This window comes from Peromyscus leucopus, chromosome 22 (assembly GCF_004664715.2).
Source record: "Peromyscus leucopus breed LL Stock chromosome 22, UCI_PerLeu_2.1, whole genome shotgun sequence".
NCBI classification, from domain to species: Eukaryota; Metazoa; Chordata; class Mammalia; order Rodentia; family Cricetidae; genus Peromyscus; species Peromyscus leucopus.
In genome coordinates this window covers 41,386,990-41,458,896 of record NC_051081.1, presented here as the reverse complement: position 1 = coordinate 41,458,896, position 71,907 = coordinate 41,386,990, and the positions used below count along the sequence as shown (strand labels likewise).

The window sequence follows — 71,907 nt, the reverse complement described above, 5'->3', positions numbered from 1 at the left end:
TCTCTCTCTCTCTCTCTCTCTCCCTCCTCATTTCTGATTTCTCATACAGAATTTAGAAACAGAAAATCCAGCTGAGCAGAGGTGGTGCACACCTTTAATCTCTGAGTTCAAAACCAGTCTGGTCTACAGAGAAAGTTCCAGGACAACCAGGGCTACACAGAGAAATCCTGCCTCAAAAAAAGAAAGAAAAAAAAGGAAGGAAGGAAGGAAGGAAGAGAAGAGAAGAGAAGAGAAGAGAAGAGGAAAGGAAAGGAAAGGAAAGAAAAGATAAGAAAAGAAAAGAAAGAGAAAATCCCCCGGGGTGGCAAAAGTGGAACACAACCCACTCACCTGCACAAGTTGTCCGGTCTGCGTTCAAGGTGTAACCTTCATAGCACTCGCAGTGGTAGGAGCCATTTCTGTCATTCACACAGATCTGTTCACACCCGTGAGTGCCGAGGGCACACTTGTCAACAGCTGTCAGAAGAGAAGCATGACAAATGTGGACACAGGGAAAGGAGGAGGTAGACAAAACCAGTCGCATTATCATTCATACACACACACACACACACACACACAGAGTGGGCACAGACACTGATGGAATTGGGATCCTACTCTCTGGTCCTGTTCCTTCACCAACAGACCCACTGATACATACACCCCTTCCTTCTTTACATCTCAATATCCTTATCTAGAAAATTAGCCGTTTGAACTAAATGGTGTCTGTTTCCATCACCAAAACTCTCTTAGGATTAAAGAGTAAAAAAAAAAAATCTAATTCCTGTTCTTCATTGACTCTGTGTGGTGTTTAGGTACCACTGAGCATGGCCTTCAGGATTTCTCTCTACCACTAGTATCCACGCGTGTGGACAGTCACAGGGAGGAATTGGGATGCTTGGATCTAATGAAATAAAACCCAGGAAAAAATGTCAAATCTCCTAAAGGATGAAGAGCTTTGGATCCTGGGGGAGAGTTGGTTTACTGGCTAAGAAGACTTCCAAAGGACCCAAGTTCGATTCCCAGCATAGATGGCAGCTCGCAACTGTCTATAACTCCAGTACCAAGGGACCCAGTGCCCTCTTCTGGTCTCTGCAGACACTGCATGAACATGATGTATGTGCATTCCTGTGTCTATGTCTATGTGTGTAACATTCAAATAAATTTATAAATTAACATAAATTTAAAAAATAAAAGGTGGCCGGGCGGTGGTGGCGCACGCCTTTAATCCCAGCACTCGGGAGGCAGAGGCAGGCGGATCTTTGTGAGTTCGAGGCCAGCCTGGGCTACCAAGTGAGTTCCAGGAAAGGTGCAAAGCTACACAGAGAAACCCTGTCTCGAAAAACCAAAAAAATAAAAAAAAATAAAAAAAAAATAAAAATAAAAGGTGATGGTTGCGGATGCCTTTAATCCCAACACTTGGGAGGCAGAGGCAGGCAGATCTCTGTGAGTTCAAGGCCAGCTTGGTCTACAAAGTGAGCTCCTTGACAGCCGGGGCTACACAGAGAAACCTTGTCTCAAAAAACCAAAAAATAAAATAAAATAAAGGAAAAATTTTGAAGAGTCTTGAATCCCTTATTTCTCACAATTCCTTTTATTAGTGTTTTCTTTTTTTTTTTTTTTTTCTTTTTTTCTTTTTTTTTTGGGGGGGGGTGTTTTTCAAGACAGGGTTTCTCTGTGTTGTTTTGGTGCCTGTCCTGGATCTCGCTCTGTAGACCAGGCTGGCCTCGAACTCACAGAGATCCGCCTGGCTCTGCCTCCCAAGTGCTGAGATTAAAGGCCACCACCACCCAGCTTAATTTTTTTTCTTTTAAGAATAATACTCACTCATAAGGGGATACTAGATATAAAGCAAAGAACAATCAGACTGCAACCCACAGAACCAGGGAGGCTACCTAGTGGGGGGACTCTAGGATGACTGTGGCTTATAATAAGTTTTGGTTTTACTCAATTACTAGGCAAGCCTCAATGAAACATTTCACTATCACTATTAGGATAAGAATTTATACTGTGTCAAGCTGATAATAGATAAGGAAAGAAAGGAAGGAAGGAAGGAAGGAAGGAAGGAAGGAAGGAAGAAAGAAAGAAAGAAAGAAAGAAAGAAAGAAAGAAAGAAAGAAAGAAAGAAAGAAAGAAAGAAAGAAAGAAAGGTAACAAACAGAGCGGTGGTAGCGCACGCCTTTAATTCCAGCACTCAGGAGGCAGAAGCAGGCAGATCTCTGTGAGTTCGAAGGCAGCCTGGTCTACAGAGCGAGATCCAGGACAGGCACCAAAACTACATGGAGAAACCCTGTCTCAAACAAACAAACAAAAAGAATCATAACAAAACCTGTGCTAGGCTGCTCTGAGTAGGTTCTCGCTTTTCTCTCGTGTTCTCTATCAAGGAAAGCTGCTGAACAGCGCTAAACCCACCAGAAGGCACTTGGGAGAAAAGAGGTTGAGGTCAAAGTCTAAGGAAAGCCCCAGCCCTGGAGCAGAGGCGTCAAACGGCCCCTCCCCAGCCTCACCTGAGCATGTTTTCCGGTCGGCATTGAGGGTGTACCCTTGGCTACACTCACAATGGTGTCTGCCATCACCATCGCTGACGCACACGTGCTGACACTGGTGTGTGCCCAGCACACACGGGTCCAGAGCTAGGCAAAGAACACACACAGTGATCACATCGATACCTAAGAACCCTTTTAGACACACTTCCTTCCGTTCCAAAAGACACTGCCTCCAGGTTTCTTCCTGACTCCATTTTGACCTCACTATTTAAAAAGGGGAGGGGAGGCTGCTTTCTGCCTCTGCTTTTACTAAATATTTGATCTGAGATGTTTCAAATCTAGAAGTATAGATCTTGCTATACCATCTCTCAAAAGAGAAAGGAAATTCTGAATCTGAAGTTGCTGGAATCAAACGTTTCCATTGGTCAGGCAACTTGATGTTTCATTTGGCCAAAGTGTGTACCCACAAAACAGATAATCTTGCCTCTCCACCCTAAGCGTTGTGGAGAATAATAAGGTACTGTCAAGAGTGCTATGAGCTTGTAGGACCAGGGTAGCTGAAACCTTGTTTGCAACAGTTCCACATTTTGTGCCTAAAGGGAACTGGACCGCAAGAACGCCTATCAGCCTGGAACCGACTCCCACTTGGGCAGTGAGACATGCTTGAACATGCAAATAGTGCAAGGCCATCCAGCCAAGAGCCTCCTTCCACACCCATCACACGTCCAAGGCCCAGACAACTACTTGGGTTCTCAGTAGCTGCAAAGACAATGGGTTCAAATTATAAATACAAAGGGATAAAAAGAAAAGCATGAGATGACGTCAGTTAAATCACATCTCCACCTTTTTTGCTCCTGGAAACATTTATGTTTCATTGGAATGATGCCCCCCCCTCCACACACACACACCCAGTGACGTGTTTTAAAAGATGAATCAATGAATGTAGTCATTTCTACAGAACCAAGGCCTGTGAGAGGAGACTAGGACTCCTGTAGCAGCCGGTAACCCAGCCTCCAGTGCCCTTGGCAACAGGACAAGGCTAATATTTTCCCAAGGAGTGCCTTTCGTGCAATGATCCTTCCAGCCCGTTGACTACAAGAAGCTGCCCCTCAGTCGGTTTTTCCAGAGAGGACATCCCCCTGCGCCCCCCATCCCCCCCTCCCCGCCCCGTGCCGCCCCCAGAACAAGCAGGTCTTTTGTGAGAGGAAAAAGATTGCCACTCACCACTATTACTTTACAGCCTTGGAACCCACCCCCAGTTGCTAACTTTAAGACCCAACTGTAGCCACAGACCAGAGCCCTGACGGAAGAGCTCTCGCCCACAGCTCAAGGGGGGTTTCTGGGAAAAAGAAAGAAAGCCACTTTCTTTCTAGAACCTACTAAATGCCAAGTAGCTGCCATCGTAGCCAATGGTGTCTTGTGAACGCCCAGTGTCCTGGGATACGGAAGACAGGGGGATCTCAGCCAGGTCTGGCTGAGATGAGGCCAAGGTTTCATCTCCCATTTCCCGACCCACTGATGATCCTGGGTTCCACATTCGTTTAGATAGAAAGTCTCATTGATACCTTGCAACTGGGGTCACTGGCTCACTCGCCTGTCTTTTCCACCGACTCCATAATGGTATCTGAAGGCTGGGAGGGGCTACCTGTGACTTTGTAGGTGGTGGTCAACATGAACAGACACAGAATGTACCTGGCACGAAGTGTCTACATTTAAGAATTCACCTAAATTGGAACAGTGCCCATCCTCGCTCCAACCATTCTGCAGAGGCTTTTCAAACAACCGTCTCCAAATGATTTTTTTAAAACCTGATTCCCACAAACCAGAATTCTATTTTTCTGAAGTTTTTATAGCTTTCTGTTTTCTTTTTCTTTTTAATGACATGGTCTCATGTAACCCAGGCTGACCTCAAACTCAGGATGTAGCTGAGGCTAGCTTTGAATTCTACCTCTCAAGTGCTGGGGTTGTAGGTGTTACCATCACACCCAGCTCACATTCTGATCAGGAAAAACAAACAAACAAACAAACAAAACAAAACAAACAAAAACTTCCAGATTCATGTTGTTGCATCTGATTAATTCATGAAAAAAAAAAAACTCTAATAAAATTAGCATGTTCGCATTCAAACTCCATCTGAAAGGAAGAATACAAGATTAACAGAATGATTTGTTTTTAATCTGTTTCTTGTGTCTAAGTGAATCAGAAAGCCCAGCCCTCCTCGTCTCTAATCCAATTATTCCACCCAAGAATAAGCAGAGAGCGAGAGAGTCGAATCTGAAAATGAGCTCTCATTACATGCACATGGACAGTGACGTTGGGATACAGCCCAGTGATCCTCCCAGGGGCAGACGCCTCTCCAGCTTCCCCGGGAGAACAAGAGAGGCCCTGTTAAATCTAGAGATGTAAAGCGAAAGAAAACATTTGGAGGCGAGGGGAGGAATGTTAACCGTGGAGAGGAGGGGACTGAAGAGATGTCTTGAATTTGGGTGTTTGGGGTTTGGGTTTTATTTCTGACCCCATCAGGGAGCAGCGGGACTGTTTATTCTGGTTATTTCCAGAATTTAACATGTCTAATGCAAACAGGAAGGTTTTATGAGCAAACCAAGTTACATATAGTGCAGCCTTGTACTTCTAAACCAACACCATGTGTTTAGGTTGGTTTAAAAAAAAAAAAAAAAAAAAAAAAACTCGGCATGTGTTTAATTCTTCCATAAAATTTCCATCCCCTCCCCCAAAAAATGAATATACTGCTTTTTCCAGGGGCCTGGAACATTGGCTCAGCAGTTAAGAGCACATACTTCTCTTTCAGAAGGCCCAAGTTTGGTTCCCATTGGCCATCTGGGGTGGCTTACAACTACCTACAACTCCAGCTCCAGGGGATGTGAGGTCTCTAGCCTCATCTACTACCCACACTCATGTGCACATACCCACACACATATACATAACTTAAAAAAATAAATCTTTAAAGGCCAATTTCCGAGTACACAGTGCATGAATTATAACATCCTTGCTAGTTGGAAGTTAAGACTTACTAACCGCCAGGCGATGGTGGTGCATGCCTTTAATCCCAGCACTTGGGAGGCAGAGGCAGGCAGATCTCTGTGAGTTCGAGGCCAGCCTGGGCTACCAAGTGAGTTCCAGTAAAGGCGCAGAGCTACAGAGAGAAACCCTGTCTCAAAAAAAATAAAAATAAAAATAAATAAAAGACTTACCACAGAAAGTTTCCTGGAATCTAGCAGAGAGTTTCTCAATGACTCCATAGGTCTCCACATAGAACACATGCTCCTGCAGGGGCTTGCTAGCCATCATCTTGAGGGACTCCATATCGGCCCGGTCCACACCCACAGCATACAGCTCAATGCCAGATGCCCGGGCACGGGCAGCCACCTCATTCACTTCGTCCTGGGGTCTCCCATCAGTCACAATAATAGCTACCTTGGGAATGTTAGACATGGGGCCCCGAGCTCCTGCCTCCACAGTGAAGGCTTCCTCCATCGCTGTCTGGATAGCCAGCCCCGACATCGTGCCTGTGGACAAGGGTGTGATCCGAGCCACAGCCTGTTTCAGGGCCTGCTTGTCTGAGTAGGTGTTGAGCTGGAACTCTATCTTCACAGTGCTGGCATAATTCACCACAGCCACCCTCGTGTCGGCTGCCCCGATGTCCAGAGTGTCGATGATGCGCGACACAAAGGTCTTCACTTTGGTGAATTCCAGAGGCCGGACGCTACGAGAACTATCGATGATAAACACCAAGTCCAGAGGCCGGCTCTTGCAAACACCTGCAAAGGAAGGATATGGGCAAACAAAGGCTAAGCAGAGGTCAGACCATGATCAGAAATGCGACCGCTCTCATTCCCCAGAGAACTCTGGGATTCTGGGAAGTCAGACCTGGCAGCATCCCCCAATTCCAGCAGTACCATTGCCTGCTCCCTTCCTGGGGTCCATCCTTGCTCTCAGTGTTGAAAACACCCAGGCTTTCAGAATCCCGCAGTGAGAATTCACATGGAAACATGACTCTTCCCAACATTTTGCTTGGAGACTTATCCTGCTATTTAAAGTTCTGTTCCTCAGAGTCTTTGTAACTCCTGGTACTGAGGGGATCCCGGCCCTTCCTTGGCACTTGGCTGAGACAATGGGGTAATGACTTCATCTAGCACACATCTACTGCACCTCCATCTTTGGGAGTGTATCTGTTTTAAGGATCAGAGATCATGACCTGGTACCTCTCCTACTCCCCCAAACTTTCTTGGCTACTACTCTTTGCATTTTTTTCAACTGTCACTTGCCTATACATCTGCCACAATGGCAGAGAAGAAGAATCCTCACCTTCGAAGCTCTTATATCCTTTCTTGTGCCCTCCAGTAACTCAACACGTGCTCATTACCACTTACTTTTTCCTAGTTTTCATTGATTCCTCTAACCCAATCTGCACAGCCCTCTCTCGTGCCCCAAATTTAAGCCACTGTAAGGACTAGATGGGAGAGAATCCAGTTATCACATCTCCTTTTCATTCTCCACTTCCAATCAACATACACAAGCATGTGTACACACACACACACACACACACACACACACACACACACACACACAAAACACAGCCCCAGATGGAAATGAGGTCCTTAGGAGGTGTCTGTCTCGGCTCCTCCTTTCCTAATAAAAGGACAGATTGGTGCTATTTGCTCAGTCAGTGTGTAGATCCAAAACAAATTCTTCGCACTGAATGGTGGTGCCAGCTGTAGTCAGAGCACTTAGGAGGCTAAGGAAGAGGAAGGCAAGTTCAAGATACACAGCGAAGCGCTCCCAGAAACACAGGAGAAAGACGTTTTTGAAAAACACATCATTTCTAAGAGAAAAGACAGTCTGGAATAGGGAGCTTTGCCTCTGTCATGATTGGGTTTTATTTGTTGTTGTTTCGTTTTGAGAGCTGGAGACCAGACCTGGAACCTTGTGTGTACTAGGCAAGTATCTACCACTGAGCTACATCCCCAGCCCTTCGGTTATATATTTATCTGTCTGTCTATCTATTTATTTACTGTTTCTTTGAGAGAGGATCTCCTGTAGCCTTGGTTGGCCTCTAAGTCACTACATAGCCAAGGATGACCTTGAGGACACTGTCCTCCTGCCTCCACTTTCCAAGTGCCTAAGATTACAGGCATGTACCACCACACACAGCCTTTCAGTTTTGTTTTCAAAAATTGGAATTTTTAACCTCTTAATTTTATCTTATCAGCTGGATGTACTCTGTTAATAAAACAACACCCTATTTGGAAAGACACTGTAGACATCCCAGAATGGTAACACACGGATTCTGTGAACTGGGCAGTGCAGAGGTTGCATTGCACACATCTGGTGGAAGTTTGGGAGGAGCAAACCCTGAAAAGCAGTGGGGTAAGCCTGGCCTCCACGACTCCTAGCCCCAAGGCCTTTCCAGTACACGGCAGCTGCTCCTACTGAGGCAATGTTTTCCACCACAAAAATTAACATCATCTCATGTGCCCAGCCAATGTCTGCATGTTGACTTTGAGTCATCACCCAAAAGATGCCGTATGTCATGTATTTGGTTAAGTCAAGAGGAATTACACATCTTTTTTTTTTTTTTAAAGAAATTCCACAATTTCCTTTAAGATTTCCAGGGATCAAGAGCAAGGAAGAGGACCTGTGTGAAAAATCTTACCTGGACACAGGTCTGTATATTTTTGCACTACTGGAGTGGAAGGAAAAAGCACCATGGTTCAAGCCTTGTAACTCAACACTTACACTAACACCCAAGTGGGTGTCTCTCCAACCCAGTGGGATTTTATAACTCGACCTGCCTCATTTTACCCTTCTTCTTTTGGTTTTTCTGAACTGGTGTGTGTATGTGTGTGTGTGTGTGTGTGTGTGTGTGTATGTGTGTGAGTGTGTGTGTGAAAGCTCTGAGGTATAATGGGTAGAATAATAACACCCCCAGAATATGTTCCCGTCCTTATTCCAGGGACTGATACATATGCTGCTAAGCATGGCACGAGACTGCAGTTGTGATCGGAGGCCTTTGGATGGGGAGGTTACCCTAGATTTTTCAGATGGATTCAACAGAATTACAAAGGTCCCTAAAAGTGCAAGAGGTTCACTGCAAAGGAGACCCAGTGACCAAGACATGGGATGGGCTCTAGCTGCTGTTGCTCGGTTTTGAAGAGGGAGGCCAAGGCAGAGCCAAGGACTGCAGTAGCCTCTGAGAGGCTGGCAAGGCTGGCAAGCGCTTCTCCCTGCTACCTCCCTCCCCACAGGACAGGGATGCAGCCCTGCCAACACCTTGGTATTTGCCCAGCCTAGGGAGAACAGTGTCAGCCTCCAACCTACAGAACTATAAGATAATATTGGGGTTGGCATTTAGCTCAGTGGTAGAGTACTTGCCTAGCAAGCATCAAGGTCCTGGGTTCGATCCTCAGCTCAAAAAAAAATGCTTTGTGTTGAGTTAAGCCACTAAATTTATAGTTATTTGTTTTGAAGGCAACAGAAAAGTAATACAGAACTCTTGGCCAGGGTGGCAACAATTAATTCCATGACCATACACCTCTTTTCTTATCCCTACTCCCTCAGCAAAGGTACAAACTGTTTTTGAATCTTACTCCTACTTGCTATATCAGCAGTTTGATTCTCAAGAAAAAAGAAAGTGGGCCTGGGAGTGTAACTCAGGTGGAAGGGTGTTTGCCTGGCCCTGGGTTCAATCCCGAGTACCACAGAAACAGGGCGAGGTGGTACGTGTCTGTAGCCTGCAATCCCAACAGAAGGTCAAGGTCATCCTTGGCTACATGGCGAGTTTGAGGCCAGCTTGGGCTACATAAGACAGAGGGGAGAGAGAGTGGGGGGGGGGAGAGAGGGAGGGAGGGAGAGAGAGGAAGGGAGGGAGATAGAGAGGGGAGAGAGGGGTAGGGGGAGAGAGAGAAAGAGAGACTCCACAATTTTGCCCTTTTTTTTTTGTTTGTTTGTTTGTTTGGTTTTTCGAGACAGGGTTTCTCTGTGTAGCTTTGCGCCTTTCCTGGAACTCACTTGGTAGCCCAGGCTGGCCTCGAACTCACAGAGATCCGCCTGGCTCTGCCTCCCGAGTGCTGGGATTAAAGGTGTGCGCCGCCGCCGCCACCACCGCCCGGCAATTTTGCCCATCTTTACCAGTCAGCAATAAAAGCCAACAGTAAAGCTTACCAAGTCCTGGTTGCTAGAGTGATTTGGAGGAGTAGAATGTGGTGTTTATCAAGGGATTGCTGCCCAAGATCAGGTTTGGAGGTCAGGATGTGAAGGACCACGGTCACTGTGTGCAAAATCTAGCCTCCTCTCCCAGTCCTCTCCCCCAAGGAGGAGAGTAGAGGTAAAGTTCGTTTCCAGAGAAAAGGCTTTCCCCTCGGCCCCAGCCTGGAGCAACCAGCCAGTTCAACTTAACCCCCATGAGCCCTGCTTTTCACCCCCCCAAGTGGCAATGAATGCTCTTCCCATTCTAAATCTGGAATTTCAAGTCACGGATGATGGAAGAGTTTCCTGAGCCAATTTTCAGCATATCCAGCAAGTCACAGGAGGGGACAGACTATTCAAATCGGCCTGACAGCATCCCTGGCCAGATGAGCCTGGCCACCTAGAACAAGATTTGCTATAGTCTCTTTCAAGCCAAGACCAGACAGGCGAGAGCTGGATATTTGGGTAAGGAAGAGACAACCTTCTGTAAGGGGTATGGAGAGCATGCTGTACAGTAGAAGGAGTCCTTGCTTGACTTCTTAGGACTCCATGTTTCAGTAGGAGACCTGATGCTAATTCTGGGTCATTTCACTACGCTAAGCCTTGGGGTCCCTCTATGTGTTGTGAGGGGTCATGGAAGGACGCCTATCCGCTTCTCTGAGCTCTGTTGATTTCCTCTGCTCAGAGCAAAATTAGCAGTCAAGGGGGAAAACGGGATTGTTCAATGAAGACCAGACCTGCCTGAGTCTTTGGCGATCTGACAGAGCATGGGTTGGAGTGGCCCGGAGGTGGGGGGCAGTCAGCTTAAGTAGAATTACTCAGTCGTGGGGAGAACCAAGTATAGCACCAATATAGTTACAGGACATGACAGTTTGGTCTTCCTTCCTAGTCCTACCCCACCACCCTACTTCCCCATCCTCCACTAAGCCATCCCTTCTTCCAGATCTTGGGTTCTTTCTAGACCCTTTTTTCCATAGGGAGCAAGGCACACACGGTGAATGCAAAAATAGATGGAGATTTCCAGATAACTACAAACAGGGCGTCAAGAAGGGTTTGCCCTCCCTAACCAAGAGATCCGAGCCAGGTAGAGCTGGGAGCCCCCATCTTATTCCCTGGCTGGAGCTCCTGCAGGTGCGCGATGCCCCCCCCTTCCCAAATCACAGGTAAGTTTGAACTTCGGGATAACAAATGCTATCATGGACGTGCGCATGATATTACACCCCCAACCTCTACCCCCGCCCTTTGGCTGTCCGATCCTTAGTTTCTACGCAGGATTGCCGGGAGAAGGATGCCTCCTTCAGCATCCCACTTGAAGGCTAGGATGAAGGAACATTCGGTGGATGTGGTACACTGCCTGTGTTCAGGGGTCCCCGCACCTCTTCCCACCTCCAGCCGGGACTACGTCTGCCTCTCCTGCCAAGCGGTCCCCAGTCCGCCCTACTGTACCTGCACCGCGGGCCCCGGAATCAGGCGTGCGGGCGGGAGACGCCCGAGCAGGAAGATGGCCGGGGCTGCCCCCGGGGATTCGTGTCCCCAGCCTTCGGACGCTCGCCTGGGCCAATGGTCCAGGAGCGGCGGGGGGCAGCAGCAGCAGCGGTAGCCAGAGCAGCAGCAGAAGTCCCGGGAGGTGGCGCGCAGGGGCTGGGAGCAACATGATGGGCTAGGCGACCAGCCGGGGTCTGTGAGCTGCGAGGTGGCTGGGGCGTGCAAGGTCAGTCGCCAGCGTGGGGCCGCACTTTGGCAGCCAATTTAAAGGTCCCGCTCATGAGGCTCCGCCCCGCCCCGCCCCCTGGAGGGCCATGCCACCGGGGGCCCTGGAGCCGCCAAAGGCCAACAAGAAGCCCTGTCTGCGCATTCCAGTGGCAGGGGCGGAATGTCTGGGGCTAGGCGGCCAGCGGCACGGTGGTCACCGCCCGCCTAGTCCGGTGGGCTCGGCTGGGTGCCTCCTGGATGACTGCCTCCTTGTAAAACCATGCTGGGGTTGGGGGGACGCCTGCTCCACCCTCGTGGGCCAGCCAGGTCTGTGCCCCAGGACCTATTTGACAAACCCCTGGGTTCTGTGCCCGCTCAGCTGCAGGTGAGCCTGACTCCCGGTTGAGAGCGAGAGTCACACACAACACACCTTTCTCCAGCCAAGGAAAGTCAAATTTTGCTTTTTTTTTTTTTTCAGGAAAGGCCTCACAGATTCTATTCATCATGAATAGGATGCTTTCTTCCCAGTTTCAATATACCTGTAAACATTTGAACTTATAGTACCAGGAATAGTAAATCAAACACACACACACACACACACACACATACACACACACACACACCGCCCAGAGAGCCTCCAGTTTACTGGAAGAACACCCTTCTTCTACACCCGCTTCCTCTCTGGAACAGCGGCCAGCAGGGCTGGAAACTGCTCAGGGGACCCTTAAGTCACTGCGAGAGAGAAGATGCACAGGCGGTGTACTGCTAAGGGGAAGTGGTGGATTAGAAAAGTGGCCCATGTGAGTAGGAAGGCTTCTAAAAGCAGGGGAGGAGGGATGATGCGGGTCTTCAGACATGGCAGCTCATGAGCATGAATGAGTCCCAACAGATCCAATCTAGTCTTTCTGCTGGTAACTGTTACCCTTCTACGATCCACATACATTGTAACCTAACAATCACGCCAAGAGATTGAAATAGCCCGGTGCCCTCTAGGTGAATGGATACACAGAAGATATGTATCTGTGTCTCTTGGGGTTACAATTGTTGGGATGAAACACCATGACCAAGAGCAACATGGGGAGGAGAGAATTTATTTATGGCTAGTGCTTCCACATCTCTCTTCATCGTCGAAGGCAGTCAGGACGGGAATTCAAATAGGGCAGGAACCTGGAGACGTAGGCTGATGCAGAAGCCATGAAGGAGTGCTGTATACTAGCTTACTCATCATAACTTGCTCAGTCTGCTTTCTTATAGAACCCAGGACCACATGCCCAGGGATGGCACCACCCACTACAGGCTGGGCCCTCCCTCATCAATCACTAATTAAGAAAATATCCGACAGGCTTGCCTACAGCCTGATCTTACAAAGGCATTTTCTCACTTGACACCCCCCCTTCCTCTGAAGACTCTAGCTGTGTCAAGTTGACATAAAACTAGCCAGCACCCTGAATACATGAATACTAGTAAACCTTCAAAATGAAATTCTAATGCAGGTTACAACACGGATGAACCATGAGGACATGTTGCAAGGTGAAATAAGCCAGCCACAAGGAGGCACGTTTGGGCCGATTCTGTTTGGAGGGGAAATCTAAAGTAGTCAAAACCTGTGTGCATGGAAACAGTAGAATGGTGGCTCCTGGGAGACAGGGAAGGCAGGCAGTGGGAGTTGTCTAATGAGTATAAAATTTCAGTGTTGCAAAAGGAGAAGCCGTGGAATCTGATCCCACAGTAACATGAACACACTACTGTAGTTGGAATGTATACTCTTCAAGTCTAAGAGTTGGGAACTTAATCCTCAAGGTCCTGTATTGACAGTATTTAAGCGTAGAGCATTTGGGAAAGTAATTATGCCTGAAGGAAGCCATCAGGGGTAAGTGCCATGATGACATTAGTTGGCTTTATAAGAAGAGTCTGTCTGGGGAGACGGTGCTAGTAGGTGACGTTCTTGCCACACACAAGTGTAAGGACATGAGTTTCAAACCCCAGAATTTACACAGAGCTGGGTTCAATAGCGCATATCTGTAATCCCAGCCGTCCTATAGTGGGACACATCTGTAGGCAACAAAGAGAGTCTACCTCAAACAAGGTAACATACTAGAGCTTGTTCTTTGACCTCTACACACAGTCATGTAACAAACCCATGCTTTGCTTACACATATGAACATACACACACATACACACACATAATACACACACATACACACACATAATACACACACATATACACACACAATACACACACATACACACATACACACACACACACACACACATAAAAGGAAAAGAAGTGGCTGGGATGTAGCTCTGTTAGTAGAGTATTTGTTTAGCATGCAGGAAGCCCTGGGTTTGATACCCAGCACCATATAAACCAAGCAGGGTGATGTAATCCCAACACTTCCGGAGGTAGGAAGACCGGAAGTTTAAATATCATCCTCTACTACATGCCAAGTTCAAAGCCAGCAGGATGTCTCAAGGGAGTGGGGGCAGTAGATGAAGAGATGAGCCCACTTGTTGTACCCTGTCATGGGATGCTTTCTGGAGTATAGGCACCAGGAACACAAGGACAAAGCCAGAATGGTTCACTACCCAATCTCCAGAAAGTGAACCTTGTCGCACGAAGACTCTTGGTCAAAGATAGGACTGAAATACCAAGAGATGCAGGCTCCCAGCCCTGGCTGGTGTTTAGATTCACTGTGGCTGGGAGGTCAACAGGCATGGTAGACTGTCTGCAGAAGAAACAGCCTGGCCCGGCTTCTTCTAAGAGGAAAGGCTTCTCTGTGCTCCATTTCATGGACAACAGACTGCTGTGTGCTAGGCATCAGCTGCACACAGTAGCTTTCTTTGACCTTCCCCAGCAAGGCTGGTTTCTCAGCCGCCACCAGGCCACCACTGGGTAAAGCAGGATAATGGTCTGATTTATAGATACCTGTGAGCAACTATAAAAAACAACAACAAAAAACAAAAAACAAAAAGCAAATCTGAATTATTTACCCAAGACTAAGGGATAAATTATGGGTGTCTTTTCTTTAAAAAATATTTAATTTGTATTGGTTTTTGTTGTTGTTTTGCTTTTAGATCTTTTTTGAGATTGGGTCTATGTAGCTCTGGCTAGCCTGGAACTAGCTATGTTGATCAGGCTGGCCTTGAACTCACAGAAATCTGCCTGTCTCTGCCTCCAAAGCACTGAGACTGAAGGCATGTGCCACCATGCCTGGCTAAGGTTTGTTTATTTTTTATTTTGTGTGTGTGTGTGTGTGTGTGTGTGTGTGTGTGTGTGTGTGTGTGTTTTGTATTTTGTGTATGTGTACCACAAGAGCATCTTGTACCCACCCAGGAAAGATGAGAGCATCAGATCCCTCTGAATTGGATGGGGTTACTTACTGATAATTGTGAGCCTCCACTTGGGTGCTGAGAACTGAACTCTAGTCCTCTGCAAGAGCAGTACACACTCATAACCACTGAGCCATCTTTCCAGCCTACCCCTACTTCTCCGATTCATAATGTACCAACTATATTAGAACTGTTATCTACTGGCAGACTTCAGCGACTGCCCTCTATTCCTCATTCCCAGGTCTGTGAGTTTGGAAGTCTCCAGTTAAAGGTCACAAAAGCACTTTCAGCTCAACACATCCAACAGTGAATGAACTCCAGATCTTCTGTGGTAATCTTCCCCTCTAACCACTATGTCCTGGCCACTCAGGCATGACACAAACCTTGACATCCCCTGGTCCCTCTGGCATTAAATAAGTTGCCACATCTTCTAGCCACATCTCCAGCTTAATCCAACTCTCAAGAATGATTTCAGTCACCCCATGGGAAATATATCCTTATTTTTCCAGCCAGACAGGATGCCTGAAGGAGGGGTCAGGGAGAACAAGACAACACATTTAAAGAAATAATGGCTAAAGAATTTCCATACGTCATGAAAGCCACAAACACACAGATCTGAGGCCCTCAGTAAACTCCATGCACAGGAAACATTTAAGACCACAAAGCCAACCTTAAGGAATATCATAAAGAAATTGATCAAAATCAGTGCTATGAAATAAACTTTTGAATTGCCCAAGAGGAGGGTCGGGGAGAATGTTCCATACAGAGTAGAACCAAAGTCAGTAAATTTCTCTCTAGAAACAATGTGTACAAGAAGACAGTGAGGTGGCAGCATCTTTTATACCCTGCAGGAATAGCTTTAGAATGCAAAGGTAGAAGACATAGCAAGACATACAAAAGCCAAAAGAAAAAAAAAATCCATCAGCAGAATCACCTGTGAAAACATGTCAAAAGACCTCTCCAGCAAAGGAAAAATACTACCAGATGGGAAAGGAATGCACAGTGCTGCAGAGGTTAACTAGACAGACACCCACATCATTTTTATGATTAATCTCCTCTTTCCAAGATAATTAACTATTTAGCCAGAAATAAGAGGCACAGAAGAGCAGAGGTGGGAGGAATCTGTGATGATACTTGCCGTCTGAGTTACTTACCAAAGGCATAGAAGCCATCGATGAGTCAGCCACAAATATAAATGAGGCTTCTGGGGCCGTGAACGATGACAGCGAGATTCAAAGCTCCTTCCTGACAGGCAAGAAACAAAGTCTTCCTTTCTTTGGTTTCCAGGTCAAATACTTTTCTTCTCCCTCCTGGCCATTCCCCAGCCATGGCTTGCTGTCTCGCACACCTCCAGAGACTACTTTCAGAGTGATCTGTAGGCAGCCAGCCCTCCGGTCCGTTACCTCAACGGAGCCTCAGAACAACTAAGGGGAGCACATAGGTGAGGATTTCCACCTTCCTGGTTTTACAAAAGCGGGAACTGAAAAGCCTCTCATCCGAAACACACTTCACAGGGTCAGAGTGGACGACCTAGTGAAGACAGATTTTAGTCCTCTGCCCCCAAACCTTGTGCTCATGCTCCTCCCCGCCACAAGCTGCCTCCTTCATGTGCTTAGAATCCCACATCTTGGGGCGACATTCCTTTTGAGTCTCAATTATTTTCTCAAAACCCAGAGCACGACTTTTCTAGAAAACAAAGCAATCTTAGAAAACAAAGCAAGGTGCAGCTTTGTCTTGAGGTAAGCGCCCAAGCTAGTCTGTAAGGTCGGCTTTTAGAGCAGTCGTTCTCAACCTGTGGGTCGAGACCCCTCTGGGGTTGAACGATCCTTTTACAGGGGCCTCCTAGCTGATATCCTGCGTGTCAGGTATCTATATTACGATTCATAACAATAGCGAAATTACAGTTCTGAAGTAGCAATGAAAATAATTTTATGGTGGGGGGGGTCACCACAACATGAGGAACTGTATGAAAGGGTCGCAGCATTAGGAAGGTTGAGAAGCACGGCTTTAAAGCAAAAGGAGTTTTGGAAACAGCACAGCATCCTTTGCCTACAGGGCACACTGAAACAATTAGACTCAGAATAAAGTAACTTCTATGATGACTGTGGACCTATGAGTCACAGATGGAAAAAGGATCATTGCTTTCTCCAGCAGAGGAGAGAAGAATGTATAACTAGCAATGGAAAGGCCTTTGGTCTTGTGTTCTGAGAACATTAAATGTCAGTGTAGTATGCACGGGTACATTCCCAATCTATTTTCTTAAATAATTTTTATTTTATGTGCATTGGTGTTTTGCCTGCATGTGTATCTATGTGAGGGTGCCTGATCCCCTGGAATTGGAGCTGCGAACAGTTGCAAGCTGCCGTGTGGGTGTTGGGAATTGAACCCACATCCTCTGGAAGAGCAAAGAGCAGACACTCCAACGAAAGTCAGGCGGTAGTGTAAACAATAAAACAAAACTACAAACAAGTTTCTGCTTTTGGAGCATCGCAGTAAGATTTGTCTCCATTGTATTCAGTCCCTTCTAGAACTTTCTGCCCACGTCTTAGCCTGCTTGCCTCACGAGCTCAATTTTCTCTTGCCTGTGGAAATGTGGTTCTAGACTCTGCAGAAGGCCCAAACGTTGGGTGGAAGTCTTTCCCCAAACAGCTTTCTTCCTAGGGCGCTTTACACGTTTGGAATAATGGAGAGGTGGCTTTAGGGGTTATCTAATGTGCTGATTAATTCATGCCTGTGTGGCCTCGTGCAGACATTTGAACATTAGGAGCATGACTTTGTTCAGGTGCAGTAGATGTAATGAAAAAGAAAATAAAAATATTAGGGGGGGTGCTTAAAAATACATGTTAGTGATACAGCTTTGGAGAAACAGGTTGGAGATGGGATGTCGGGGGTACAGTGTTAAGCGCCATTTTAAAAAGCATCACTTAGAAAATGGTGTGTAAGAGCTAAAGATGTGAGAGGATGCACATCACAGGCAGGTGGCCTGCAGGAGCATATTTTCGGTGTCTAAAAAGACAATGTGAGGGGAGTGCGGGAAAGCTCAGGGAGGCATTGAGCCAACTGTGATATCACCATGACTCTCACTAGACCAGGGAATTTCTAGGGCATCCTGAACAGATGAGTTAAGAAATGACTTCCCATACTTCTCTAAACCTATTTCATTTTCTGGGTGGCAGTTCTAAAAAACCTCACAGAGCTGTAAACACCAATGATGACACACAAGAAAAGGGCTGGAGATGTGGTTTAGTTGGTAGAATGCTTGCCCAGGATGCACAAAGGCCTGGAGTTGGTCCCAGCCACACATCAAGAGGGAATGGTGGCACATGTCTGCATTCTCGAAGTGGAGGCAGAAGGATCAGAAGTTCAAGGTCATCCTTAGCTACATAGTGAGGTGGAAGTCACCTGGGGCTACACAAGACACTGTTTCATCAACACCAATGAGAGAAAGAGAGAGAGAGGGAGGAAGAGAGAGAGAGAGAGAGAGAGAGAGAGAGAGAGAGAGAGAGAGAGAGAGAGAGGAGGAGGAGGAGGAGGAGGGGAGGGGAGGGGAGGGGAGGGGAGGGAGGGGAGGGGAGGGGAGGGGAGAGGAGAGGAGAGGAGAGGAGAGGAGAGGAGAGGAGAGGAGAGGAGAGGAGAGGAGAGGAGAGGAGAGGAGAGGAGAGGAGAGGAGAGGAGAGGAGAGGTGAGGAGAGAGAAGACATAACTTCCATATAGTGCTCATAACCAGAAGCCAGTAGCTACTCGAAGGCTGGCTGTGATGAGGACTTACTGCAATACCAGGTGTCAGACTGAAGTGTGATTTTAAATGTTCATCCCACCACTGATTTCCTGGCCGAACATGGCCAGACTTCCCAGCCTCTGTGAGACACAGCGATTCCTTAAGAGGAGCGTAGTGTGTAAAGTGCTCAGCCCAAAGGCAGACAGAATACTGAGTGAAAGCAGTTATATATGCACTGTCATGTTTAAGACAAATTTGTACTCTTTGCTCTTGGGGGCCTGCCACCCCGCTCCCAAATAAATACACAGAGACTTATTCTTTCTTATGAATGCCCAGCCTTAGCTTGGCTTATTTCTAGCCAGCTTTTCTTAATTTAAATTATCCCATCTACCTTTCGTCTCTGGCCTATCATCTCTCTCTGTTCTATATACCTTTCTTTACTTCTTATTCCGTGGCTTGCTGTGTAAGCTGGGTGTTTGACCCCTGACATATGGTGTTTTTTTTTGAGACAAGGTTTCTCTGTGGAGCCCTGGCTGTCCTGGAACTCTCTCTGTAGCCCAGGCTGACCTCAAACTCAAAGATGCCTCCTGCCTCTGCATTCCGAGTGCTGAGATTAAAAGTGTGAGCCATCACTGCCCTGGCTAAGGCAGCTTGTTCTGACACAGAGTGAAACCTAGCTCAGAAGCCATCCTTCATATACCAAAAGGTTCTAAAGTTAGGTATCAGAAATGTGTTGTCTCCTGCTGAACACTGAGTATATTCCCAGTTACACTTCCTACAAGTTTAGGATTTTTTTTTCTTTCATATGCTACGATAGGCTCTGTACAAGTGAATGTACAGACAATTCTCTGCTCCCAGAAAGATGTGTAAAATACCCATGTGTCTACATATGAACCAAACTACCACTGCTCTGATAAATGGAAAGAAGAAACCTCCCAAGGCAAAATTTAACTGCAGTTCCAAATGAGTCTGCTGACTCTCCATCCCCTTTTAAAAGCTGTGTATGGGGTTGGGGATTTAGCTCAGTGGTAGAGTGCTCGCCTAGCAAACGCAAGTCCCTGGGTTCAGTCCTCAGCTCTGGAAAACAAACAAAAAAAGCTGTGTGCATTTGAGGTGTACTTATTTTCAGTTAGCGTACCCATCAGCCTTGACAGATACCTCTGTGTCCATGTGTGCACACAGACAGTACCTAAAAACCACTTACATATTTTGTAGCACTCTCTCTACACTCTACATGATGTGCACTAAATCCCCAGTCACATAAAATTTGGTTTCTTCCTTAGGGTGAACTAGTGTACACTAATCTGAATTCTTGTCATAAGCATTGTGGTGGTTTGAATGAAAATGGCCCCCAAAGGGAGTGGCACTATTAGGAGGTGTGGCCTTGTTGAAGGAAGTGTGTCACTGTGGGCTTTGAGGTCTCATATATGCCCAAGCCACACCCTTTTATCTCAGGAAGTGTCTCAGATTACTTCCTGTTGCCTGAGAGTTAAGATGTTAGAAGCTCTCAGCTCCTTCTCTAGCACCATGTCTGCCTACGTGCTGCCTTGCTTTTGCTTTCCACCATAATGATAATGAACTAAACCTCTGAATTGTAAGCAAGTCACAGTTAAATATTTTCTTTTAAATGAGTTGCCATGGTCATGGTGTCTCTTAACAGCAATAGAAACCCTAAGACAAGCACACTGGCCTGATTACAATATAAAAACATGGGTTGCTACAGTTAACACAATGTTTCTATCAAGCCATCATCATACTAAGAGAAATTTCGGGGGTGGGGGGGGGAGGGTGTGGTGATACTTTATTTGTGCTGAAACGTGATGTTTTATTTGTATGTTAATAAATTTAAGTTTGCCTGGAGATCAGAGGTCATAGTGAGCCATAAAACAGAAATCAGGCGGTGGTAGCACATGCCCTTAATCCGATCACATGGCAAGCAGAGTCTCTGTGTGGTCAAGGACACAGCCAAGTGTGGTGACACAAGCCCAGTACCAACCATAGAGACCTGGAGGTCTGTATAGACAGGCAGTGACAAGGAAGTGATGTGGCTGGGCTTAGAGCCAATGACAAGGCAGAACAAGAAGGCAATAAAAGCACAGGTTAGACAGGAAGAGGTCTCTCTCTGAGGAAGACGGCATGGTGGTAAGCTAAGGCTAGTCATGGCTATTCGCTCTTTCTCTGGTCTCTTCAGCTATTACCCCTGTATTTGGCTCTGTGTTTCTTATTTAATAAGACTATTTAGAAATTCATCTACAGGAGGGAATGGCTGAGTTATCAAGTGTGTTTTGTAGCATGAGAACCTGAGTTTTATCTCTAGCACTCACGTAAAAAACCAGTCTTGGTGGCACCAACCTGTAATCTGTCTGTGCTGGGTAAAGTGAAGATAGGATCATCCTTGAGGCGTGCTGGCCAGGCCAACTACCACACACCAGTAAGCTTCAGGTTTAGAGATCCTGGCGCAGAATAGGAGAGTGAGGAAGACAGCTGATCTCCATCTCTGGCCTCATGCACATACGGGTGCACACATGAGACACGTCTGTCCTGTGACTCCTAAGAACTGTATTTTGAGATCACTGTAGCCCAAGCTGGCTGAGCACTCACAATGCAGCCCAAGGTGGCCCTGACCAGCCCCCACCCCCAGGCTGGAATGAGAAGCATGAGTCACCATGCCCAACTTCCCCATGTCTCCAAACTGTCTTCTCAAATTCAGTCCCAGCCGCCTGAATAGTTAAGCATGTTTCAGCTGAAAGAAAGACACATACAATGGTGGTCCAAGAATCTAAGGAACCCAGGTGTAGTTGTATATGCCAGAAATCCCAGTATTTGGACAGTTCAGGCCAGTCTAGGCTACAAAGTAATGAGATTCTTAAAAATAAAAAAGTCGCCGGGCGGTGGTGGCGCACGCCTTTAATCCCAGCACTCGGGAGGCAGAGGCAGGTGGATCTTTGTGAGTTCGAGGCCAGCCTGGGCTACCAAGTGAGTTCCAGGAAAGGCGCAAAGCTACACAGAGAAACCCTGTCTCGAAAAAACCAAAATAAATAAATAAATAAATAAAAAAGTCACTATCAAAGGGGCTGGGGAAAAGTCACTGAAGTGTGCCACAGACACCAAGTCACATTGCGACACATTATCACACGTGTACAGCATTGCTGGTGTGGAGCCCACCATCACACAGAAGTATAGCACACAGTTACTCGTGGTATAAAACTTAGTAAGCAATTGCTATTTCTGTATTTACTGTTTTAACAGGGCATTCCTCACTAACAAGTTGCATTGGCAGTTAGCTATGTCTCTCAACTACCAGTTCAATAACCTTGGCTAAATGAGTTGAAGACCAGCCTGGGTTACAAGAGATCCTATCAAAAATCCCCAATCAAGGTGCAGTTACATGCACTTTTCTTCTAGTAGCACTGAGGTACCACACCCATGCAAGCCTGCTGGCTAAGATTTCCCCTTTTCTTTCCAACCAAAGCTGGGCATGCTTTCCCAGACATTCTAGGCTTTCTGACTTTCACTCCATTCCTTCCCACCACACGGCTGCTCACGATCATCATGCCTTTCTTTCTTTCCCATCTTCCTCCTCTGGGCACTGCAAGGTTTATAGCTTGTTTGCCCTGTTTTCCCTCAAACTCTAATGGTTCTATTTCTGGATTCCAAAGCTACCTGAAAGGAACCTCACACTGCAATCCCAGTGCACCAGCTATTGGAGGGCCTGAAATAGAATCCTGGGCCAATCACCCATCAAAATGCGGGGAGGGAGGGGGGGACACTGAACCACCCAACAAGCCAGGCATATGCAGACACTCTTGAATGCCTACTGAGGGATTCTAAGGGATTTTAACTGGACATCTTCAAATGTCCCGTCTTCTCTTTGAAATTCTAGGCTGCTGTATAAACTTCTACTGATCCTGGACAGTAGAATCCCGCCCTCTCCCTCTGCTCAAAGGGCCCTACCTCACTTCTTTCTGACTCCTCTTATTCCTCCATCATCCTTCTATCCAGGAGCCAGTTGAGGAGTTCTCATTATGTAAGAAAACAAATAAAAATTTTAACACGAGGACACTACCCAACACCTCTCCAAACACACCCCTGTCACTAAGGAAGAGGATGCGTACCCACCACAGCAGAAAAGATTAGGCACACTTAAGAACGACAACAGTAAAATTTGAGAGGTTTATTAAAGCATCTTATCACAAAGATGGAAACATACAAATTAGAAGCATGCAACCACCATCTTCCATGGACAAGTCAAAATGCTATTATGTTTCCTGTTTCATAGAGCTGGAAACTGCAGATCTTACATCCAACTCATCCATCTAAACACTGTATTCACTCTCCTGAAAATATCCAGGGCATCAAACATCTGAAACACAAACCATTATACAAAGAAAGTGCAAAGTTAAAAAAGAAAATATGGAGACTACCCCTCCCCTCCCCCCCCTCAGTTAAAGGCTAACAATGGCACTTTGCTCTTGCTTAACCTAGATTGTCTTCCAAGAGTCTCTAAAATGTGATACTTAACAAAAGGTTTTCATAAATGTCCAAAAGCTCCTTAGTGTTTGAAAATAAATGCTCAGACAAGACAGTGCACTTTATATCAAACAAGTCTTGAGAGCCCCGCGTTGCAGTTTTCTGTAAAATAAACAAGACAAGAAGCTGGTATAGGGTTTATTGACAAGGCAGAACTCCTAGGCAGGCAGGTAAGGAGGCGGCGGCTCTTTCTCAGGCATCTTCACAGCCATTTCATAGGTTGGCAAAACGTACTGAAGAGAGAAAAGAATTCCATCAGACAACGCCCCTTTACATTCTTTCTAGAATAATCAGCTTTCAGACTGTCCTAAGTAGGAGCCCAACCCTGAGAAGACTGAACTGTTAGCTCAACAGTTCCTGAGAACACAGACGTGTGAGCAGCCTGAACTCCACATGCAGTGAGTGACACACTGACTCCAGATCAGGATCGCTAGAACTGGATGGATGGGATGTGTGGTGGTTGGAATAAGAATGCTCCCCACCCCCAGGCTCATATATTTGATGCTTCACCACTGGGGAGTGAACTCTTTGACAGGACTAGAAGGATTAGGAGGAATGGCCTTACTGACTGGGAGTCAAAAGCCCATGCCAGGCCTAGTCTGTCTCTCTGTCTCTTTTCTCTCAGCTACTTCTCCAGCATCACCCCTGCCTGCCACCATGCCCCACACCCCCCGTGATACCACACTAAGCCTCTGAAACTGTAAACAAGCCCCAATTAAATGCTTAAAAAAAATAAGAGTTGCCTTGGTCATGGAGTCTCTTCATAGTAACAGGACAGTGACCAAGAGAGGACGGAGGAATGAATAAGATGGAGGGGAGGGGAGGGGCGGAGAGGGGAGGGGAAGGAGGGAGAGAGGGATGGATGGAGGGAGGGAGGGATGGATGGATTGCAGAAACAGAATTCTTCCTCTGGACTAACCTGGAAGATGGACTAACACACTAACCTATGCATATTAAAAAGAACACAAAGGGTTTCCTGGCAGGCGGCCAATAAAGCTCCAGCGCTAACTGTATACTTCAAGGGCTGAGGATCTGGGGGAAGCTGCCAGTGTCCCAAGTTTCACGATAATCTGTAGCCAAAGGACAATGACCTTCTATCCTCCCCTTTGGGATGACAGACAAACCTTTCTAAAGCCCCCTCCCGAAGAGCCTCCAAGTGACAGGCTGTCTCCGTATGGGCCATATGTACCCTATGTGCTAACAACCCGGGAGACAGAGGAGCGGCAAAGAGGGTTCTGAGGTGGGCTCAGCACTCAGACTCCATCACCACCGTCACCCACAAACCCCCTCCTCTCTCCTAGCTCATCTGAGCAGAAACAACGCCTGTGAGGACCACTAACAAATCAAACTAACAGTTAAGCTAGGCCAACAGTGCAAAGAGCTCGTGTGTACAAGATTCCCAGTGAGAAATGCTAAATCTCACACATGCATGGGTTCAAGCTGTCCATGTCCCAAGCCACAGTTATGGGACATTACAGACACACTTCTGGAGGTGTCAGTAAGAGCGAGTGACAGTTTGGTGTGTGACGGTAGCTGACCTGTGGAGGCGCTTCAAAGGCAGGGTACACGGCAATCTCTGGCACGTTCCTGTTGTTGATGTACTTGTAGCAGTTCCAAACACAGTTGATTAGGTAAGCCTGCAAGGAGAACAGAGCTCAGCAGGCGGCTCTGGGGGCAGAGGACCTCCATCCCTTCTGCCCTGCCTATGGAGAAGGAACCCAGGACCAGCAGGCTCACTCCCAACTGGCTTTCACTTAAACATCATCACAAGTCTCTCACAGAGACTCTAGCTGGAGACATAAGTCTGTTAACCAGCACACTGGAGGGGATTCCAGTGCTCCCAATGTGTGGAATTGTAATGGATTTCCACTACAAACCACGAAGCACTTTTGAAAACATACAAGTGCCAACCACTTAGTAGACCAAAGACAGGGGACCCATCCCTTACCAGGAAGTCCTCTCTACCACTGTGCCAGAAATGACACCACCACTACAAATGCTACCTCACCTGTGACCCCTAAGGAGACAGACAGACAGACAGACAGGGAAAAGGGTTACTGGGCAGTCTCATCAGCCCCAACCTCCCAGTGACTCACAAGCTCCATACCTTAAAAATGATGAAGACCACAAAGAACACAAGCACAATGAACAGCAGGCAGCTGGAGTCCAGAGCCAGGAGGTCATCTTTGTAGGGGAAATCAGGCTGTTAAAACACAAACACACAATGACAACTCCACCATGATCATCTCCGGGAGTGACAGGCCACTGCAGAGTTACACACAGGAACCAACCCAGCATGTCCGAGCCCCTTCTCATCAACAGACACACTCACAGGTGACCAGGCCCGGCCCGGCCCGGCCCCCTCCCTCTCTCTAGCCTCCACAGATGGGTCCTTTCCCTCCTGGTTATCTCATGCTCATTCCTGCCTCAAGGACTTTCACTTCTCTGAACTTCTTTGGCTGATTCTATCTCAATTCCTAATCAAGTCCCTCAGCAGCATTCAAATCTCACATCCACCCTCAGGTCTACAACCCAAGGGTTACCCACTCAGAGAACTGCCCATAATTAATTACATGTCACTAAACGTCAACTTTCTGACCCTTCACTAGAAAATCTTCATGAAGTCCCCTGAACTCAGCACCTGAGGAGCCATCAATGTATGTTTTTGGAATAAAAGATTTATTTGATGGCATTCAAACTGGACCAGACAGCTAGACATGCGCAGAAAAGACTCTTGAAGACAACACCCGGAAATGCACTCGAGAGGCCCCCCACCAGCTTCCCACAAAGCCCTCCTTGACCACTGCAGCGTGGAATACCCCCTGCCCCTTACCCCATTATATGGCATTAATCTAAGTTTTTTCTTAACTTAGACTGCAAGAGGGCAGGTCCTGTGTTGTCTAATAAAGTGCCTTCTTATATCTTGGCTCCTCAATACATGTTGGTTCCCCAAAGAGGAACAAAGTTCTTTTTACACCTGCTGCATTCACCAAAGGTGTTTAGCACAGGACAAGGATACAGAGGACAGACAGACACAGCAGGGCTAGGATACAGTGGACAGACAGACACAGCAGGGCTAGGATACAGTGGACAGACAGACACAACAGGACTAGGATATAGTGGACAGACAGACAGACACAGCAGGACTAGGATACAGTGGACAGACAGACAGACACAGCAGGGCTCTGATACAGCGGACAGACACACAGACACAGCAGGGCTCTGATACAGCGGACAGACACACAGACACAGCAGGGCTCTGATACTGCGGACAGACGGACAGACACAGCAGGGCTAGGATACAGCGGACAGACACAGACACATGCTACCATTCTGATAAAAATGAAATGCCAATCCCTTAATAAGCTCCATATACAGTCACATATTCTACTGAAACACAGTAGCTCAACTATCTCTTCCACACTAACTCTTTACGGGCTTTTAGTACTGGGCTGTCCAAATGGTATGGTACAATCATCTATTTCTATCTTATGGTTTTAACATAGAAGTGAGTTTAAGATACTGTAAAAGACAAAGGCAGTTAAAAATGGTTCCTAAGGTTGCCTCGTTTTACTTTGGTGGAAAAGTTTACATGGCACACACACTTACTAGCTGATCCAGATATTCCTTGATTCTTGGCAAGTAAGTGAGAGAGCTGACGGCCACCAGACAACTGAGAACGAAGTCAAAAAGGCGGTAGCAGAAGAAGGGAATCAGCCAGCCTACTTGGTACTGCAGCAGAAGAAAAGCCACGTTTAGTACACGTACAGACCACTGCCCTCGGTAAAGGTCAAATGAGGAAAGGTGGAATTCAAACGACTTACAGATATTGCTCCATACACCAGCATTGAACTGATTATAAACATAAGGACGGAGACAGCAAAAAGAACGCAGGCGTTATCTAAGAAAACAAGAACAGAAATCTAAGTAAGCAACGTGTGCAATGAGAGAAATGAAACTCTGGGTGATAAAATGATGTTTTCAAATGTATACATATAAATGTTTAAAGTAACTATAACTGCTTTCAAAACTGGCTCTCAAAAGATCTAAGGCCAAGAAGAGAAGAAACTCTAAGCCTTGGCATTTTAAGAAATCGGGACATTTACACATGCCTTCCCACGTTAAACTGATGCAACAATTCACTGACTTTGTTTAGGATGGAACATGAACCACATAACACGGTAGAAAAACTGGTCCCTTGTGCCTCTACATGTCAGAGTGCAAAGAGACAATTAAAACCCAACATGGCAAGTTGAAACACAGACAGAAGCAATGAAAACACTATGAAAGAATTCACACAAGCTGGCTTTGTAAGGTGAGGAAAAGTTGATGTTTGCTTAAAAGACAGATGAGCTACACACAGTTTTAAAACTACAGTTGTATCTCGTGCTTTGATCAGAATAGAACCTGAAATTCAATGTTCTCCATTAATTCCACCCCAGCATCTCAAACCTTTGACCCGCGTCCTTCAGTTTGCCTTCTCTCCCCACACAGGTCTACTCCACTCAACTTCTCCTCAGGCTGCATTAATCCCACATTCACTATTTCCTTCAGAACACACCCAGAGAATCCCCAACAATCTTAAACCACACCTGACTGGGTGAGTTTCTTCACAACCTGTACTTGATCCTATGACTCTGGACAGACACTAATAAACTAAAGGGAGAGGGGGAACACGGAGAGATGGCTCGGCTTGCTGCTCTTGCAGTGGACCCAAGTACAGTTCCCAGCACCCATGTCGGGCTGCTCACAATCGCCCATAACTCCAGTTCCAGGGAATGGGAAGCCTCTGCTCCCAAGCACCTGCACTCACATGCACATACTCCTATGCACACACGGAACTGAAAGCTTAAAAAGAAACTAAAGGGCAACAAACATGAAGAAAAACCACTAAACACTCATACTACTACTAGATGTGTGTACATATTATCACTGCGCATCATAAACACAGTCAGCACTTAACATTAATGGCTGTATCTATCAGCTCAGAGTACCCCCACTGTTAAGAACTTAAAAGTTCTTCCTACTGAAGGGTTAAACTACAAAGCAAGACCAACCCTGACTCAAAACAGGGAGGGTATTGATAAGACTCTAAAATTTTATTTATTATTTGGAGATGGGGGGGAGGGATAAAAACAAACTACTTTGGGAAAATATGCTCAAAGGCAAGTTCTTGTCACTCAGTCAATATCACAAGGATGTATTTAAAAGAATCAGATAAGAAGACTTCTCGTTTTTTAAAAAAAAAATACATTATAAATGCCCATCAGCTGTTTTCACTCCATTGTGTATTACAGCCACAGAATTGTTAATTATTTAACAACAACCACAAAAAGGACACAGATCAGAACTAGAGAAAGGGCTCAGCAGTTCAAAGGGCCGCTGCTCTTACAGGGCAACAAGAGTTGGTCCCCAGCATCCACATGGTGACTTACAAACTCCAGTTCACATCACCTTTTTCTGGCCTCTGCAGACACTGTACATACATGGTGCACAAACATACATGCAGGCAAAACACTCACAAATAAAGCAAAACAATCGTTTCAAAAAGTTACAAATCTTCAACGTTGGATCACAGGTGATCACAAATATAAAGAAGCTCTAAACTTCATATTAAAAGCTAATAAAATTCTGAATCCTGGAATTAAAATCTATAGCATTATAAACACACTTATGATCTGGGAACACTTTTCTGAACTGAAATTTAATAACTAAGCATGTAGAAATTATATCCAAACCCTGGGACATAATTTTCTGTAAGTATTGAATTTATGATGTAACTTGTAATAATACAAATTCACCCAGAATTGTTTCATACCTGTATTTTAAAGAATAATTGGTAATAAAAAACTAACTGCTTTCAGGAAATAAATGGGTTTAAAAGGACAATTTCTATGACTGTTCTAGGGCTAGTTTCTTTTTAATGGTGGTGTTAAGTCTCTTTCCACATAAACAAGAGAACTGTACATTGTATTTTATACTCTACTGTAATAGTCCATTTGTTCTAACACAAACTTCTGAGCCTGGCTACATGTGGCAGCAAGCCTTCGAAAGTCTCAAGCCAGTTTTATTTCCCACTTCCTCTCTCTCTGGTCTCTACAGTCAAGGCCCACGTACAACCGTACATGTCTCCAAAACCTAGTAGGCCATTACATCTTCTGTCTAGATGCTCCACTGGAATTCTTGCTGACTACCTTGTTCCTGTCTCAACAAGTAGCTTAAATAACCTTTCCCTCGTTACTTACTATGCAATTATTTAACCTTCTGAAGTATAACTGAAGCATCATTTCCCCAGCCTTCCTCTAACATTCGCAGATAGACTACAATTGGCTTTATATATAAAAACTTGGCAGTAATATCCTCTAAAGTAAAAACTTACCGGCCATTCTCTCAGATGAGTAGTAATTACCAATGACTTCATACTGAATGTTGACAGCTGGCATGGAGTTTGGATGAGTCACCTCCACAGTCAGCAAAATTGCCATCAACAGGTTGACCACCTAAGAAAGACAAGAGCTGTACATGAACTTCGAATCCAGGAGCAGTCTTCAGAGTCTCCAGACACTGGTACACTGAACACTGTTTCGCCTATAGTAACAAGGTTGTGAGACAGTAGACACTCATAAACCATTCAATTACCATGGTGAGAACAGTTAAAGGCCACAGCATATGTAGAGATGCCTAACCCTGTGAAAATGCCCCCCCCCAAAAAAAAACCAGAATAAAATGCACAGAAAGTAAAATTAGGGCAGCATCACAAACTTCATGTCCAGAGATACATATTTCTTCACACACCACCATGTAGATGCCTGCAATTTCCCCAAAGCATCCCCGTGCACTTGGTTCAAGCTGAAAAGATTCCCTAAGGGGATGATGGTGCCCTCTTTCTCCCTGCATTGGTCTTAATTCTACCTTCCGAGTCAATGTGTTCCTCTAATACCACAGAGGCCTCCAAACATGGAGACTAAACATTCGAGTCCTCAAACCACTCCTCCACTTCCTTTCCAGCAAGGTTCAGCTCCCTGCCTACTTCCCCTTTGCGTGTGCTCCAGCGTAAGTGACAAGTCCCCAACCTGGCTCACCAATTCCAAAGGCTTTGTACATTTTTGCAATGTCACACAAGAGTAACTCTATACAACACCTAACTTTTTCTATACTTAATTCAATAAGCTCCCTTGCAACAGATTCAGAGGCTGGGGCATGGCCTTCAATGAACCTGTAACTAAATTTATCTGATTACATTCCTGCCCACCAAGATTTTCTAGATTTTGAAATCCTACAGACTGATTCTCTCTGGTGTCTTTATTCTGAAATGTGATCAACATGAAATAATGAACAGTCTCCATGCAAGTCTCTCTCTCTCACACACACACACACACACAGAGAGAGAGAGAGAGAGAGAGAGAGAGAGAGAGAGAGAGAGAGAGAGAGAGAGAGAGAGAGAGAGAGAGAGCACGCTAAGGAGTATCTTGGTCTCTGCCAAACGTCTTGCTGAAATCCCGTCATGAGTTTCCCTATCCCATCAGGGATACAAACCCACTTTAACAGTATGCAGCACTCTGGCTGTGATCCCTGCACTCTCTCAGGACATATGGCCTTCAGTGTCAGAAACAGTCCTGGCCAAGATTCAATATGGAAACCAGTAAGGTATGAAGACAAGATGAACTCCATAACCAAAGGTCACAGACTCTGCCCTCCTCCTCCTCCCCCTCCTCCTCCTCCTCCTCCTCCTCCTCCTCCTCCTCCTCCTCCAGAAGTCCCAGCATTTGACACTCCCAAGTTTTCTAGCAACAGTATCTGAAACTACTCTCTCCTGTCCACCCTAAATGATGGATGAATGATAACACCCAAAAAAGGTATTTTCTTTATATCAGGCCAAGCTTTCAAACATTTGGTAGAAAAGCAGACACAGTTTTATCAAGTTAGATATGTTATCTTGTGTTGGGAAATCTGTTTGAAATTCATTCAGCAAACTCTTGCTTGCTGAACATAATTATCACCCGAGTAAAAAAGCTTAGCACGGCACAGAAAAATATTCATGTTAACAGGCAAAGGAAGGAAAGAAATATGAAAACTACTTAGGGAGGTTAAATATATATATTTGAATGTATGTGTGTACGTAGTTGTATACATGCTGCAGTCCATATGTCCAAAGTATTTGTATCAAATGCATGACTTTCTAAAAAAAAATTCATCTTTTCTTCTATAAAAACGTCACAGAATTTCCCCGTCTGCCTGTTCACTTCACTGTGGATTATACTTTGAATATGACGGTGACTGATCTAGAGAACCAATACTTGCAATCCTAAGCGCTTACCACTGAATATCTACTCTGCGCTCATATGCGGATCCTGGCAACTTATATTAAATTCAGCTGAGAGTTCTAAGTTCCCTGAGGGATTTTTCAAGAAATTAAAACTAACTGTAACCCTATAGCTTAAAAAGCCTTTAAAATACTCTACGACATGCAAAGTCTTCCAAAATATCCATGACTTTCCCCACTGTCTTCAGGAGAGGAAGCTGAAACAGAGGTGTGTAAACCGAGTGACACGGCCAGGTAGAACACAGCACGCACACGTGCCAACAACAGAGGCAAAGCACCTATGGCGACTCGAGGAGAAGCAGACTTCAAAGCCTCTGCACACCTCACATGAGCAAATAAGCAGTGGGAAACAACGGGGTGCCTTTTATTTGGTAGGAAGGAACAAGGGAAGTCCAGGGAAGCACTCAGGCCCAGGGCGGCAGTTCCTCCGTGATTCTGTCACACCCACCCCAGAATACTCAAGGACTTTGGGGGGGGGGCAGTATTTTTCTTTAACGATAGACAGCATTTGTACATCTCTATGGAGCACAATGGTATGTTTTAGTGCACTTAGACAACACCACTTGTTGGTCAACTCCAGACACATCATGCCTTAACCTTCAAACATTTGTTTGCAGCCAGGCGTTGGTGGCACACGCCTTTAATCTCAGTACTTGGGAGGCAGAGGCAGGCGGATCTCTGTGAGTTCGAGGCCAGCCTGGTCTACAGAGTGAGATCCAGGACAGGCACCAAAACTACTCGGGAGAAACCCTGTCACGGAAAAAAAAAAAATTGTTTGTGATGAGAACTCTCTCATAATTGATGCAATATTGACAGCTGTCATCCTGCTCCTTGCAAGAGAACACTAATTTTACTCTTACCTTGTTGCTTACCATCCTCTCCCCTTGCCGTTCAGTCTCTAGTAAGCACTAGCCTGTAGGTCCATAAACGAAGCTATTTTGTAATCTGCAGGTAAAATCCCGTACCTGCCTTTCTGTAGACGACTTACGTCAGTTGTACCCAAATGTGCTGCAAATGAGTTCTGTTTATTACCGCTAATAGCACCCACTATGAACACAGACCCCATCTTCCTTGTCCGTGGTTATCAATGGCACCTCAGCTGACTCCCTTGTCTACTGTCCACAGCGCTGCAAGAGATCTCCTTGATACACTGATTTCCTTTTCTGCGGGTAAGTACCCACCACTGCCATTTCTGGGTTTTAGGCAGCTCTTTTAAACTGAGGGACCTCCACACTGTTTTTCCAAAAGCGGCTATACTACATCCATACGGTGTGGGTGTTCCTCTTTCTCCAGGTCCTTACCAACATGCCACTCTGTCTGGCTCACAGGCATTCACTCACTGGGGTGAAATGCTATCTCATGGCATTCAGAGTTTTTTCATATACTTGTTGGTCTTGCTGATCTTTTTACCTCTTTTGAGAATGTCTATTCAATTTATTTCCCCATTTTAAATTTGATTATTTGCTTTTGCTGGTGAGTTCTTGGTATACTTTAGGCATTAATCTCTTGTGAGAAAGTTTCCCAGTATCTTCTGCCATTCTTAGAGGTTGCCTGTTCACCATTCTGATTCTTTTGCAGTGAGGATGTCTTTTAGTTTGATGCAATCCTGAATGTGTGTTTGCTTGACTATGCATTTACATTCCTGCCCCAAAATTTCTTGCCCAGACTATCCTGGTTTGCTCTGTGTGTGTGTGTGTGTGTGTGTGTGTGTGTGTGTGTGTGTGTGCGTGCGCGCGCGTGTTTTCACTTTTGGTCATCTTGGCACAAGGTCAGTCATCTGGAAAGAGGAACTCTCAATTGAGAAAATGCCTCATAAGATTTTCCTGCAGGCAAGTTTCCCTTTCATTTTCTTGATTAATGATTGATGTGGGAGTGCCCAGCTCACCGGACAGGTGGTCCTGACAGGCATTAGAAAGCAGGCTGAGCAAGCAGGAAGCAGAGTTCCTCCTTGGCCTCTCCTCCAGAGCCTCTGCTCCAGTTCCTCTAGGTCCCCGCACTGGCTGAGTTCCCTGCTCTGACTTGCCCTTTCTGATGGACTTCCTACGTGGAAGTGAAAGCAAACCAAACGCTTTCCTCCCTAAGAAGTGGTTTCATCACTCAGCGCTTCGCCTACGTTCTCTCCTAGTCGGTTTAGTTTCAAGTTTTATACTCAAGAATTTTGTAATGTTCAAGTTGCCTTTACATATGAGAGAGAAGGGTCTAGAAGTGTGGACACGCAGTTTGCCCAGCACTATTCACTGAGGAGAATGTGCTTGTGCAGAGGTAGATTTCCGGCACCTCTGTTGAAAATCACTTGGCTGCTGAGTGCAGCTATTTTTCAGTTCTCCAGTCTGTCCAATGGTCCTCACATCTATTTTTGTAGCAGGGCTGGTTATGCCAGCTTGATATTGTGACACTGGACAGTGTGAGACTTCCAGCCTTATCTTTTTACCCAAGACTTCTTTGGTACAGTCTTTGGTGGTTCCATTCAACTTTTAGGAACTGTTTTCTCCTATTAATGGAAAGACAAGTACCTTGCACAGATCCCTTTTGTAGTATGGCATCTAACAATACAAATTCTGACTGATGAACACAGGCTGTCTTTGCATGTTTGTGACTGTTCGAAGTCTTTCATCGGTGCTTTCTTGTCACTGTGCATTCTTTCACCTCTTGTTAAAGCAGGGCTGTTCTTGTTTTGCTTTCATAACTATGAAAAACGTGAGTGCTTTCTTAATTTCTCTCTCACATGGTTCGCTATTGGCTTCACATAAACACACTTCTATTTTTGAAGTTGTCTTACTACTCCACAACTCTTAAGTTTCTTAATTCTGAGCTGGTTTTCAGTCTTCGGGAATCTCTACACATCTGATTGTGTCATCTGCAAATAGAGAGCCTTAACCTCCTCCTTTCCTACCTGTAAGCTCATCTGTTTCCCTTGACAGACTGCTCTGGCTAGGACTTTCAACCGTGAAAGTTGAACAGAAGTGTTAAAAGGAGGTGCTGTTCCTTGGTTCCTGATCTTAGAGAAGAGCTGGTTAGGTATGGTGCTAGCTGTCAGTATTGTATGGCCTTTACTGTGCTGCACACCACTGTAAGAGTAAATATTTGTCAACTATTCCATTTCTAGATGTCTGGCCTGCATGCCTGTCACTGCACTGTATGTCTGGTGCCTGGGGAAGCAAGAAGAGGGTGTCTGAGCCCTGGAACTGAGGTTTGACAGTTGTGAGCCACCACACAGGGGCTGGGAATTGAAATCTTAACCTAACCACTGGGTCATCTCTCCAGTCCCACTTTTTCCATTTGATGAAATTTAACAAATACATAACTGCACCTACTGAAATGGTTATATGGATTTAGTCCTTCATCCTTCACATTTATTAATTTACATCAGTTGAGCTATCCTTGAATCCGCAGGATAAATCCCACTTGATCACAAGGATTTACTTTATGTGATATTGAATTCTGTTTACCAGTGTTTTATTAGGAATGTCTGCACTGTTCATCAGATACTGGCCCAGAGTATTTTAAGAGTGTTTTATTGTTTGAATGCTCCATTTCTGTAGACTAATTTGGAAATATAATAGTGGCTCTTTAAATATTTTGTAGAATCCACTGGTGAAATAATCAGATCCTGGACTTTTCTTTGTCGGGAAACTTTTCACTACTGATCCAATTACATTACTTGTTCTGTTCTGGTATTTTCTTTATGGTCCATCTGTGAAAACCCAATTCTAAGTTTCCCAGTTTCTTGGCATACAGTTCTTTGTACTGGTCTCTTAAACATCTCTACATTACTGTAGTACCCATTACCTTTCTCACCTCTGATTCTGGGTTTTGTTTTGTTTTTTTCTTTTTTTCTTTTTTCTTCTTCTTAGCCTAGCTAAAGGTTTGAAAACTTCAAAAGCTCGCCAGGGAAAGTGACCCATGCCTAGAATCCCAGCACTTGGAAGGCTGAGATGGGAGAAGCATGTGAGTCTAAGGCCAGCGTGGGCTACAAAGTGGGCTCTGCAGAAAACCATCTGAACACAACAACTAACACTGAACGTTTTCATTGTGTAGCCTTTTGATTTTGATCCTGCTTTATTTTTTCTCTCTTCTTTCCTCCTACTGGCTTTGGGCGGAGCTCCTGTTTCCCTCCTTCCTTCAGAAATACCAGTTTACAACTCTTCTACTTTGATGTAGGTACTCTTAGGGCTGTGAATTCCCTCATAGATTCTGCTGTGTCCCTGGGTTTGAAATACTGTTGCTACTTTCACTTGTTTCAAAAAATTGCCAATTCATCCTTCTAATCTCTTCTCTGCCCGGTCATTTGGAGACCTACAGTTTCATTTGCTGGTTTTGACAAGACTTCCCCCATTTCTCCTAATACCAATTTCCAGTTCTATTGAACGATGATCAAGAAAGTTACTCAATACGATTTCAGTTCTGAAGAATTTGCTCAGACTTGATTTGTAGCCAACATCTATTCTGCAGAATGGGAAACCACATTGAAAGCCATATACAGCTGGATGTGGTGGAGGCTATGAGGTTAATCCCAGCACTCAGAAGGCACGAGGCAAATCTCTGAGTTGGGGCCAGCCTGATCACAGAGCTAGCTCCAGACTAGCCAGGTGACCTGCACCCAGAAAAATAATAAATAAATAAATAAATAAATAAATCAAGTCACAGGCCAACTAGCCTGGAGAAGACAGCCTGACAGAAAACTGCAACAGAAGTAGAAGGGAACTCTTTTGACATCCACACATTCAGCGTGACACATGCATGACTACACACACACACACACACAATGCAAACCTAATCTCCCATCAGTATCCAAAGACGGACTTGAGGGAGGAGTATTCTTTTATGTGCGTGAGTTTTTGCCTGCATACATGTCTGTGCACCATCTGCATGCCTGGTGTACTCACTGGCCAGAAGGTCCTGGATCCCCTGAAACTCTAGCTCCAGATGGTTGGGAGCAGCCATGTGGGTGCTGAAAACAGAACCTGGGTCCTCTGGAAGGGCAGCCAGTACTCAACCACTGAGCCACCTCTTCAGTTCTGATCCTTTAATTTTTTTAAAAAAATCATTAATCCACATTTTCCTCACAGTATATTTTGTCCCAAACCAGTATCTTCTGAGACTACAGCTAACATAATGTGTCTGATTTAGGACACCGAAAGAAGGATTCCATAGGCAGGGAGCCCCTTCAGGCAAATCAGTACACAAAACTAAACACAGAACTGCCAGATGATAAAGATCAAAACTGACCATCTTCAGAAAAGACTTCTTTTCACTGTTTACTATGGTTAATTACAACTAATTTACCCCTATTATTTAAGAGATAATCCATTCCACAAATGTTATAATTAGTAAGTTAGCTTCGAGACCCTCTTTTTTTCACGTAGAGGACTTTATTAAGGGAACGGAAGAAGGGACCCAAAGTGCCCCTCTGGAGATAAGGGGAGAAGAGACAGGAAGAGAGGGGGTGCAGACGAAACCTCCTGGGAAGACAGAGGAAGAGAGAGCTCTAGACACTTTTTTTAAAGTAATATTTCACTACTTTTATAAATCTGACAATTTTCCTTAATAGATCAATTTAAATCGTGAATTATGGGCCCACAAATGAGCTCAGTGGGCAAAGACACTTGCAGCACAGGCCTGGTGACCTGAGTTCAGTCTCCAGAACTAACAGAGGTGGAAGTTGTTCCCCAAAACTGTTCTCTGACCTCTGTCCTCCCAGCCCCCACACATCGTACGTAGATACATACAGTAAGAGTAAATTGAAAAAGAACTCTGGAGTGAACTAAAAGGCAGAAGAGCACTTCAGAGGGAAGAAATAGCACACACTGAAAGCACAAGAAAATGCAGGAAGACGAACTTTCAGTTAGTTAAGGAGCCAGGACTAAGGAGTGAAAGGCCCCTGTGGCGGGAGGACATCTGTCCTCACGTCTACCTAATGCTAGATTACTGAAGGATGAAACATCCATGAGAAAGTCTTCTGTTACACAAGCTTATAATGCACTTGTATCATTGAGATTATCTCCCCCAACAGGCTTTTTAATTCCATATTCATGATTCAGTATATATTTAAGTTCACATCTCCTAAGAATTTGTTTAAAATAAGCTGGCTTCAAATTCTCTAATAAATGATAAAGAAATGAACTTGAGGAATGTAGAAATTAAAGGCTGAACTCACTCTAAAATTGTGTGTTACTCATGCCACACGTACTTCTTTCAACTTAAAAATGTCAAATGCCAACTCTTCAGGCTTGGCATCTCTAGTACTATGACTGATTCTGGTTTTATGTCCCACTTAAGGGTTTTATGTCCCACTTAAGGGTTTGGGCGGGATAGTGGTGGCAGACACCCAATCCTAGCACTCAGGAGGAAGAGGCAGGAGGATCTCTGTGAGTTCCAGGCTAGCCTAGTCTAAAAAGTGAGTTCCAGGATAGCCATGGTTACACAGAAAAACCATCTCGAAAAACAAACAAAAAACTTAAGGGTTTCGTTTGGTTTTGGAAGTAGCATCCTATTTAGCGTAGGCTGGCCTGTGGCCAAGGTTGGATTTGAACTCCTGATCCTCCTGATAGCACCTCCCAAGTTTGTCACTATGCCTGGCAAATTAATTAATCCTTTAGTATATAGGATTATGCTAGCCTTAACAGAAAACCCATAGAAGCCAAAGCAAGAAATCAATGATGTCTTTATCAGTCACTGACAGAATGTCCAGGCCCAGCAGGAGGGCGGGCTGTGCCTCCAAGTTTCAAACATCACAGAAAGAATCACGCACACAGGCCTTGTGCCAACCCAGCTCATCAATATTCTCCCTCACCTCATGGAGCGGTGCTGTCCCCCTAGAGGCAAGGAGCAATGCTCATGATAAAGAGGTTAGGAAGGGGCCAGGGGCAAGGCAGACGTAGGAAGGAAAGGACATCCCACCTGTTGTCATCCTGTGTCCATCTGACTAGAGCTTATGGCAGCAGAACGCACAATTAGGATGAGACCTCTTTACTTAGAGACATTACACATTACACTGTCCCCATCTCCTAAGTGCCGCCCAACTCACAGAAAGTATGTCTTCACACTGCTATAGAACTGAGGCTTGTATATGTTTTGTAATCGCCAACAATACTGTAATAGGCAAAACAAATGTCCGTTTCCTCCCCCTAATCTGATTAGACTCTGCTATCTCTACTCATCTCCCTCCCTTGTGACTCTAAGTTCCACTTTCCTGGCTGGGCTCCCAAGTTCTCTGTAATACCATCAACATTAAGGGATGATGTCATGGTCAAAGCAAGCAGAACTCGAATCTATCACGCAGCAGGTACTGAGAATAGAGAAGTCACGCAAGGTGGCTGAGAGCCCTTTACACTGAAAATGCCCCATAAATATCCTACATGAACTGTGAAACAGATCAACTGAATGAAACAGTTGACAATATCTAACCTGAAAGTTGACACAAAATAGCATGGTTTTAAAACTGGGGAGATGAGGGGGGGGGGGCATTTCACACCCAAGAACTTCAATTGTGCTACATATTTAAACCTCACAATCTCTATTTTGTTAAAAAAAAAAAAAATATATGTCCTTGGGGCTGGACAGGTAGCTCAGTGGTTAAGAACATTGGTTGTTCTTCCATGGGACCGGAGTTCACCACCAGCACCTACACAGCTAACAACCATCCGTAACTCCAGTCCCAGGAGAATCTAACCCCTTTGCCCTCCACAGGCACGGCACACCAGTGGCACACCAGTGGTAACAGAGGAACATATAGGCGAAACACCCACACAGTAAAAAAAAAAGTCCTTACTACAGTTTTACAGTTTTCCACTCTGCATTCTGAGTTCTCTGTTCATTCTTATAAACCAAACACACAACATCAAAAACTCCCCCTAGCAAAGAGTGTAGAGAAACACTGCCAGTACATCTGAATGGTGATTTTCTTTTTCAAAGGCTTTGAAGTCCTTTGTCTGTGAGTGGAGGGATGGAAGAAGAAACAGGAAGATGAAATTTGCAGGCAAGAATCCCAGGCTCAATCCTATTTTCTCAGCTAAGTTCAAGAGAAGGTCATTTTCTGGGAGAATGTTAGGTAAGACTTGATGATCAGGAAGATATGAATTAATCATTTAGGAGAATGGAAGATGGCAAAGGACAAAAGAAATTAAAATCCATACTCTTAGCCAAAGGAAAACAAAGAGGATATACAATCCAGCTGGCTGTTATTAACTAGTCCTAGTCTGGGGCTACAGCTCAGTTAACAAATACAATAGGCACTTTCTTAAAGAAAACGTGATATACTTAATTCTACAGGAGCAGTAAGTTCTGAGTACAAAAGTACAGGAAATGTGAAAATAACCTCGGCGCAAGCAAATAAACCTAACACATGATGCTCTCTTCTAATCTACATTAAGATACAAGACTGAAAAAACAATTATGTGGAGGTCTGAGAGTGTCCCCTGGGGTGGGCTGTAAAACCATCTGCCTGAAGATTTTCATCTGGTGTTCCGCCAAACAGTTACTAATGACTTCAAGATACTGGGCGGGGAAAGAGTAGAGCAGGAAAAGGAGGAGGAGAGGTCGGAAGTAAACCTCTCCCTCTTTGGCTCCTCATATAATTATCAGAAACTGCACAGTATCTCTAACGTTACTCCCCACCCCCACCCCACAACGAAATCTGAAAGTCATCCAAGCGACCAAATCGACAAGACAACAAGTTTCTCAAAGCTTCAGCAAAGTTTTAATAGCTTAAAACTACCTAAAAAGAATCACTTTTTTTTTTTTTTTTTGGAAACCGCAGGCAAATTAAGTTCAATAAAATGATACTGAGAACTGTAGTTAGAAAAAAAAAATCACAAAAGAGTTTCTACCGAACCAGGAATCAACAGGACCGTCCACCTGCTGTGACAGAAATTACACGGATCCCAGAGCCCCCAAAAAAAATGTCAGCAAGGACAAAGAAGGCTTCTCAATAAACAACTCTTCCAAACCGAGGCGGGCTTGAGATGAAAAGCACCTGATCGGGGGGCAGAAAAACTGACCCAGAGTAAACCCGGCTAGCGTCTAGACTGCAAACATACGCCTGTCTGGCTACATCACCAAACGCCTTTAACAAAAACTCCAGGAGACACGGGGGGCGGGGGGGGTGTAGGAAAAATGGCTTACAACCGGACTTCTCTTCCCATTCGGACAAAACGACGTCCCAACTGGCTACATACCAGGGAGGACAATAATGGTTTCGTGTGGGGGAGGGTGGGGGTGGAGGTCCGCGTCCTTCCCGAACCCCAAACACCGATCCTGTACCTGCCCCTCTCCCCCAAATCCCGGCGAGCCCCATCTCTCCAAGACCCCGGCCTCAGTCCACAGTTTAAAAAAAAAAAACACCCCGAAAAAAGTAGCGCGCCCCCCCTCCCCGCCCCAGCACCAACTTCCACGTCCCCGCCCGCCCGCCCCCCATCCCGAGGCCCACATGCCGCGCCTGCGCCGTGGCCGGCTGGCACGGCCCTACCCGCCAGCCCCCTTACCATGTACCAGGTCCCCAGGATGATGGTCCCGGTGCGGACATGGCAACAGCCGCAGCACCGGGTGCTGTAGAACCGGTCGCCGCGGCCCCGCTTGAAAGTCATGGACACCATCGGGAACCTCGCGGGCCTCGTTCTCGCCCAGGCCCCTGACAAAAGCTTTCGGCCGCCCAGCGGTTGAACCCAGACGACTCGGCGTCGCTGTCCGGAGCCGCACGACGCGTCTTCTGGCCCGCCCACGGCCCGGGTCCCTGCCAACTCCTGTGCGCCTGCGCCCTGAGGCCCGGGCGCCGCTCTCGCGCGACCTGGGCTGGGCGGCTCTGCCTCCGCCTTCTGCCACATAGAGACCCAATGAGGAGCGGCAGGCTGGGAGTCCCCGCCTTCTGATTGGAGAAAAACTGCGGGGATTGAAACCGCTCAGGCCCAATCAAAAGTTCAACTCTCTGCGGCGCGGTTGGGACGGCGCGAACGGGGCTCGCCTCGCGGTCTGGGGCTGTGTGGATTGCGGGGACCTCGGTGGTCCACCATCAACCGGACGTGGTGGGGCGGCCGACGGCGGGCACGGAGATCTCTGGCGCTGTCCCTTGTGCCACGTTGTCTTTGTCACGGGACCGCGGCGCTCACGTGACGTGTCCGCTCCGCTCCATTGTTGGGCCGGCTGGGTGGGGGGGCGTGTCTGAGGGGGAAGGGGCGGTGCCAGTGGAGAAGGGGCGTGGTTACCTTCCTGGCGTGGTCCCCTAGGCTGTGGCCATAATCGAGGGCTCCCAGAAGACTGCAGGATTGGGTTTCTGCCCTTCCCCCTTCCCTCTGAAGCCTCCTCCTTGGAGGGAGCCAAGAAATACCACTGGACTCTGCTAAAGGCCAAGGGATTAAGGAAAATGACAGCAAGATAAAAGTGGAAAAACCGCTTAGCCGCTGGGTTTTCACAGATAATAGTTTCAGTTGAAGAGAAACATTGTGAAGCACATTGAAATAGGCCAGGGGGGGATAAAAAGAAAAGAAAGAAAGAAAGAAACTAAACGAAACAGGGAGTCTTAAGTGAGACGCCAGCTACACTTTTTGGCGGGTTCTGATTCCAGAGCGATCCTCAGCTTTTCTTTGGGATGCTAAACATCGCTAAAATGTGTTCACTAGACTTAGTGAAACTCCTCCCTCTCAGAGAAAGCCATTTGAAAGCAGTATATTGGGTGATTCATTTCCCGTTCCTACTTCAACAACTGGGTGCTTTAAATGCCCCCCGAAAATTGTTTCTAACACCTTAGGATCCTTGTTAGCTGAGTCAAGTTTTTTGACTGAGTTTGTTTTGTATTTGTATAAGGCTTGTGGCTACCTTGAAGTGTGACAGTGTATCACAGAGTGCAGCTGTAGCTGTAATCAAGTAAGGTGTAATCAAGTAAGCACTGAATATGAATTTCAAAGAACCTCAAAAAATTTATTTTGGGGGAGAATGAGGAAGGAGAAAGGGAACAAATGACGTAAAAATGGTAGGCAGTAGGTAATGCTAGAAGTTGATTAATGAAAATATTACAGCCTGGGCTACAGAGTGAGTTTCAGGACAGGCTCCAAAGCTACACAGAGAAACCCTGTCTTGAAAGACCAAAAAGAAAACAAGAAAAAAAAGTGTTTTCTTATTATAGGGGCTGGAGAGATGGCTCAGAGGTTAAGAGCACTGGCTGATCTTCCAGAGGTCCTGAGTTCAATTCCCAGCAACCACATGGTGGCTCACAACCATCTGTAATGAGATCTTGCTCCCTCTTCTGGCCTGCAGGAATACACGCAAACAGAATACTGTATACATAATAAATTTAAAAAAAGAAAATTTTGTGTGTGTGTGTGTGTGTGTGTGTGTGTGTGTGTGTGTGTGTGTGTTGTTTGAGAATATGGAACTGGGCATGTGGAGATGGCTCAGTGTGGTAAAGTGCTTGCCAGGCAATCGAGAGGATCTGAGTTCCTTTTCCAGGACCCATGAAAAGCCCGGCACTATGGCTTTACCTTTCTGTAAAACCCAGCTCTGTTACAGCCCAACAGATGTTGGAGTCAGGAGAAATCCCTGGAAGCTCACTGGCCAGCTATCCTAGTTTATGAAGAAGCGAATGAGGGGCAACTCAATGACTTGTTAGTTTTTGAGGGTCCTAAGACGTCTGTGTGAGTTTATGCCAGGTGCGTGGGGGTACTAGAGGAAGCCAGAAGAAGACATCAGGTGCCCCTGGAGCTGAAAGTACAGGCTGCCTGATGTGGGTGCTGGGAACTGAACTCTGGGCCTCTAGAAGAGCAGAAAATACTTGTTTTGGCCTTTGGTTTATTTTTACGGTTTTATTTCATGTGTATGAGTGTTTTGCCTGCACATATATGTGACTGTTGCCCTAATCTCCCTTTCTCTTCCTCTTTCTTGTTTCTGTTTCTGTTTTGAGACAGGATCTCGGGCCAGCCTTCCACTCACTGTGTAGCTTAGGAAGATCCTGATTTTCAGGTCCTCTTGTGTCTGCCTTCTGTAGAACCTCTGCCTGTTCCTCCTACCTCTGCCCTAGCCAGGGTTTTGTGCATTTTAGGCAAATACTGTACTGAGCCCTCACAATCTTGTTTCTTGTTTAAAAAAAAAAAATCTACCCTTGGTGCCTACCTTAATCAGTTCTCCCTTCAATCTGCCCCTCCTCCATCACCATTGCTCTGTTAAACCTAGCCTTCTAACCCTAGACGCTTCCCAAGCTTGAGAGTTGCTAACCCAACCTTTTTCTTATGTGATGCCCCAAGGAAGCCATTGGTCATTTCCTCCTCTTTAATCTAACAGTCATATTTTATCTCAGCACATACATGCTTTCCAAAAGTAAAGTAATAATGAAAGGCTTATAAACTCCCTTGGCTCCTTCTCCTACCTTCTCAGGTCTCCTTATCTATCTTCCTCACATCCCCACAAAACAAAGGCTACCTTTGATGCCTATGGCCAACCATTCTTCCCATCCCTGTATTTGTCTCTCTTCCTTATGAGTCCCTGCATTTCCCATCAAGAGGTTCAGAGTCTAGTTTTTCATCCCTTTCGTCTGAGTTTGACGATGTCCACCAATGTAGAACCAACAGAAAAGGAGCACTTAAAAAACGCTAGTGCCTTGGTCTGGCCATTTCAGTCTTTTTGAAAAACTCTAGAAGAGCCCGAGGTAGCTTGCTACCCAGTGAGGAATAAACAAGACAAGCCATTGATGTTACCCCAGGAGGCATAAAACCCATGAGCAGATGTATGAATATTCTAGATCATCTCTCCTCACATCAGTTCACCAGCTGACCACAGGATTCAACTGAATTGATTCAAACCAGAATAGAGGTCCAGTTTCTCTGGTTATGAGAAAAAAAAATTAGATATACAATGTTGGAAGCCCAAACTTCCTGTAAGTGGGTTATTACCCAACAAAAGCTAATGCAATACGGTCAACTTTCCCCCTTCATACTACAAACACAGTTTCATATTTTTTTTAATTAAAAACATTGTGAGTATGTATGATGCATGAGTGGGCGCAGGTGTGTATGTGTGGAGGTCAGAAGACAGCTTTTGGAAGTTGATTGTCCTCTTGCCCTGTGGGTTCTGGGGATTTAACCCTGGTCATCAGACTTGTGGGGCAAGCATTTTTACCTGCTGAACCATCTAGCTGGCCTTTTTTTTTTTTTTCTTTTAAATCTATATGGTTGTGGATGTGCATGTTTGTTTATATAAGTGTTGGCACGCACATGCCACAGGAGTCATGTGGAAGGCAGAGGACAAGCATACAGCATACATTGAAACACACACAATAACTGTCTTTGTTGTTATTCTATTGCTGTGAAAAGACACCATGAACAAGGCAACTCTTACAAAAGAAAGCGTTTAATTGCAGGCTGGCTTACAGTTTCAGAGGCTTAGTCTGTTATCATGATGGCAGAGAGCCTGGCGGCAGGCAGGCATGGTGCTGAAGAAGTAGCTAAGAGCTACATCCTGATCCACGTGCAGGGGGCGGGGGATGCAGCCTGACATGGGCTTTTGAAACCTCAAAGCCCATCCCAGTGACACTTCCTCCAACAAGGCCACACCTCCTAATCCTTCTAATCCTTTCAAATACTTCCACTCCCTGGTGACTAAGCATTCAAATATATGAGCCTATGTGGGTGGGTGGGGGGCATTCTCATTCAAACCACCACACATATACTCATAAATTTTTAAAAATTGTAAAATAAAAATTACAGGAGAGAATGAGGTGCTGAATTGATACATAGCCATGTCAAATCCCTAGCACACACTGTGGCTGATTTGTGTGTCCACACATCTATCTTTTCACACATCCTGTACATCCGTTGTCTATTCTATCATCTTTGCCTGTACCCTCCCCTCCTCTGATTTTCTAATGATTATCTAAGAACAGGTGTAAGATAGAATCAGATGTAGGCAGGGCAGCTTTGAACTTAATGTCTAATCAAGGATTACCATCCCTCCACCTCCCCGATATAGGCATGTGCTATATGCCCAGATGTATAGGGTGCTGGGTTAGGGCTGGGGATCAAACTCAGGGCTTCATGCATGCTTTTTGAGCACTCTGCCAACTGAGCTCCATCTGCAGCCCCAGCCCTTCCTAGACGATGGCATTTTAATGGAAAGATTTAAGAAGCCCTCTCCAGATGCAGAAATAGCACCTCATAATGGGCACCATTCACGTGGCACTCCATGTGTGGTCGCAGTTCCCATCTATGGCTGGTCACCAGCAACCCAGGCTGTTTTCACGGAGTGTCTGTATGAGCTGTCTTACTGCCTGCCTAGAGTAAACTTCTGGGTGGAATGGACATGTTTATCCATCTTTTTATTTACCAAACCACCTAGCACTAAAGACCAGCTTGATAAATATTTGCTGATGGATGGGCAATCCAGAAATGGGGTCATTGGCCCTGAATGGCAGAAAAGTGGACCATTCAGATTCATAACAGCATTTATTTTATGAAGTTACCTATGCATGACCTTGCTGGGCTTAAGCACCTGGTCCTGGCATTGGCCATGTAAAAGTATGACCTCCTGTGACACAAGGTGTCTCTCACAGTTATATGACATGATCCTGGGTGTCTCTGCCTCCGCTGCCAGTGTCATTTTTACCCTCCCTTGAGGGGTTTGGGAATGAGGGGATTTCAAGAGCCCCGGGCAATTGATGAGCCTGTAAAGCTTGGGATTGGATTTGCCCATGACTGACCGCTGTTTACGTAGCCTCAGAGCCACCCAGGCTTAGGTGGGTGTCCCAGGGGTCCCAGTGTTTCTCTGTAATATTTTAAGCATTAAGATCTCAAACCTATATTGAAGACTTTTCTAATGTAAGATTTTAAGTAGCTGAATTATTGTAGGCAGGATCCTCATAAGCCTGCTACCTTCCATTCAGTCACCAATAAGCAAGAATTACTCTTCAGACACTCATAGTTATCCACATGCTCTGCCACCCTGCTGGGATCAACTGAAAATGAGTGCAAAGACCCCCCCCAAAAGACAGCAATGAAAACACCTCACAAATGAGGACCTGAAAATAAAGGACTGAACATCAGATGCTTATAAGATGGACATAAACAGATTGCTTCTCCATGCTCTTGTCATGTCTAAAACACAGAAGAAAAAAAAGAGGGTGTCCTGTTCCTGCCATCCACAGGATCCCTGTCTTCATCCATGTCTCCCCCCAGGTTGAGAACCCACAGACGGGAGTAGCCTGTTCAGAGCCCTGAAACTATTCCCGGTGCTCTAGGCATGGCTAGTCAATGTTGCAATGTACTACAGTGTGGGGTATGGCTTATGTGTCTCCCCAAAGGTTCATGTACTGGATATTTGGTTTCCAGAGTGGCAATGTCAAGGTGTAGTAGTACCTGTAAGAGATGGGGCTTATTGAGCCATTGGGTGGACTGCCCCTGAAAGGTATTAATGTTTTTATAGGACCTTGATTAGAAAAGATGCTCTCTGGCTTCCCATCTCATCATATGCTTATCTTATTACTCCTGCCATTGTGGTGCTCCTGCTGTTGGCCTTCACCAGAGCCAGGCAGGGCTGGTATCATCCTCTTGGATCTCCAGAACAGTTGCCTTTGCAAATCATCTGCCACACAAACAGATTTTGTTACGACAGTGGAAAACAGCCTAATACCAATGTGGCCTGGGAACACAGCATTGAGTCTGAGTTTAGAATTGTCCTAACGTCATAGTCTTCAAGTCCTCTTGATTCCTAGATCAATGATCCAGAGTGTGGCTTTATCCAGTGTGGCCCAGAGAAGCCAGAGGTTCCAGACCCCTGATTCTTCTGTTCTGAGAGAATTCTGAAGTAGAGACCCAAACTTCAAATACGTAGTGCGGAATAGAAGCCTTTAATATCCCCAGCTCCTGACATGGACAGGAGGGTCCCATTGGCCGTGAGAGCCCCACACTGATTGTTCCAAGAGTCCTAGGCCTGGGTGCAGTTCCAGCTCATCCTCTCTCCACAGAGTGCCCCTTGAGTCTGTTGATCCCAGCCTCTCCCAAAGCTACACTTCTCCAGCACTGCAGTAAGAGAGTACCGAGTAGGGTCTCGAGTTCCTTCCAAAAATGAGCTTTGAGAATATGCCATAGCATGTCTTTTTTTTCCTCCTTCCTCTTCCTCTCGCTCCCCTGGTTCCTCTCTCCATCCTTGCAAACCCTGTCTCTAGCTTGGCTACTCATTGATCTGGCCCCCACTTTTCTTCAGTAGCTAGTTTTGACACATTGTATCCAAGAGCTCCCCTGCTCTGATGGTCTGGCCTTTCTAGATGTGTGTGATGTCACATCCTGTCCCCAAGACAACTAAGTGATGCTGAATGATCTGGCTCGGGGCTCTTCCCTTAGATGCCCAGCTACAGCCTCACCCGGAGACCCACCAGCCCTCTCAGAGGCCATGGGTGAATCGGTTGTGACAGCTTTTTGACATGCCAAGTGGCTGAACAGCATTCTCCACGGATTCAAACACTAACCTGGGTGTTGCTAGGCGGGCACTTTGTGGATGGGATTAAAGCTCACAACGCTTTGGCTTTAAATAAGATTGTTTGTTCTAGGCTAGCAGGGTGGGTCTGATCCTGTCATAAAAATAGAGGCTCCCTCTATGGAGGAGAACATCCTTCCTGTAACATCGGCTTCACCCCATACTGTACATTTCCATCCTCCTCTTCCTGATAGCTGTCCTGAGGATTCAGACTTGCCTAGTCAGTTCACACCAGTGCAGGCCAGTTTGTTATAATCATCTCTTAATATACAACCCCGCTTCCGGTTCTGTCTCTCTGGTGGAACCTTAACATAAGTAGACATAAGTAGGTAAACCCCTCACATGCTGTATACTCTCCAGGTCATTTCTAGAAAATATGAAACTGCCCTACCCTTGCCTCTCTAGTCCATGTCCTCACAGCTCAGTTAATGGGGGAGGGGGGATGTCAAACATTTTTTTAATTGGACAGGATGAATTTGGTCCTACTCAAAAAGGAAGCTCCTGAATACACTTCACTGAGGGTTTTTAATGCCGAACAGTCTCTCTTTGGGGATTCTTTGTAAATCTAATTTATCTGGTGCTGTTTTTAATGGTGGAATCTTCTAAGTACATCTTAATGAGAATGAAACCAACATCAACATTCAATTTTACAGTTATTGCTGAGTCTCTACAATTAAAACAAACAGCAAAGTTTAATGAGCTGTACAAGTCTTCCAGGGACAGGAAGATCCCGGGTCTACGGGCTATGGCACGCCTGCGAATTAGCAGTGTGTGACTCTTGGGCCGGTGAAATCAAAGGAACCCGGAATCGTTTGCCTTTTTGTTTTCAAAGATTTTGGCTTCTAAGCATCTGTCTCGTCACCCTACAAATACAGACTTGCCAACACATCTTGACTTTAACTTTTACAACTAATAAATATTGCGGATCACATGAAGCCTTGTTCCCACCGGGTGAGCGGGAGATGGGTAGGAATCGTTTCGTCCCTCTTGGTTTAGTTGGAAAGTAGCCTCATCTTCTGATGTAAGCGTAAGGAGCCAGATGACCCTTCTGTGAGGACCAGGGATGCAGGGAGTAATGAAGAGGAGTGGGCTGGAGTGAGGAGGAAGAACGGGTGTCAATGAAAATGACATGGAAGACGTCAAAGTTCACCCAAGACTTTGCTTCTGGAGAGTTCCAGGCCCTGAGGGTCAGAGTTCTAGTTAATATGAGAATATGAAAAAGACCAGAGTCTGGCATACTGCCAGGAAGGAAGACAGAATCAGCCCTAGCTTGTAGGGTGCAGTAGTAATTTCTACTTCCCTCTTCTTCTGTCCTCTGACCCACGCTCACAGCACAAGTGACCAGCTTCTTCATAAAGAAGCTTCCCACTGGCCACCTCGGCCTGAGGTCCCAAGCCTTGGGCAGCCGCCAGGGGCCTGTCAGGGCGTGTGGGATGGTATCTGCTCAGGCTGCTGAGAGGTGAGGAGTGTCTGGCCTCTCCCTCGGCATTCTGCTGCGCACTCTGATACTGACTCATCTTCCCCAATTAGGCCAGGCAAAGGGAGCTAGGCTCTGGGCAGGGCGGCCCACTGGCCCTCAAAGGCTGGCATGGGAACCCATGCTAGAGGCTTTGCCACCGGTTTCATGGTAACAGGCTGGTGTGCCCGGAAAACTGATGGTTCTGCATAGGGCAGCTTAACTGACCCTCTGAAGAAGGCACCGGGAACTGAGGTGAAAGGCAGAGTTAGGTTAGGGACACACACAAATACAAGCTCGCAACTGTGGTGATAATTTTCAGAAAATATGAATCTGCTTCTCTTTTGTCACAGAGATGTGACAGGTTCTCTGAAATCTCCTTAACCAGCCCGTTTACATGGAGGAGATTAAAATTGTTCTAGAGGGACTACAAAAAGAAAACATCAAAATTTACCTCTGCAGATTCAAAATAAGAATTTTATAGTTTTGCCGATTCGCAATTAAGATGTAGCAAAGTTTACAGTCTGGTGACTTTGACCCAAGTACATATCTGTGAAATGACCATTATAATCAAGACAGTTAACATATCTGTCACTTCAAAAATTTTCCTTGACTGTCCCCAACACACACATACACACACACAAACACACACACACACACACACACACACACACACACACACACACACACAAAGTGGTTCCTAGGCAACCCCTGACAAACTTTGTCACTGTGTATATTTTGCATATTCTAAACTGTTATACAATATCGTAGTGTTTACGTGTTTTTTTCTAATCGTTTTCACAGCATGTAATTGATTTGAGACTCAACTTTGCTTTTGCAGAAATTCATGGGTTGCTTGGTTTTAACGCTGAACACTTAACTCTGCTATATAGACAAGAGAACAGCTTGTTTATTTATCAGCTAATGGACTTCTGGTTGTTGCCAGTTTTTGACTGTTGGACAGTGGCATAACCTCCTTTGTGTAGACTTACAGACTTTTGTTTCCATCTTGAAGATGCTTAGGAATGGAATGGCTGGCTTATAACCTAGATGCATTTATAAGTTTTTAAGAAGGTGCCAAACTGTCTTACAAAGAGGTCCTGCCATTTAACCTTCCCACGAGCCAGGTATTCGAGTTCCAGTTGCTTCACATCCTGTCTGCACTTCCCATGGCCAAAGTACAGTTTTAGCCATTTCAGAAAATGGATAAGATGATGACTAGTGACTTTCAAAATGAGACTTAGAGAAAGACAGACCCAAACATGACTTTCTTAACAAAAGCAAAATGCCATAGTGGTTAGAACATGAGTATGGCATGTGTATGATGCCAGGCTTGAGGCTTAGCTCATTGTAGCACTGTAAGAGCAGAAAGATGAGAACCCAAGTGTCCACTAATATGCTCCTTATCAAACATTATGGTACCATATTTCATGTGCACATATTTACACACCCATGTATATATGAGAGTTTATATGTACATATATACATGTATTATAAGGAATAGTCTCCTGTTTGTATTTGGCAGGCCTTGAATCTGATAGGGTAGCCAGCAGGAAGGATCCTAAGGAAAGAATTGCAATTCAAAGCCAAAGGTATTATGGCAGTATATCCACCAGCCTACTAATGCTGCTTTTAGGTCTGCAGATTATCTGATGGCAGAATTCTCTCTTGAATGAGGGATGCAACTTTTCATTCTATTCTGACTTTAAAATAATTAAATGAGGTGCTTCTATATTATGAAAGACAACGTGCTTACTTGAAATTTACCAACTTAAATGCAAATCTCATCCAGAAAAACCTACCTAGGGATGTCCATAATACTACCTGAACAAATTCAATACTCAGGCATCGCATAGTCCAGCCAAGTTGGTACAAAATTAACCATCCCTGTTATGCACAGAATACTAGGCAACCATGTATTGAAAGACAAATCTGGATGCACTGAGATGAATATACCTCCAAGATACATTAAGTGGGGGGAAAAATCAGATATAAAACAACATATAAAATATGTTGTCACTGTAAAAAAATTTAAAATAATATATGTGATAACTTTGGTTGTAATGAATTGCTATGGAGAAGGAGGAAATTGCTTCAGAAAAGGCAAACTGAGAGGCCAGGAAAAGGCAAATGTGTAGCCTCCACTTAGCATCCCAGCCTTTGCATCCAGATGCTACCAGATGGGGACAGCCATATGAAGCGAGGGAAGCAGTGATTGGTGATTGGGAGCGGTGGCGGCCAGAGATGTGCTCTAGAGTAACCTGCATAGGAGCCACACATGCGGCTCACCCTTTTGTGAAGGGATGGATGACTCACGACAGAAGAGAGGACTGAGGAAGAGAGACCCGGTCAGCCAGGGTGAGGCAAAGCCATGCAGTGCCTTTTGGCTTTGCAGTGAGTTTGAGGCTGCTGGCCTCTGGGCTGAGGATGGGGAGGATGAGGTAGCTTCCCAGGCCTTACACCTCCCCCACAGAAACCTCTTTTGGGCCAGGGGCTTCGCTCTGCCCTGACCTTCTGAGTAAAGGGGACCTCTTCCTATCAGGGAGCTAGTGTTCCTGCGATGGCGCTTGAGGTGTGGGGGAGGGACAGTTGAAACCCCTGCTGTTTCTCGGGTCTTTAAGGTTCTGATTACACAATAACAGAGCTTTGCTTTAAAAAAAAATTGCAGCATGGGATGCAATTCACATATGGTTGTAGTTAAGAGATGTGGTAGGCCACTGTGTAATTCCAAATTCCTCCAGCCCTCTGTCCTCCCCTGGTCCTCCAGTCCCCCTGTCTTGTCCCAGGTCTCTTCAGTTTCCCCAAGCTCTAGGCTGGCTCTTTCACACTGTGCCAGTCTGGCCTTGATGCCTGCCCATGGTTGGACGGCTGTGTCCAAAGCTGAGAAGCCAAGGCCATACGGCCCTCACTCTCTCAACCCTCGTTTTAAAGATGGCCTTTAGACTTCTGTTTGCTTCCTTGGAGTTCATCGTTGAAGGGCGAGGGAATTCATTTATTTTTCTTTTCCTTTCAGAAGGCTATTTCATGGTTCAGGACCCAGTAAAGAATCCACTGCCGACTCCCGGTTAATATAAAAGAAGGACATTAATAAAAGTTTGTCCCATGGGTACAGTTGACTTGAAGAATGTAACAGCCTTTTTTTCATTTTTCTTCACTGTAACCGTAAACTGAATTCTTGTTAATTTCCTGTCCCCTTTTCAGAAGCTTAAGCACATTTTTTTGGGTAGTTTTGAGAAAGCACAGCTTGTATCTTTCTTTGTTCCCATAATGTCGATATAAACCACACGCTGGAGATAAATGCCACCAAGACCTCTACGCCTCCAAGATAGGAAATTGCCAGGGGTTGTGTGCATGCCTGCCTCATGTGACAAGCGAAGTGTCCCCTGGTTGCCCCTGTTTTCTTTCTGTATCCTAGGTTGAAAAACAAAATAAATCAGAGTGCTTTGACTGCTCTGCGACTAGCCAGCTGCAGGCTTTTCCCAGCAGGCTTGGCCTCAATCCAGGGCCTTGAACATTCCCAGGCACTGATAAAGACTGATTAGGCTGTTGCTCAAAACATTAAATGAAGCAGGTCCTGGCCCAGAGCCCACATTCTTTAACCCCTCCTGGAAAGCTCACCCCCTGACCCCTGGCTGCAGACATTCCTGGGCAGCATCTCTCCCTCTCACTGTCTCCCATAAGCCACGATGCAGCACACCAGTGTCCTCTGGCCAAGCCAGCCCTGCTAATAGAAGTTTCCACCTGACCACCCTGGAGTCTAGGGCTTCTTTCTGTGCAAACCCAGCTGGTCTCATCTTCGGATGGCATGAGGATGCTCTTGTGGCAAAAGAATAGGGACTGAACCGAAACATTGCCATATGAAACCAGTTTGCGGAGGGAGACCAGAAGGCCTCCCGTCCCTGAGCATCATGGAGCACGTGTCAACACTGAGCAGTAAGTGGAAGGGGCAGGAACCGTAAAGGTCATGTAAAAGTGTACACAGCATGAACGGATGCTCCAGGGCTCGCTCTTCAGCCCACTTCCATTCTCAAGAGTCCTCTTGTCTTAGTAAACGATCTCTGCTTCTAACCATCTGTCCCCGGTTCCATCTTTGTCCTGGGACACAAGAGCTTAGGCTTAGCCACCCTCTGAATGCAGATCTCTGGCTCAGCCCCCCTAAGCATGCTTTCCTTGACACTCTGGGTGTTCTCACTCTTTCTCTGACCTCCGTAAGCTAAATTAAAAGGCACGACTTTTCCCACAATCTTCTCCCCCCCCCACCCCCGGTGGCTGCCAGTTTGTCTGTACTGTATTTTTTTCTCTCAAACTCCAATGAAAATTGTCTTCAAGTTTCCTTTGAAGGCCCTTTTAAACATAATTTTATTTTATTAATGAGAGTAAAAGCCCTCAAGAGGAACCTCAGTTTTCCCTAATAACTCACAGAATGATCCCCTAGATAAGTGGTTCTCAACCTGTGGGTCGCAAGCCCTTTGGGGAGGGTCACATATCAGATATCTTACATATCGGATACCTACATTATGATTCATAAATAGCAAAATTACAGTTATGAAGTAGCAAGAGAATAATTTTATGGTTGGGAGTCACCACGACATGAGAACCACTGCCCTAGATGGACCCACCAATTCCATATCCCATCAAAGCTTTCTCAGTCCAGGCAGAAGCCAGCTGTCTGCTGCTCAGTCCTGTCCGGTGTGTGGGCCCAAGGCCCTGTTTCCTCATAGGTCCCCATGGCTAGTGCTCAAGCCAAAGGATGCTTCAGGGCCTCTGAGCCTCACCTCCCGTCTCCATTGGCACTCGTTGCCTCTGATGAATGTTAGACAAGTATCCCTGTCTCTCCATCTCCATTGCCACCCACAGTCCACCTCGAGGCACCATCTCTTCTACCTGTCTTTTGCTCTTGCTCGAGGCAGGCAAGTTTGCTGAAAAGCTCTCTGTGCTTCGTTCTTGGACTCGCTTCCCCATCTTGGACCATATTTCCCAAGCAGGAAGGCAGGTATTACCATTAGATCACGGGCCTCTTGCTACCTCTGTCTCCCAGAAATCAGGCCACATCCCCGAGCTGCTCTCCCTCGAGGCAGACTGTTGAGAAAACGTACTGTACAGTGTTCTCCCTCCCGCTTGTAATCCTGAGCAAGCCCAGGCCCCCCTGCTGCCTAGATTAAGGACAACCTTGAATTACAACTTGACTTTTATCAGTGCCTTCCTGACTCCTGGCACACGGGCTAGGCCAGACTAGATTACGTGGTAGGGGACTTGTCCATTCTCCTTAAATGTTGTGAGAATCAGAAACTTCCTTTGCTCCCTAGAACTGAAGGCTCTGACTGTCTCTTCAGGATCCCCATCATGCTGTGCATGGTGGCCATCTCTTCAAACAGTCTCCAGCTTTAAGGCCCAGTTGTATCTGGATCATGCTTGTCCAAGGTCGTGAGGCTCTCTCCCCTAATAAAGTTTATCCTCAGGGGTTATTTTGTGTCAGCTCCTTTCTAGAAACCTGCTACCCTTTTCCCATTCTTTTTAACAGTTATAAATCCCTCATTTTTTCTTTTAATTAAAGAGGCACCATAAACCATCTTCATGATGGCTCTGCATTTGCAGAAGCTGGGTCAGAGATGACATTTTAAAAAATGAGTTTATGTATATATGTGTGAGTACATGTTCTTATATGTGCAAATGCCTTATGTATGTCTCTCTCTCTGACCTAGGCTGGTTGGCTACCAAGGCTGGGGGATCTGTCTCTGTCTCCCCAGCCTGGGAAAGGAGAGTTGTAGCTCCTGGGAGCTCTGAGGAGCCCAGCCCAGGCTCATAAAAGAGGGATTTAGAGATGCCTAGATGAGAGAGAAGGACTAACTGGGAAGCTGAGAAAGGGGACCTCACTTGTGGTAGAGGGCAGCCACGGAGGTATTGTAATAGTCTTGCCTAATCAAGGCACCCTTTGTACCTAGGCCAACTTGCTGTGGGATGTTCTGTATGTCCTGTGGGAGCCCGTTCTCGGGTTCCTCGTGGCTTAATTTAAGATGTAAGAACAGTTAGCAAGAAGCCTGCCACGGCCATACAGTTTGTAAGCAATATAAGTCACTGTGTTTACTTGGTTGGGTCTGAGCGGCTGTGGGACTGGCGGGTGACAAAGATTTGTCCTGACTGTGGACAAGGCAGGAAAACTCTAGCTACACCAACTAGAGTTCCTGCTGTTTTCTGAGTGCCATTTTAGGATTCCTGTGTGATCTTTAAAGGAGAAGGAGGTCTCTCCTATGGTTTGAATATGAAATTTCCCCTGAGGTTCATGCATTGACTGCCTGGTCCCCAGATGGTGATGTTATTATGGGAGGTAATGGAGTATTTAAGAGGTGGGGCCTAGCTGGAGGAATTAAGTCACTGGAGGTGTCCCTTTGAAGGCTAGACCTGGTCCCCAGGGCTTCCTCTCTCTGCTTCCTGTTTCATGAGGGGAGTTACCTTTGCCACACATTTTTGCCGCCATAATGTTCTGCCTCAACACAAACTCAGAATCCACAGATCAAGGGGCCATGCCCAAAACCTCAGAGACCATGAGCCCAAATAAATCATGCCTCCCCTTAAGTGACAGGGATTTTGTAATAGGGATAAACACACAACTGACATGGTCTGGAGAGTGAGCTTTGAGGTAGGAAAGGTGCCCAAAATAGATTTAGGCTGAGCTACTGGGAACTAAGTGATGTCTCCTGAAGACCTAAAAGTAGACCCAGATTCATACCTGTTACACACGGTGACTATCTATCTCATGTGTCCACCGTGACATGGGACTTTCAGTGTTAAAATTAAACTTCTGAACAATCTGGGGCAGGTTGTCTAACTTACAGAGTGGTCAAGTTTTGAAAATTCAGGTCTTGCTATGTTCCTTCTTCAATTAATCAATTCCTCATCAGCATCTCAAGTGCTTGGGATCTGTCCCCTCCTCTCCTCATTCTCCTGGTGTGGTCTTCCGCCTCATTGCTTCCCATCCAGCTACCCTGCCTACAACAGGCCAGGTTTATGACAGTCGCAGCCTGTGGTCTGAGGTGCCTTCTGTGGGAGCCTTCGGCTCTCTCCCCATTCTTCCCAAGAGCACCTCCATCTCCCCGTGAGTCTCATGTCAGACAAACTTACCTTCCTCCCTAAAGTAGCTTCCACGCCTGGTTTCCAATAGTGCCATCACCCTGTGATGGCCAATCTTGGTTGTCACTTGGGAAGAAGGTACCTCAATTGAGAAAAAAAAAATGTCCCCATCAAATTGGTCAGTAGCATGTCTGTGGAAAATTTTCTTGATTGCTAATTGACATGGGAAGGCTGAGCACATTATAGGCAGTACCATCCCAGGACAGGTGGGCCTAGGGATGTATAAGAAAGGTAGCAGAGCAAGCCACAGGGAGGCAAGCCAGGAAATAACATCCCTCTATGCCATAGGGTCTACCATTTCTGCTTCAGTTCCTGCCTCAAATTCATGCCATGAGTAGTCGCCTTGGCTTCCCTTGATGATGGGTTGTAACCTGTGAACCAAATAAGCCGTTTCATCCCTGTCTTAGTCATTTTTCTATTGCTGTGGTAAGATACCAAGACAATTTACGTTAAAGAAAGTTTATCAGGGCCTTACAGTTTCAGAGGTGAGTTTATGACCATCATGGCCAGGATGATGGCAGCAGACACGTAGGCCTGGTACTGAAACAGTAACTTGGAGCTTCTATCCTCATCCCAAGCACAAGGCAGAGGAAGAACTAACTGGTAATGCCATGGCCTTTGAAAACCTCAAAGCCTGTCCTCAGTGACATACCTCCTCCAACAAGGCCACACCTAATCCTTCCCAAACAGTTCCACCAACTGGGGGCCAAGCATTTGAATATATGAGCCTCTGGCTGGGGTCCATTCCCATTCAAACCACCACCCTCCCCCAAGTTGCTTGTGGTCATGGTTTTTAATCACAGCAACTGAAATCAAACCAGGATAACCCTTTTTAATTACTTATGGAACTTAATCACCTACCAAATCAACCTTATTGTATACTTGCCTGTATCCCCTTTAAATGGAGGAGATAAGTCGGTAGCAAATTCATCTAGCACATTAGCACATAGATTTAGTCCTTCCTTCCTTCCTTCCTTCCTTCCTTCCTTCCTTCCTTCCTTCCTTCTTTCTTCTTGCATGTGCATGTAGGGGTTTATATGTATATGCTGATGTGTGTGCCTGTTAGTGTGGGGTGCATGTGTGTACAGTGTGCACATGTGGATGCACATGTATGTGGAGGCCAGAGGTGGACTTCAGATGTTGTTCTCGGACATTGATGTACCTTGTCTTTGGAGACAGGATTTCTCACTGGACTCCAGGGCTCGTCCATTCAGCTAAGATGACCGGGCACTGAGCTCCAGGGATCCTCTTGTCTCTGCATCCTCAGCACTGAGACTGCAGACCCATTGCCAAACCTGGTTCTTAAATGGGTGCTGGGGATCCAACTTGGGTCCTCACGTTCACACAGAAAGTACTTTACCAACTGAACCATCAATCCAACCCCCAGAGCCAGTCTTATTTTTTTTTCTTCTTAAGTTTCCTGCTAAAAGATGGGTTGGGCACTGTAGCACACACTTTAATCTTAGCACTCCTGAGGCAGAAACTGGGGGTGGGTGGGTGGGTGTCACTATGAGTTTGAGGCCAGCCTGACCTATATAGTGAGTTCCAGACGAGCCAACACAAAGTAAAACTCTGTGTAGTAGATTGAATTAGAGTGCCCCCCCCTTCATAGGTTCATATATTTGAATGTTTAGACTTCAGGGAGAGGCACCATTTGAGAAGGATTAGGAGGATTAGGAGGTGTGGCATTTTTGGAGGGAATGTGTCACTAGGGGTGGGCTTTGCAGTTTCAAAAGTCCCAGGCAGGCCCAGTTTCTCTCTCTCTCTCTCTCTCTCTCTCTCTCCCCCCATTCTCTCTCCCCCCCTCTCTCATCCTGTGTATCAGGGTGTAGCTCTCAGGTACTTCTCCAGCACCATGAGTCCTGCCATTGCTCCTGCCATGACGATAATGGACTGAGCCTCTGAAACTGTAATCAAGCCCCCAATTAAACATTTTCCTTAATAAGAGTTGCCTTGGCCGAGCGGTGGTGGCGCACGCCTTTAATCTCAGTACTCGGGAGGCAGAGCCAGGCAGATCTCTGCGAGTTCGAGGCCAGCCTTGGCTACCAAGCGAGTTCCAGGAAAGGCTCAAAGCTACACAGAGAATCCCTGTCTCGAAAAACCAAAAAAAAAAAAAAAAAAAAAAAAGAAAAAAAAGAGTTGTCTTGGCCATGGTGTCTCTTCACAGCAATAGGACAGTGACTAAGACAACCTGTCTCAAATAATATATTTTAATTCAGTCTAAAGAAAAACCCTCAATAATCTATTTACCTGAAATACTCATAGGAAAAAAAAATCAAATCAAAGAGTGGGAGGATATAAATTAAACAAATAGTAACCAGAGGAAGTTGAAGCAGACAAAATACATTTTTAAATTTCATTTATTTTTATTTTAAGTGAATTGGTGTTTTGCCTGCATGTATGTTTGTGTGAGGGTGTTGGGTCCCCTGGAACTGGAGTTACAGACAGTTGTGAGCTGCCATGTGGGTGCTGGGAATTAGAGCCCGGATCCTCTGGAAATTATGAGTAGTCCGTGCTCTTAACCACAGAGCCATCTCTCCAGTCCCCCAACAAAATACATTTTCATATTTTTGGTAGTGAGCCCAGCCTTTAATGGCTGAACCATCTCTCCGGCCCCCAAATACATTTTTAAAGACAAAACTTTCCCAGAGAGTAAAAGGATCCCAGCTTCAGGCAAAAAATTCAATCAACCTACATAAAACCTATTATATAACCTCAAATATATGCGTAGTGAAACCAAAAGAATTATGAGAGTGTTTGACATACCTCCATTATGTATCCAAACATAAAAAATGTTAAAGATTCAGGAAACATAATTGGCAACGGTGAATTTCACACCCTCTAGTATTGGTAGATGGGTTTCTGTAGCCTTTTGTGCTTCTGCATGTCTTGTGAGTACAGATTTTGCTATGGACTAACTGTTCAAGAAAACTTACACAGTGAAGAGCCTTAGACTATCAAATCAACAGTAACCTGGCTTGTTAAATTATTATGAATGCATGTTTCAAGGACCCTCCAAAAGCATGACATTTTTTCATTGCTTGCTCTCAGAGCTAGGAAAGCCAAGTAATTTTTTTTTTTTTAAGACAGGGTTTCTCTGTGTAGCTTTGGAGCCTTCCCTAGAACTCACTCTGTAGCCCAGGCTGGCCTCGAACTCACAGAGATCCACCTGGCTCTGCCTCTCAAGTGCTGGGATTAAAGGCATGCGCCACCACTGCCTGGCCAAAACCCTAGTAATTCTTTTTTTTTTTTTTTTTTTTTTTTTGGTTTTTCGAGACAGGGTTTCTCTGTGTAGCTTTGCGCCTTTCCTGGAACTCGCTTTGGAGACCAGGCTGGCCTCGAACTCACAGAGATCTGCCTGCCTCTGCCTCCCGAGTGCTGGGATTAAAGGCGTGCGCCACCACCGCCCGGCATAGTAATTCTTAAATTAGGTCTCTCCTTCCTCAGTTTTATGTTGCTGTCACCAAAATTACCCGAAAATGACTTAAAGGGAGGAATTCTTTATTCTCCCAGGTTTGCAGCCATCACCACGGCGAGGAGGGCATGGTAGAAGAGAACAGTTTACATCATGGAAGCCAGGAGGCAGAGAAAGGGAAATACAGAAGATGCATGGGTAAGATACAGCCCCTAGCATATACATACATACAGCCCCTCTGACCCATTTAATTCAGCTAGGCCCCATCTAGCTTTTGACACTTCCCAATAATATCGGCGTGGTAAGATTGCATCAAGAGCTTAATCCTGTTGTGACTTGGCACCCTCATGATCTGTCTTTGGAGACAGAATCACAGACACACCCCAAAGGTGGACTTGATTAATCTTCTTGGCATTTCTTAATCTGATAAAGTTGATGCTCAAGATTAACTGTCAAACTCTGTATCTATTTCTAGGGAAACTGAGGTTTTTCTTTCTTTTCCCACAGCACCCAAACATTCAGAGGGAAAGAATGCAGATTAGTTAGATCCCACTCTGCAATCGCTGGTCTTGGGTGTCGACTTAAAAGAGTCTAAGAATGGTGAAATATACCTATGTGTCTACAGACAAGATTGATGTGCGGAACAATGACTGGGTTGGGGGAGATCACTGAATTTAGATAGAACCTTCCAACAGGCTGGCATCCTAGATGAAATCAGAGGAAGGCAGGGTGTTTGCATTTACAAGCCCCTATCTAAATGAAGATCTTATCGCTGCTGCCATTGTCTCTGGGCATCAGACTCTACCTTCTCTAGTCTTTCAATGTGGACTCCATACAAGAAGCTCTCAGGGAACTTACAAGTCTGTAGTATCAGATTTGGACCACTGAGAAGTCCAGCTGCTTGGATTAGCCCGCTACTACTCCAGCACACAGACGGCCAACGTTGGATTATCCTACACAATCCAATAAATTGCCTTGTATGATATATCCACACATTCTATTGGTTCTCATCCTCCAGGGGACTCATTCTAATACACAGCCTTACACAAAAAGACTGGAGCAGGATCTCCCAGGAAACAACCAACCAGGTGTCTACATGACAACCTGATGCATCCTACCATTGTTGCCGTACTCCAGCGAGGAGGGACCTGTGAGCCAGGCTTTGACTATAAGGAGGAAGAGCTGTTGCCTGCCTTCTACACAATAAGCACACTTCTCAGTCAGCACAGTCCTATCATAATTGATTTGACATGACAACTTGACCACAGAAGACCCAGATAGCTGATTCATCATTATTTCTGGATATAGCTAAAAGTTTTTCCAGAAAACATTAGCAATGAAATTGATGGACTGAGTATAACATATGTCCTTCTCCCCTACTCTGGGTGGGTACCAACCAATCACAGAAGGATTGCTGTTACAACAGAATATCAGACCAGTACATTGTAAAGAAAAGCAGCTCGTGCTGAGAAATCTCAGCACATGTGCCAGCCTCTGGTGAGGGTCTTGGTGTGCCAGCCTCTGGTGAGGGTCTTGGTGTGCCAGCCTCTGGTGAGGGTCTTGGCATTGCTTTGAAGCATGGCAGAAGGGCAAGCAGGTGGGAGATGCACTTAGCTGGCTTTCTCTTACCAGATTTCTCCTGGGTGTGTGCTCTCCCACTTTAGAGATATTCTGCAACCATGATAGCATTCCGTTCCTCTTGCAAACGAGGTGACTAGGAGGCAGAGAATTAAGTCAGTTGCTGAACACAACCCAGGAGCAAGCCTTAGAACCTGGGTTTCCTCCCAGGTCTCTGACTTAAATGTTTCTTTCACTTACATCACCCAGCAAAGGTGATGGATGGCTGCTAAGAAAGCAAGTTCTCCAACCACAGGCCCTCAATAGCAGTGGTCCCCAACCTCCCTAACGCTGTGGCCCTTTAATACAGCTCCTCATGTTGTGGTGACCCCCAACCACAAAATTATTTTCGTTGCTACCACATGACTGTAATTTTACTACTGTTATGAATCATAACGTGAATAGCTGTGTTTTCCGATGGTCTTGGGCGACCCCTGTGAAAGGGTCGTTTGATCCCAAGGGGGTCGTGACCCACAGGTTGAGAACCACTGCCATGGACTTTTTTTTTCTATCCTCTCTTCTCTATCAAACCCCCTTCTCCCCATTTTCAAGAAGAGCGGATGGAAGCAACGGAGCGAATTTTTATCCTCACCTCGATCTTAACAGATTCAATTTGAAGTACATTTTATGTTTTGTGATACCCATTCATAAGGTTGAGGGGCCTGACCCTACCTACCCATGGTTTCGCTTTTTCCATCTAGAAAGTGGAAACCATTTAACGTATCCATCTAGTCACTTCTTTTATTCAACACTGAGGAGACGTAGTCTCTGTCCCTGAAGTGCCCCAAGTCTTGTCAAGGGTGGTGATGAGGTAGGAGAATGGGGCCCGGCAGGTGAACCACTAACACTATATACTATATCCTCAAAACCAAAAAAAAAAAAAAAAAACCACACACAATCTATAATTAATTCTGCCCGAGGAGAGAGGCCACACAGGAGGTGGTGATACGTGAGAACTTAGCTGGTTCTCGAATAACTTTGTCAAGTGAAAAGCGAGGCAGACTTCACGTGCAGGCGACAGGTGCCCTGGTATTGTATGACCTTTCAAACATCTGTTTACCCCAAACAGGACATCGAAAACAAAGCAAAGAAACTCTTCCATGTGTCCAAACCCAGCTGACTGGACCCCGTGAGTTTATTTGGGGTTCCTCACAGAAGCACAGGTGATTCCAAAGGCAGCGTATTACCAAGAAAAGATGGCTGACTCAACGCGAGGGACGACCCAGGAAAGCTGGACCCCTGGGGTTGCCTGCACTGTTGCAGTTGAAGAGTTACCCAGGCTTCATCTCGCATCTTGGCACCCTCCTCCCGCCTCCCTGCAGGACAGCATCTGGGAAAGGGGGCTGGGCCTATGTCCTCAAGGCTCTTGGATCTGCCAGGCAGTTCTCACCCTCCTTGTTCTCCCTGGCTTACTCCTGGCCTGACTCCAAGCCTCTGACTCCAGAGAGCTGGGAACGTAGGGCGCTCGGGAGATCTGAGGCCAGGGATGGCTCCAGTCTGTGTGTGTCCAGGTGCGGCCGTGTTTACTTAGCAAAACCCGGATGAGGTCTGGCTGAGTGGCCTCTGATTCAGACCGCACCGAGCCCCGCACCAAAAGAGAGGCAGCTAGCTTCAGTGGCAGGACTGGGATCCTCAGAAGTCCCTTGTCACCCGGGAGTCAGGGTGTCTGAGCTGTGTCTCGAGGCTTCCTAAATGAGCCCCTTTACTCTTGGTCCCTTTGCAATGTACCTCAAAAAAAAAAAAAAAAAAAAAAAAGAAAAAAAAAGAAAATCAACAACAACAACAGAAAAAAAAAAAAAAAACCTGGGCTACTGGCCAAGGCCCCTATGAGTTGTTGAGAGCTACGGTCCATGGGAAAACAACTGGAGAAGCAATTCCACAGCTTCAAAGGATCAAAAGCTATGGAAGGCCAGGCACAGGTCTGAAATGCCATCTGAAGGGGGGGTCACGGCCCTAGAAGCTCCCTACCTTCGTCCACTCCCACGCTGGGTCCTACAACAAATGGTGATGCGTTTATTTAAAGTTCCGGAAGAGCCAGGTCACCGGCACAGAGAAAGCAAGAGAAGACAGCTTTTAAGAAAGCATCAAGATGATCGGGCTTAGTCTTCTGAAATGCGCCCTAAGGCTCCAGGGTCCTGGAGGGGTGGGGGTGGGGCTTTGAGGCTCAGAATCAGTCTCTTCATCATCAGCGCTCTCTCTCTCTCTCTCTCTCTCTCTCTCTCTCTCTCTCTCTCTCTCTCTTCAATAGCTCAATTCATAGTGACATAACTCCCTCCGTTCATCCTGTGACCTTTGTCAGATGGTCGACTCAGTTTAGCACCACTCAAATGACATTTAGGACACCTCCCTGACCCAGCCCACGGGCCAGATCCTGGAAAGCCACATATGGGAAAGATTTCTGTCTTCCTGGCCTTGAGGAGACTTGGCCTTGGAGAAGACAGCTGCATGCATGTAACTGTCATTTACCATAATTACCATTTGGAGGATGTCTTCTATGTGCCAAAAGTTTTACCCAGATTATCTCTATTCCTCCCCAAAAGTTGGGGCTGGCACAGGTATATCTGCAGCTATTGACTGAGAAGCGTAACCTCAGGGCAGATAAAGCCACCCACCAGGGTCTACCAGAACCCAGGGCGTAAAGCAGCCTCTTGGTGAAGCAACGAGCTGCCTCCGAATGAGTATTTTTGCTGTCTATTTCTGCCCACTCTTCGGGGCCTAGGGGGAAGGTCAAGGGAGGTTCACCTTGTTCTCAGACACAACGTAACACAGGCTCCACCCTATGCAGAGAACCGTCTCTCCTGATTCAGGTGAGAGACTCCTTGGTACCTCTCGGTGTTATGTATTGGAGAGACGGTGCATTGGTGGGTGACCCAGGCAGCTGGCAAAGGCCTGTTCGCAGAGAGACAGGGCAGGCTGCTGTAATACCAAGAGCCTGTGAGAGGCACCACTGTAAAGGCTTAATGTAGGGCAGGAGAGATGGCTCAGAGGTTAAGAGCACCAACTGCTCTTCCAGAGGTCCGGTGTTCAATTCCCAGCAACCACATGGTGGCTCACAACCACTTGTAATGAGATCTGCTGCCCTCTTCTGGCCTGCAGTCATACATGCTGTATACATAATAAATAAATCTTAAAAAAAAAAAAAAAAAAAAGATGTTTAAAAAAAAAAAAAAGGCTTAATGTAAGGACTGTTACAGACCAGGGGTAGAATTAAAAGGATTATGGTAGGGTTACCAGATTTGGCAAATAAAAATACAAATGGGACACCAAGCTAAATTTGCATTTCCTATAAACAATAAAGAAACATTTTAAGGCATACCCTGTAAGTTATTCTTAAAGCTATAATATTTGAAACACACTTATACTAAAAAGTTATTCATGATCTGTAACTCAGCCTGTAGTATTTTCTTCCCGGAAACACCACATGAAGGGCTTAATCTAAGGACTAGCTACAGCAGGAAGCCAGGCAAGAGAGTGGTGGCTGGGCGCGGCTCACCTGAACCCGGGAGATCCCAGGTTCCCCGTAGGTCAGAGATTCCAGCTCAGCATGGCAAGGAAACAATAAACATCCCATCTTATTTCCTCCCCCACCCTCTGCTGTCCTGTGGGTCCTCCCTTAGCAAGGACGTCCCTTGATGTAATCTTCAGAGAGTCCTTGGCTCACAGCAGAGCAGACACCAGATCTGGGCAGAGAGAGAAGCAGAAAATGTTCGGCGCAGCCAGCTCACAGATGTCTGTCTGTCTTTCCTTACTCGGTCCTCAGCATTTGGGTCAATGACGATATTATCTCTGTCCTCCAGGGTCTACAGTGGCTCCCACCGCAGGCAGCAGCAGGTTCGATGTTCTCAGCGTCTCAGCGTTTCCTCTCTAAGTCCCTGAAATGCAGTCACTGTGCCCTGGCAGACAGGATTCCTGGACAAAAGAACTCATTGTAGCTCAACACAGCATCAAGACTTTGCTCATGGTGTTCTTCAGGGTGGCCATGGAGATTTGGGGCTGGAGGGATTCTGGGGAGATTTGTTCTCGCCCCTTATTGCCTCACCCAAACCTCAGACTTGGCAAGAAGAAAGGACTCCATCCAAGTAACTCCTTCAGCCCATGGTCCCTCCTTGGAAAAGTCTAGTTCCAACTCAGCAGGAAGCCACCAATGGCTTCTGGGTCTGTCTTTAGGCATGAAGCATGAAGCTGTGGTTCCCAGGGTTCATCACCAAGTTCTCTTCCCTGGCCAGAACACAAGATGCTTTCTCTTCGATTCCCCTTCAGCACGGTGCTGGGAATGTGAACGCAACAATTTTGTTTTGAAATGACATTCTTTGATTATAGCTCAACAATTTAATTATAGTTATTAAAGATGTGCCCAGCTTAGTAGTTGTGGTATAAAGGGGGCGGAGGCAAACCAACAGTCTTCGGAATCAGCCTGGGCTTATTTACATAGTAAACAAAACCTTTGCTGAATTCAGGCTGGTGAAAGAAGTTGTGTGGCTGGAAGTGTGACACATAGACAGGTGACCAAGTGGCCTGCCCTGCCACAGTGAGGAGTTTAAAGTACTTCTACACGTGTGCCTCTTCTTCTAGAACTTACCACCACTAGAACAAGACTGTCTCCTTACTACAGCTTTATTTTTATATTGAAATTGGGATGTCAAGCATATCTTTCTCAGCTTTGTTAGTCTCCACCATAGGAGGTCCCTGCATACGTTCTAGAAGCCTTCGAACTCTTTAATCAGAGCTGTCTGGGTGCTCATATGCAGTTTCAAGAAAGAAGAAAGGCAAGTAATTATTATTTAAAAAAATTTTAAGCTAGATACCAGTAGCACATGCATTTAATCCCAGCACTTGGGAAACAGAGGCAGGTAGATCTCTGTGAGGTCTAGGCCAGCCTGGTCTACAGAGCAAGTTCCAGGACAGCCAGGGCCACACAGAGAAACCCTGTCTTGAAAAAACAAGACAAAAAAAAAAAAATTTTAATGATCCACGATGTTCTAAAAATGAACAACTAGTGGCCAACAAGATGGCTCAGTGGCCGGGCGGTGGTGGCGCATGCCTTTAATCCCAGCACTCGGGAGGCAGAGGCAGGCGGATCTCTGTGAGTTCGAAGCCAGCCTGGTCTATAGAGCGAGTTCCAGGAAAGGCGCAAAGCTACACAGAGAAACCCTGTCTGGAGAAACCAAAAAAAAAAAAAAAAAAAAAGATGGCTCAGCGGGTAAAGGTGCTTGTTGTGTAAGTCTGACTGCCTGAGTTCGATTCACAGAACACACATGAGGCTGAGGGGACAGGAGCAACCCCATGAGCTGTCCTCCGACCTCTACAACACGTACTTTTGTGTACATGCCCCCTCCCAGGGTCAAGCACATGAAGGCAATACATACATACATACTAATATATATATATATATATATATATATATATGTGTGTGTGTGTGTGTGTGTGTGTGTGTGTGTGTGTGTGTGTATCATCTATCTATCTATCTACCTACCATCTACCTATCTATACTAATTAATGTGAAATATACCTTTACACTGTGTGAATATATGTTGCTGTGGTTGGTTTAACAAAGAAGCTGACTGGCCAATAGCTGGACAGGATAAGGTGGAACAGGAGAACCAGACTAAGGACACTGGGAAGAAGAAGGGTATAGTCGGAGGAGTTGCCAGCCAGACATGGAGAGAAAACAAGAGGTGCAAGATGAGAGAGAGGAAACACCACGTGGCAGAACGTAGGTTAATATAAAAGAGCTAATTTAAGTTGTAAGAGTTAGTAATAAGCCTGAGCTATCAGCTGAGCATTTATAATTAATATTAAGTCTCCATGATGATTATTTGAGAACTGGTGGATGGGGGAAAAAAGTCTGCCTACAAATTATTATATATCTTTTAATAGCATATACTATACTGATTCAATATACTATTTTAATGCACATATCAATATATATAATGTTTCAATAGCTAGGCATGGAGAGAGCTCAGGCAATAAAGTGATTCCATGTAAGCATGAGGACCTGAGTTTAGATCCTTCCTCAGCACCCTCTTAACAAGTCAGGCATGGCAGCCATACCTGTAACCCCAGCACTGGTGAGCTGGAGACCATAGGGTCCCCTGCAGTTCAGCCTAATCACATCCATGAGTTCCTAGTTTACTGAGAGACCTTGTCTCAAAAAAAACAGGGTAGAAGGAGACGGCTCTTGAAAAAGATGGCAACTCACAACCATCTGTGATTCCAGTCCCAGAGAATCCAATGCTACCTTCTGAGCTCTGAGGACAACAGGCACTCACAGACATATACATGCCATGTACATATACATGCAAGCAAAACACTTGTGCTGGCTAGTTTTTTTGGGTCAACTTGTCACAAGCTAAAGTCATCTGAGAGGAGGAAACCTCAATTCTAAAAATACTTCCATAAAATGGGGCTGTAGGTAAGCCTATAGGGTATTTTTTAAAGTTGTGATTGATGGGAAGAGGATTCAGACCATTGTGGGTGGTGCCATCTCTGGGCTGGTGACCCTGAGTTCTATAAGGAAGCAGGCTGAGTAAGCCATGAGGAGCAAGCCAGTAAGCAGCACCCTCCATGACCTCTGCATCAGCTCCTGCCTCCAGGTTCCTGCCCTGACTTGCTTCAATGATGGGCTACACTGTGGAAGTGTAAGCTCAATAAACCCTTTCCTCCCCAGCTTGCTTTGGGTCACAGTGTTTATCACAGCAACAGTGATCCTAACTAAGACAACACTCACACACATAAAGTAAAAATTTAAAAACAAGGGTGGATCATGATGGAGGAAGACATCCGATGTTAATCCGTGGCTTCCACACGTGCATTCATGTGTGAACACACCCTAACGTGCACATGTACACCCACAAAACCATGTGCATGCATAGATCACCCCAACATATAGATTAAAACAACAAGAACCACCACACGTCTAGGACAAGTTTCTCAAATCAAAGCCCAAAGCAAGCTGAAGAGTGTTTTCAAGCAGAGATGCTGGCCCTCAGGTAGAGTACACTGGCCTTATATGTTGGTAGAGGAACCCAAGAATCTGTATTCTTTAAAGGGCTTGTTAAAATGCCTGTGTATTCAATGTTTAATTTTCAGCCTATGACATTACAAGGAGGTGGCAGATCATTTAAGGGGTGGTCTAATGGGAAGCTGTCTTTCTTTGGACTACCAGTTCAGTAATGACACAACAATTTCTTACTAATTATGAAAGCTTGGCCTTAGCTTAGGCTTGTCCCCAACTGGCTCTTATAACTTAAATTAACCCGTTTGTATTCATCTATGTTCTGCCATGTGGCTCGTTACTTCTCCTCTATACTGTATGTCCAACTCCTTCCAAGTCTTGTTGGCAAATACTACGTACCTCACATTCTTCCCAGAGTTCCTCTCTCTCCCCGGAAGTCCCGCCTATCCTCCTCTGCCTAGCTATTGGCCATTCAGCTCTTTATTAAACCAGTCAGAAGGTGCCTTGGCAGAGACACACCTCCACAGGGCACAAGGAGATTATCCCACAACAGGAAGCAGATCATTGAGAGTATGCCCTTGGAGGGGCAGTTAGGGCTCAAGCCCCTATCTGTCTGTCTCCTTATTTCCTAGTCACCATGAGATGAACAGCACCATCTCGCCATATCCTCCCCACCATGATGTGGTGTCTCAGCAGAGGCCCCAAAATAATGGAGCTGAATGATGATGAACTGAGACCTCTCAAAATATGAGCCGGAGCAAAGCTTTCCTCTGCTTAAGTTGTTTGAGGTCAGATATTTAGTTATAGTAACTCAAAGATGGCTAATACAGAACTCTCCAGTTGAGGTGGAAAAGGCAGGAAGTGGCGGTCTTGGGTAGCAGTTCTTACAGTGAGTATGGTCACTGAGCATGGTGGCTTGAATGAAAAATGTCCCCTAAAGGCTCGGATATTTGAAGACCTAGTCCACAGTGGGTGGTGCTGTTTGGGGAGGTTGCGTAACCTTTGGGAGCTGGAACCTTGATGGAGGATGCACATCACTCAGTGGGCTTTGAGTGTTTATGGTCAGACATGCTCGGGTTCTCAGCTTTCTGCTCCAGCCACCATGCCTGCCATTTGCTGCCATGCCTCCCTGCCATCATGGACTCGGACCCCTCTGGAACCATAATCCAAATAAATTCTGCTGTAAGTGGCTGTGGTCATAGTATTTTATCACAGCAACAAAAAAGTAACTAATAAAAGTAGCATCAGCCTCACCCTGGAACTTTCTAGACAGGAGCATTCTTCCTATCTACTTCAGAACTCCTTGCTCAGAAACTCTGAGGTGGGACCCAGCAATTGAGGTATCAACCAGCCTTTCAAATAAATATGATATGCTCTACAGTTATACCATTCCATGTCCTCAAACGCTGAGAGATTCTCATCTTGCTATCAGGCCAAAGCAAATGCTGGGCACACGGGGTTCTTCCAGTCATGCCAATCGGTGCCTTGTCCTTGCTCTAGTCTGTGCCTCTGCTGAAGTTTCTCCTACTCTGGAAAGTTTCAGTTAGACAGCTGTCAGAGCTCCTGAAGTGTGGCAGGCCTTGGATTCTCAAGCAACAATAAGTCATCCCCTACCATCCTCCCTCTGCCGGCCCTGTGAACTGAGGCAGAGCTTTGCGACTCTGTGGAGCTGGATGTAGAGTACAGACAGAAGCCCTGTGGTGTGTATGGTTCTCTTGCCATCATCAGCTTTTGTGCTGTCTGTGACCTGAGGGCGAGTACTTGCCTCCCCGGCTTGGTCCCTGATCACTTAAGAGGTGCTATTTTTGCTCTCCACGGCCCTGGAATTCAAAGCAGCTGAAGAATCTGAGGGGAGGTCATGCCCTGAAGTCATAAAGGAGCGGAGATGTGTCCTACAGTTCCATGCCGCCTTGTTCCAACTTGTGGGAAGGATACTAGATCATCCAGTACAAAAGCAGAGACTTTCTAGCCAATTTAAGGCATGTAAAGCAAATTCGGGCTTGCCCCTTTCTCCTTGAAATGCAACCATCCCCTAGAGTGATGAACTACACACATCCTCTGCCTGATGATTGACCTGTGGGAATCCACTGTCTGGATCAGATATGGCAGTGCCACCAGCGTGTAGGTGGATGAGAGAAATCTTAGCATATCCCAACCACACAGAACCAAAAGATGTGTATATATAAAGAGATGCCTTTAAAAGAATTTGCCCCCTGCAATTGTGAAGGCTGATGTGATGGTTAATGTAGTCAGCGCGGCAGGACCTATGAAGAGACAAACCTCTGGGCACATCTGTGCAGGGTGGGGGTGGGGTGGTATATTTCTAAATTAGATTAATTGAAGACAGCACCATTCCACAGGCTGCGATCTCAGATTGCATTAAAAGGGGAAAGTGGGGCTGGAGAGAGAGCTCAGAAGTTAAGATCTCTTCCTGCTCCTCCAGAGGACCTGAGTTTAGTTCCTAACACCCACATCAGATGGCTCACAACCAGCTGTAATTCCAGCTCCAGGGGATCTACCATCCCCATCTGGCCTCCTCAGGTACTCTTGTGTACGTGTGTATATTAAGATACAGACATACAGAGATACACACACATTAATAATAAAAACAAAATTAAGCCAGGTGGTGGTGGCACACACCTTTAATCCCAGCACTTTGGAGACAGAACCAGGCGGATCTCTGTGAGTTCAAGTCCAGCCTGGACTACCAAGTGAGTTCCAGGAAAGGCGCAAAGCTACACAGAGAAACCCTGTCTTGAAAAACCAAAAAAAAAAAAAAAAAATTATTCTCTAAAAAAAGGAAAAAGTCATGTACAGTCATTACTCACTACTATTGCAGAACATTCCTTCACACTGTGTGAACCTCTGTCACTGTGATTGGTTTAATAAAGAGCTAAATGGCCAATAGCTAGGCAGGAAGAGGTCAGGCAGGACTTCTGGGGACAGAGAGGTCTCGGGGAAGAAAAGAGGCGGAGTCTTAAGCAAGACATACAGGAGGAGAGGTAAAAGTCTCAAGTCACATAGCAGCATGTAGATGAATATAAATGAGTTTATTTAATTATAAGAGCTAGTGAGACAAGCCTAAGCTATAGGCCGAGCTTTTATAGTTAGTAAGTCTCCATGTCATTGTGTGTGTGTGTGTGTGTGTGTGTGTGTGTGTGTGTGTGTGTGTGTATGAGCTGGTGGCCCCCCCAAAAAAATATGTCTACACAGTACTTCCTGACTTCAGATGTAATGTGACCAGCTGTCTTGCTCACTTCTGTTGCCACAACTTCCCTGCCCCAGTGGACTGTGTCCCCTCAAGCTATGAGCCCCAGTATACCTTTCTTTAAGTTGCTCCTTGTCAGGCATTTGGTCATAGCAATGAGGGAAGCCACTAAAATGGTATGCAAGTTCAAAATATGTAGGATAGGCTGGCCATTTAGAGACCAGGAGGGAGTCACTGGTTGCAATCCAGGACTAAAGACCTCTACTGGTCCAATGTCCCCTTGCCTGGGAAGGCTAGTCTTTTTCTCACTATGGACTGCATTCTTCATTTAAGTTCACTGTTTTCAAAAATAAGGCTCATTTGGTTTTTGTTGTTGTTGTTTGCTTATTTTTTGAGACAGGGCCTCTGTGGTGATTTG

General features: G+C 45.8%; 2 protein-coding genes across 2 annotated transcripts in view; both read right to left on the bottom strand.

Annotated features, from left to right (window-relative positions):
* The window catches only part of Matn3 (matrilin 3), a 21,454-nt gene extending 10,028 nt beyond the window's left edge, over positions 1–11,426 (bottom strand). The window contains exons 1-4 of the mRNA XM_028867590.2: positions 11,115–11,426; positions 5,675–6,241; positions 2,484–2,609; positions 331–456 (exon numbers count right to left, since the gene is read on the bottom strand). Coding sequence (XP_028723423.1) covers positions 331–456; positions 2,484–2,609; positions 5,675–6,241; positions 11,115–11,322 — 1,027 coding nt within the window. The 5' untranslated portion in view covers positions 11,323–11,426. The remainder of the gene's footprint in view (positions 1–330; positions 457–2,483; positions 2,610–5,674; positions 6,242–11,114) is intronic.
* Positions 11,427–22,567: 11,141 nt separating this feature from the next.
* On the bottom strand, positions 22,568–41,298 carry Laptm4a (lysosomal protein transmembrane 4 alpha). The gene is made up of 7 exons (XM_028867591.2): positions 40,744–41,298; positions 29,318–29,438; positions 26,763–26,839; positions 26,548–26,670; positions 25,046–25,141; positions 24,477–24,575; positions 22,568–23,171 (listed from the first exon to the last, which is right to left on the bottom strand). Exons 1-7 carry the CDS (start codon positions 41,080–41,082, stop codon positions 23,097–23,099), a joined length of 930 nt encoding a protein of 309 aa, XP_028723424.1. The 5' UTR covers positions 41,083–41,298; the 3' UTR covers positions 22,568–23,096.
* Positions 41,299–71,907: the final 30,609 nt, after the last annotated feature.

Coding starts and splice junctions, on each gene's coding strand:
- Laptm4a (XM_028867591.2), bottom strand. CDS start 41,082: ATGTGGCAGAAGGCGGAGGCAGAGCCGCCCAGCCCAGGTCGCGCGAGA. Junction 26,671..26,762: donor TGGTGTATGGAGCAATATCT/GTAAGTCGTTTG, acceptor CTTCTGCTGCAG/TACCAAGTAGGCTGGCTGAT. Junction 23,172..24,476: donor CCTTTGAAGCGCCTCCACAG/GTCAGCTACCGT, acceptor TTCTCTCTTCAG/TACGTTTTGCCAACCTATGA.